Source organism: Triturus cristatus, chromosome 3_1, assembly GCF_964204655.1.
Source record: "Triturus cristatus chromosome 3_1, aTriCri1.1, whole genome shotgun sequence".
NCBI classification, from domain to species: domain Eukaryota; kingdom Metazoa; phylum Chordata; class Amphibia; order Caudata; family Salamandridae; genus Triturus; species Triturus cristatus.
The window spans coordinates 483,280,612-483,352,700 of record NC_140583.1 but is presented as its reverse complement, the minus strand read 5'-3'; the positions used below and the strand labels follow the sequence as shown (position 1 = coordinate 483,352,700).

The following is a 72,089-nucleotide window of genomic DNA, read 5'->3' as shown; positions in this document are numbered from 1 at the left end:
TGCCGGTGGAGGCAGTGGACGGATTAGGAGGACTCCGAGACCCGGGTGAGTACACAAACAACGCACCTCACATGGGGGGAACGTCATCCACAACCAAACTCACAAACAGGCACGCAACCACCCCAAGCTATCGCATGACTCAACCACACTCCATGAACACGCACATGCCACTGGCGCCACCATGCCCCATGCACCCAGCTGGACAATGTCAAGTCACAGGCCACAGAAGACACCAACACATGACACGGTAAGCCGGATGGCGGGAGGGTGGGCCCCGAAAATCACATAGTGCAACTCAGAAGCAGACAACAATGCCCTCTGCCCATATGGCCTAGGTCACAGCCAGACAAACAGTGTGTCCCCACACAGGAAAGACTTGCCAGCAAATGGCGGACGCCTTGCATTAACACATGGGGTGAAGGCACGTTTTTGCACATGACAGCAGCTAATGAACAGCCAACACTGTGAAAGAGTGGCAGCACACACCACCACAGCAGCAGCGCAGACACAGACACTACACCCAATGGGTGCCTGGAGATCAGAAACAAACTCACATCAACAAGCCAAGGGCCATTCAAAGATTTGCAAAAAGTGTGTGCCTAGGAAGCTGGGCTGAGGTGACAGAGGGTGACACACAGAGGGAGGGAGAGGGGGAGAGAGAGGGAGGGAGACACAGGGAGACGGACAGAGGGAGGAGGCTGACACAGGGAGGGAGGGAGAGGGGGACAGAGAGGGAGGGAGACACAGGAAGACGGACAGAGGGAGGAGGCCGACACACAGAGGGAGGGAGAGGGGGACAGAGAGGGAGGGAGACACAGGGAGAGCAAATCAGCCTTGTGGTGTGTGGGAATGTCTGCTCGTCAGCAGGTGGACTGCATGCATGTAGACAAGGGTGGCCAGTGCCAGCACCCCCCCTCTCCTCCATGGCAAAACACAGGGCCATGTCACAACCTGTGCACGAGCACAACGACAGCTACCTGCATCATATAAGTGTGTGGAACAACTTCATGTGCCCACGTACAGTGCTACACGGAAGGCGCCAATGCACGGCTCGCCACACCTGCCCACTCCACTGCTGACTGCAGTCACACTTGACGCAGCAAGTAAGACTGTGCCACACATAGGTAAAGTCACCAAAGCTGTGCCCAAGGGACATACCCATGCACAAGTGCACTGTGAGTGGAATGCAAGACATATCCAAATTCCCAGAGGAAAAGTTCCAACTCTGAAACTAATGAAACATGGATATTGCATGGAACAAAATTAACATTGTCTCTCTCACACACAGGTCAACGTCGTGGATCACCCCCCAACACTGGGGGGGAAGACTCACAGGACCCGGCTCGGCGGGATGAAGGAGCCACCGGCAGCGACGACTCTCACCACTCTGTGGACGAACCCGACCCCGACCAACCTGGCCCCTCTGGTGTCCAACGACCTGCAGCACCTGCGTCAGGTACAACGGGGCCAACCACCACCCCCACTCCTGCCAGATCCCAGGAGACACCCAGGATCCCTGCCCCACCACCACAAAGCAGCCAGGCTGGCCAGGAGGGACACGGTGTCCCGGGCACCCAGGAGGAGGCAGGCGACAACACCAATGCCACCCCTCAGGGGTCCCGGAGACCCGATGTGCCCACAAGGGCAGGCCAGGTGCAAGTGGGCATGGGTCGTGGGAGTGGAGGACGGCGGAGGCGCCAGCCTGACCAGTTGGCTGGGGAACCGGTATATTCCCATGTCCGAAACATCCTGGACACATACCTGCAGGACACCACGGGCATGGCCCAGGTTGTGTCCACCCTCAATGAGATGAAGGGGACCCTCGATGAGATCAAGACCCAGCAGGCCCAGCAACATGCGGAGCAACATGCCTGTCTACTGCAACACCAACGGAGGATGGAGGACAGACAGGCTGAGCTCGTGACGGTGTTCACGGGAATTCACAGTACACTCCGTCGGATGGCCGACAACATGGGCAACCCTCCCTGTGCCAGAAGGCGTAGAACATCACCACCCACAGGGAGGGATCAGGAGGAGGAGGAGGAAACATCCGATGGAGCATCCCAAACATCGTCACGGCCTGCTTCTGAGGGTCCCCGCAGGAGGGCGGGTCGTCCACGTAAAAGACCGTGAGGGGGCGGCGCTACAGCACCATCTCCCAGGACACCTGGCCTGGCACCTGGCACACTGGAGCAACAGCAGCACAGCATCAAAAGACATTCTCTGCCACATGGCCTTGCTGGTCACTGTCTGACCAATGTTGACAAAGACTGTGGCATGGACTCTGAGGATTTCTAATGGCAAGTACACCAACTCCCCTAGTGAACTTTGGATTCCACACCCCCGGAAAGCCCCTCATGTCAACCCCCCCCCCCCCCACTAAAATAAAAAGTCACACCATGAAGAGAAGATGCCTGCTGGTTGCATTATTACCTTACATGTGTCTTGTAAAGTCTAACCATGTCTGAGTTCTCATTTGACTTCAACCATCCACACCCTGGGGCCTGGGTGTGGCACAGGACACACGGGTCATAGTGTATTAGGCAAGACAGACATGGAGCACCATACACACCCGTGATGGGCCCAACCAGCTGAGGGGGTGGCCGCACAACCGTGCTGACAGACATATTGAGTACAGCAACAGTCATGCGCAGAGGTCAGGGATCATGTGGAGTGTCCTGGGGGGCACCCAGGTGTGTGTGGACAGGTGGCAGAACCATGTCCTGCAAGCTTGAGTCAGGTGGATGCAGAGAATGGTGGCCTGGCCAACGTTGGATGCATGGGGATGGCACATGTCACAATACCCACACAGTCATGGACATCATGCACAATACACGGTCTAATCCCACACAAACAGCTTGCATCTTGCTACTCTACACATAGACACATAGCCACTATCACGGAAAACCATGCCAGACATGCCGGATGCACCGTGGCAACACACCAGCATTGACAGAGAAGAGGCACCTTGGAGGCATAGGGACACTTTTATTAGTCATGTATTTGGGATTGCAGAGGCAAGTCGGAGTACACATGAACGGGTCATGTAGACTAACATGTGGGTGCAACACTGGCACCCCCCTTCTGCACCACAAATGCGTGATATCCATGGAACTGGCACACAAGTGTCGGCTAACAGCTAAACACCCCCTGCTGCTCACGGAGAGCCTGCCATACACCATTGATCCGCTGATGTGGAAGTCCCACACCATGTCAAGCCAATGCAAACCGTATGTGTCCGAGGGCAGTGTTACACACATTGATGCCATCATCACATTCCACAATCCCATCACTGATGACTGTCAACAAGTCTGACCATCTATTCAGGTGTACCCATCTGCATGTCATGTGTACCATGGTGATGCAACATGTCTGCAGAGGAACCAAACATCGACAGGGGCAGTGTGCATACATCGTGAACTACTGCCACACCCAATACACCCCTGATGCATCCCTTACCCTAAGGAGACTTCCAAACGTGTCCGTGAGTGTAACGCTGAGTCAGCACACGATGACGTGTCCATGAGGAATAGCAGTGCCACAACAATGCAAGCAGCAGACGGCATGCGCAAGTACCTGGGGAAGAGAGACACACAAGAAGTCAGCCACAAAAAGCACAGCCACTTGCATGTGCATGTACTCGACACATGTATGGATGACAACATGCTAGGTCACAATTATGACTGGTGAAATACACTCATCACTGGCACCATCACTCCAGTGACACATCCACACACACCTCTGACTCACGTGCCATACATGCAGATGGAGACACACATCGCAACACATGCCACACGGGGACCAATGCGTGCACACTCAGACACTGGTACTCACCACTAAGCAAAGAAGTCGCGTATGAGCCGAGTCCGGTTGTCCTCTTGCGGCTCCACATCCTCCACATCACTAGCCAAGACCTTCGTCCTCCACGTGGTGGATGGTCCTGGATATCTTGATCCAGGATGAGTGGCACAGCTTTCTCAACTGCCATGTTGTGCAGCATGCAGCAGACCATGAAGATTTTGCAGACCTTCGCCGGGGCATATGGGAGGGCGCCGCCGGTCTTGTGGAGGCATCGGAATCGGCTCTTCAGGAGGCCAAACGTCCTCTCTATCACTCGCCTTGTCCGGCCATGGGCGGTGTTGTAGCGGAGCTGGGCCGGCGTGATGGGGTTGCAGAGAGGTGTGATCAGCCATGGCATGTTGGGATAGCCAGCGTCCCCTACATGGAAAGCACATGGACATAAGTAGGACAGGAGAAGCGGTCGTGCTGGAAGTCTACGCAAAATACAGGACAGACAGACTGTACCCACCTACAACACATGCTCGTTCGTTGCGCAGCTGTGTCATCATTTCAGGCACCCTGCTACGCCTCATGATGTAGGCATCGTGTGCTGATCCTGGAAAACGAGCACAGACATGTGAAATCACCATGTTGGACAGACACACCACAAAGGCATAGATGGAGTGGTAGTGCTTGCGATTCCTGTACGCTACCTCCTGTGCCTGTGGTGGTACCAAAGCCACATGTGTCCCATCTATGGACCCAATGACATGGGGCATCCCTCCCAGGGCATAGAATCCACGCTTGACCCCAGTCAACATTTCAGGGGTTGGGAAATGGATGAAGTCATCCAGGTGAATCAACATGGCCTCTAAGAAATCATGCAGCACACGGCAGAACATGCTCTGGGACATGCCACCAACATGAGCTATGGTATTTTGAAAGGTACCCGTGGCTAGAAAATGTAGGGCTGCCATTACCTTCAGCTTGGGTGTCAGTGCCGTAGGATACCTGTGCAGCGGTTGCAGGTGTGGTGCCAGTCTCGCCGTCAACTCCAGAATCAACCGTTGGGGGAAGCGGTAGCACCGGATACAGTCATTCTCCCGCATGGCAGCCAAGTCCGGAATTGGTCGGGGAACAGGCGGCGCTCTGCAGTAATTTGGAAGTGACAAGGAAGAGTGAGTGCACCACAGCAACAATTTATTTGTACTGAGCACATGTTCATCTGTCTATACACATATGCTACATACGGAGTCAGGTATGTGCCACATGCCCTGGATACGTATGGCTGCCAGGTGACACTCCTACCAAGACCCAGCTACACACGGAGATTGTGAACCTCCACATGCCATGGCATGGGATTAGCTGTGTCCCAGTGTAAGTGAACAGCCAGACGCAACACAGGAGTGACATACATCCACACATCAGCAGAAGTAGGATGTCGATTGCAGAGACTGGTAGCGGAACACTAGAGCCACAGGTCACATGACATTACACTAGGACAGCCCACACACCTTGCCATTAAGGTGTACATGTGATGACTCACCACACATTCATAGAGAGGATGCAGACATGTCCTTGTTACGCTACTCCGTGTCCCATGCATACATACGCACCTCACATCCGATACTACATGTGGCATGGTGTGCGGAACAGTGTGCCATGTCCATCTACACACAGACAAATGTTGGTTGCTGCAACAGCTGCAGCTTTTGAGGGAGCCCCAACATCAAGCTAATGGAAATCCCCCACACATACATGACATAGTCACATCGTGCACCGTGGGTAGTGACATGTCAGCTGTGGTAACCCCTGTACCGGGCCTCAGGGGGCACTTCCGTGTGTTGTTGTCCGTGCCATGCCAGTGACGCTCATCCCAAGTGTGCAGTACGACATGCACACATGTCAAAGGAGTCAAGGGCATGCCTGGCACACATTGCACCGTCACACATTACATGTGTACACATCTCATCATACATCTGGTGCCTTCTCGACTCTGGAGTAATGTGCCACATCACAGCCTTTCACACCTGTGCCCCACACATGTAGTACTGCCCAGACAATGCCTTGATGTCCATCCATGGACAAGTATGTCAGCCCTATTCCTTCCTGTGTGCTGCCTGTCACCACTGTGATGTGTGAAAACCACCGTACTTTCGCTAAGAGGGCCTGTGTACGTTCCCGTATCACTATGGGAGTGCTGCCGTATGCGTACCCATAGTGATAGTGAGCGTACAGGCGTGTGTACGGTCCGTACCACCATGAGTACGCATACGCGAGAACACCCATAGTGGTACGGCCCGTACACGCGTGCGTACGTTCACTATCACTATGGGAGTGCTGCCATATGCGTACCCATAGTGATAGTGAGCGTACAGGCGTGTGTACGGGCCGTACCACTACGAGTACGCATACGCGAGGACACCCATAGTGATAGTGAACGTACAGGCGTGTGTACGGGCCGTACCACTACGAGTACGCATACGCGAGGACACCCATAGTGATAGTGAACGTACAGGCGTGTGTACGGGCCGTACCACTACGAGTACGCATACGCGAGGACACCCATAGTGATAGTGAACGTACGCACGCGTGTACGGTCCGTACCACTATGGGTGTTCTCGCGTATGCGTACTCATAGTGGTACGGCCCGTACACACGCCTGTACGGGCCGTTGCTATGCATTTGGGGTGCCCTAGGGCCCCGGAACGCACCGTACCTGTGTGTGAAGATCAAAATTACATAGGGGACATGTTAGAAGGCCGCCTCAGAGGGGCCCGGAGGGGGCCCTGACTGCCCTGAGACCCACCCTCGAGGTATCGTAGCCGGGCACTGGCGGGAGACTCCTCAGGGGAGGAACCTCGTATCTAGGATCGCACACTCGGCACCACACGACAGAGAGACACCACACGAGGAGTTCTTAAGAGCAAATCTTTATCAGATCGAAGTGGTAGGATCTTTATGATCAGCCAGGCAAATATATACAAGCAGAGCGTGGGCTCACAGAGTCTTGGAGGGGGTTAGGAGGTAGCGGGACAGTCTTTGGGGATATGGATCAAATGCAGGAGCGTATCCGGCGCACAGCTCCCAATCCTCGAGCTGGGGGATACGCTTGTCGTCGTGGGGTCCGGCGGGACCAAGAGAGTCGGTGGAAGTCGCGAGTCACTCAGCAGGGCTCGGTTACAAGTTCGGTGGTCTTACGATCTTCGAGGAGCCGCGAGTCACTCAGCAGGGCTCAAGCACAAGTTCGGAGGTCTTACGATCTTCAGGGAGCCGCGAGTCAATCAGCAGGGCTCAAGCACAAGTTCGGAGGTCTTACGATCTTCGGGGAGCCGCGAGTCACTCAGCAGGGCTAAAGCACAAGTCCGGAGGTCTTACGATCTTCAGGGAGCCGCGAGTCACTCAGCAGGGCTCAGGTGTTCCAAGGCGAATCTGCCGGACAGTCCCAGAGCACCGCTTGTTATAGGGCGACTCCTCTTTGATGTCCGGAGTCTGTGCAGGCAGGGGTCTTGTCACCTGGGGGTCGCTTGTTGGGGTTTCCTGCCATTGTCTTTTGATACTTTCAGGGCTGGGTCGGGAGGAGTCCCAGACACCCAGCAGGCGTGGAGCCAGCCCTCGGGGAGGCCGGCAGGTCGATTGAAACCCACCGTCCCAGGGAAGCGCAGAGGTGTGATAGAAACTGCTCCTCCCTCTCTCATCCCAAGGGGAGCGTGATGTCCTCCAGCCGGAGTGGCGCCTCTAGGCCAGGGTCGCGCTGGGGCCGGGCGGCCATCTTGGTGCATGAAGTGGGCACGCGGGCCCGGTGTGGCCGAAGGGAGGAAGGCCACAGACGGGGAAGTCCGGGTTGGGTGCGTGTGAGTTCTGGTGGGAAGGATCGGCTAGGCCGTGGGTTTGGGGGCTGGTGTGAGGTGCAGGGGCCAGGTCTAGCTATGTTACGAGGGCCGGGTCTAACACGCGTCCCCCCCAGCTGAAAGCCAGAGAGAACTACCCATCTTCTTGGGGGTTCTCTTCGCTGCGGCGGAAGAACCAGGAGAGGCCATCGGCGTTGGCGTGGTCAGCCCCAGGGCGATGCTCCATGGTGAAATCCATCCCCTGGAGGGAGATTGACCACCGCAGTAGCTTGGGGTTTTCCCCTCGCATCTGCATGAGCCACCGCAAGGGGCGATGGTCGGTTTGGACCTTGAAATGGGTGCCGAACAGGTAAGGGCGTAGTTTCTTGAGGGCCCAGACTACGGCGAATGCCTCTCGCTCGATGGTGCTCCATCTCTGTTCCCTGGGCAATAGTCTTCGTCTGAGGAAGGCTACGGGCTGGTCTAGGCCTTGGTCATTTACCTGGGAGAGGACTGCCCCGATGCCATGCTCGGAAGCATCAGTTTGCACCACAAACTCTTTGGAGTAGTCGGGGGCCTGGAGGACGGGGGCAGTACACATGGCCGCTTTCATGGCCTCGAACGCCTCTTGGCAGGCAGGGGACCATTGCACCTTCTTGGGCTGCTTTTTGGACGTGAGTCCCGTGAGGGGACCGACCAGGCTGCCGTAATTCCGGATGAATCTCCGGTAGTAGCCCGTGAGGCCCAGAAAGGCTCGGACCTCCGTTTGGGTAGTGGGGGGTTCCCAGGCTAGGATGGCGTCGATTTTGGGCTGTAGAGGGGCGACCTGCCCGCTTCCGACCTGGTGCCCCAGGTAGGTTACCGAACCTTGCCCAATCTGGCACTTACTGGCTTTCACGGTGAGGTCTGCCTGGCGCAGGGCGGTCAGCACCCTCCAAAGGTGCTGGAGGTGCTCACTCCACTCGGAGCTAAAAACTGCGATATCGTCGAGATATGCGGCACTGAATTTTTCCAGCCCGGCCAGGACTCTATTTACCAGTCGCTGGAAGGTGGCCGGGGCATTTTTCATCCCGAAGGGCATCACGCGAAAGCGATAGTGCCCATCCGGGGTGGAGAAGGCGGACCGCTCCTTGGCTCCTTCTGTGAGCGCAATTTGCCAGTAGCCGCAGGTGAGATCGAAGGTGCTGAGGAACCGAGCAGCCCCGAGCCGGTCAATGAGCTCGTCGGCTCGGGGAATGGGGTGGGCATCGGCTCGGGTGACTTCATTGAGTCCCCGGTACTCCACGCAGAAGCAGAGTTCTGGTGCGACCCCGGGGGCAGCTGCTTTTGGGACCAGGACCACGGGGCTGGCCCAGGGGCTGTCTGAGGGTTCGATCACGCCTAGGGTCAACATTTTCGAGACTTCGGCTTGGATGCAGGACCGGACCCGATCAGGGACTCGGTAGGCCCGGTGTCTCACTGGCGGACTGTCCCCGGTATACACGTCATGGACACACCAGTCGGTGACCTTAGGGACCAGGGAGAAGAGGTCCGAAAACTACCCTAGGAGTTGGCGGCAATCTTCACGTTGCTGGGGAGTGAGAGACGGGGAGAGGTTCACTCCCTCTACGGAGCCGTCCTTCTCTTTGGTGCACAGGAGATCCGGGAGAGGATCTGACTCCTCCTCAGACCCATCATCAGTGGCCAGTAGGAGGCTCAGCTCCGTTCGCACAAAGTGGGGCTTGAGGCGGTTCACGTGGAGGACCCGGAGGGGGTCCCGGGGGGACTGGACGTCCACCAAGTACGTGACCTGGCTCTTCCGCTCAACCACCTTGAAGGACCCAGTCCATTTATCCTGGAGGGCGCAGGGTTTCAGCCGGGCCATGACCCATACCTGCTGGCCCGGCTGAAACTCGACCAGAGTGGCGTTCTGGTCGTACCAGCGCTTCATCTCCTCCTGACTCGCCTCCAGGTTGGCCTCGGCCATCTCTCGGAACTTTCTAGTCTGGTTTCGGAGGGTCAGGACGTAACGGAACACATCTCGGGGGGGCCTCGGGGCGCCGCCTCCCAGCCTTCCTTGACCAGGCTGAGGGGCCCCCTGACGGGGTGCCCGTAGAGTAACTCAAAGGGGCTGAACCCCAAGGATTTCTGGGGAACTTCGCGGTATGCGAATAGGAGGCAGGGGAGCAGGATGTCCCACTTACGCCGGAGGGGCTCTTCCAGGCCCGCGATCATCCCCTTCAGAGTCCGGTTAAACCGCTCTACCAGGCCGTTTCCTTGGGGGTGGTACGGGGTGGTGACTTATAGGACACCCCGCATTGTTGCCATAAGGACTTCATGTATCGGGAGATAAAGTTGGTACCGCGATCGCTCACGACCTCGCGGGGGAAACCCATGCGGGAGAAGATTCCCATCAACGCCCGGCCCACCACGGGGGCCGTGACGGTGCGCAGGGGGATGGCCTCAGGGTAACGGGTGGCATGGTCCACCTGGACGAGGATGAACCGGTGCCCTTGGGAAGTTGGGGGGTCCAGGGGCCCTACAATGTCGATCCCGACCCGCTCAAAAGGGGTACTGATGACAGGGAAGGGTTGGAGGGGAGCCTTGCTCTTCCCTCCGCTCTTCCCACTGGCCTGGCACATGGGACAGGACTTGCAGTGGGCCCCTACATCTGCTTTCATTCTGGGCCAGTAGAAGTGGGTCACGAGGCGACTGTATGTTTTGTCCTGGTCCAAGTGGCCTGCGAGGGGAACATCGTGGGCCAAGCCCAGGAGGAGGTTTCGGAAGCGTAGGGGTACCACCAGCACCCGGCCGGACCCTAGCTCCACCGACTTCTGTTCGCTGTACAGAAGGTCATTCTCCCAATACACCCGGTGCGTCCCCGTCTGGTCGCCTGCGGCCTGAGCCTCTGCCTGTTGACGGGGCCAGACCAGGGAGGGACAGGTAGCCTGTTCTCGGCAGAACTCTTCTCGGGAGGGGCCCCCCTCATGGCGCCAATGGGCTAATTCGGGCAGGTCGCCTACCTCGGTGACTGGGGTGGAGTCGGAAGGCGGGGGTTCGTCACTGGCGATCGGCTCTTCTAGTGGGGGAATGGGGGGACCCTCGGCTGGGACCATCCTATCTTCAGGGATCGGGGCGTTGTCGACTTCCCTCAGGGGGGTCAGTCGAGCCGCCATGGATCGAGTGGTGGCACACACCCACTCAGGGAGGCCCATCATCCCTAGGTGGGTCTTGCGCTCAACTTGTCCCCAGGGGGAACTTTCCAGGTCGTTCCCCAGGAGACAGTCGACGGGCTGGGAGGTTCTCACTGCAACCTTTAGTTTACCGACCACCCCTCCCCACTCAAAGGGCACCAGGGCTACCTTACATAGGCTTTCTGTGTTGTCGGCTGAAATGACAGGGCAAAAGATGTTGGGGAGGACCTGGTCTTCGTGTACTAAATGGCTGAGGACACCGGTGATGCTGGCCCCGGTGTCACGGAGGGCTTCTACTTGGTGGCCATTGATCGTTACGAGCTGCACATATTTCTTTGTGTTAGAGGGCAGGAGGCTCCCAGGGACCATCTCCCTATCTCCTAAGGATACTAGGGCCATAGCTGCGGGTTCCCACTCCTCGGCCTCCTCAGCCTCCTCCCCCAGGGCTACATTGGCTATCTGTCTAGCAGGGAGTGCTGCCTGGGTGGTGCGTGGGGCCATGGGGCATTCAGGGTCGTTGGCGTAATGCCCGGGCTTCTGGCAACGGAAACAAGTGATGGTTACCCGGTGCCCCCATCTAAGGGGGGGGCAAGATACAGCTGGTGGGGGTGCCGGGAAAGGTGGAGGTTGGGGCTTCGGTGGACTAGCTTGGGTCTCTCTCTGCCCTCCCTGGTTCCCCCCCCCCTCTCTGGCGGGGTGCTCCCTGACTGGCTCGGGCGTACTCTCCTACAGGGCCCCGGGAGACCCGGGTGTTGGTCCAGCGATCCGCCTCGACAGCCAGCTTTCTTGGGTCCGTGAGCTTGCTGTCGAGCAGATGCTGGCGTAGTTCCACAAAGCAGTTGGCCGCCAGGTGTTCCCACAACATAAGGTCGGTTAGTTCCTCCATGGTGGTGTTAGACGGACCGGGAGGGTCGGCCGAGGACAAGGGGAGAGGTCTCCGGGGAGAGCCGTCTCCAGTGATCGTACAGACGAGTAACTTCCCCCCCACAGATATACACCACACAAGGATAGGATTTAACGTTCTTTATAAGCGATTTCTTAAGGTACGATGGAATGGTACAAGGAGGTCTGGACTCAGGGGTCCTCTCGATTCTAGTCTCTTGGTTGGGGAAAGGGGGTAGCGGGACAGTCTGATTACCAATCTGGTAGCTGAGATGGAATGGTGGATAGCTCACAATCCTCGAGCTCGATGTTCTAGCTTGGACGGGCCGCGGCAGCGCCAGCAGGTCCCGGTGAAGGTGGTCGTTACACGGTCCGCGGCAGCGCCAGCAGGTCCCGATGAAGGTGGTCGTTACACGGTCCGCGGCAGCGCCAGCAGGTCCCGATGAAGGTGTTGTTGCAACGGTCCGCGGCAGCGCCAGCAGGTCCCGACGAGGAAGGAGGATGCAGAAGGCCGCGGCAGCGCCAGCAGGCAGGACAATAGTTCACAAGGTAGGGCTACGGCAGCGCCGGTAGTCCGTCAAGGCTGAGTTCTTCTCGGTGTCTCTCGACTCCAGGATACAACTGCCTTCCTGCTCTGGAGCCGCCCTAGTTATAGGTCTGGCGCCCTTTGATGTCCGGACCCTCGCACTTGGAGGTCGGGGGGTCCGGGATGAGGGAGTCCAGACACCCAGCAGGGGGTGGAGCCAGCGCCTGGGGGAGCTGGAGGGCGATCGGCACCTGGCGGGGGAGAGCCATCGACACTTCTTTCTCCCATTGACCTGCCAAGTGGTCCGTTCACCTCCTGGGTGGATGGTGGTGCCGGGATGTCGGGGCCAGGCCAGGCCCAGGGTTAGGGTCGGGCTGAGGCCACGCGGCCTCGTGGCGCAGTGTCCAAGATGGCGCCTGATCCGGCCGGGGGAGCCGGTAGTGGTTCGGCCCCATGATACATGGATGTCCGGGGGCAGGAGTTCCGTTGGGAGACGGGGTGTGGGTTGCCCTTGTGGGTAACACCTGGGAGTCCGGGGCTCGGGCCTTGTCATGCGGGGGGGAGCAAGCCCCTCATGTGGCCTGTCCAACATGCGTCCCCCCCAGCTGAAGGCGGGGAGAGTCACCCATCCTCTTGGGGACGCTCCTCGTCGAGGCGGAAAAAGCGTGACAGGCCATCTGCGTTGGCGTGGTCTTGGCCCGGTCGATGTTCCACAGTGAAGTCCATCCCCTGCAGGGAGATGGACCAGCGCAATAGTTTTGGGTTTTCCCCCCGCATCTGCATTAGCCACTGCAGGGGTCGATGATCGGTTTGCACCCGGAAGTTGTAGGAGAGTAGGGTCTGCAATCCTATGATCACCCAGATTTTTTGCTTTTGCTTCATTGGTTTACGACTTTCTCCGGCTGTGGGCCTGCCAATCAGACCCACAGCCTAGCTGTTCTCTCTCGAAATTAACACACCTGTACGTTAGGTGCATCCACTAATTGGAACTGGGCCGCCTTGTCAGTCCCTGTCTCAGCATACCACAGGTATCCAGGGCATCGGTGTACCCAGGGCCTGCCAGGGGCTGAAGCATGTATTATGCCACCCCTGGAATGGCCGCCCAAATCTGACACAACTGGCTGCACGACAGCTGGGGCCACGTGGTGTAATCACCCGTTGCTGTAGGTGTAGTATTCCTACACCTAAACCCTAAAATGGACACATGGATTCCTATCAGTCACTCCTATAGCAGGCCTTATCAATCCTGAAGGCAGAGTGCAGGGGATCATGTGGGACGGTGCTCTGGCGCGAGCTGAGCCCGTCGACGGCTTGCGGAACCAAGTCCTAATAGCCGTTCCATGGTGACGCGGGCCAACTACTTTTAATGCAATTGCTAACTTTGGCCTCACCTCACCTATACATGTCGAGTAAGGTGTCATACGAATGGGAATACGAACCCCTCGCCAGTCCTGGTGACGGGGTTAGCATTCCCCCCTTTTAGAGGGACACGACATGGAAGTAACCTTGAACCCCGGTTAAAGTTGACTCAAGCCTCAGCATCACAAAATGGATGCTGCCACCAGACACAAGTCTGACCTCCTGCTGCTGGGGGACCTTCCAGCAAGGGGAGCTTGGACAAAGGGTTTCCTGTCGAGGGCGGTGTTAGCACCGTCCCAGACAGGGTTTGTGTATCCCAGGTAGGCAGGGCTGAAAGGAAGGTGATTGCAAGTGGCACCCCGGTGCTCACTGTGCATAGCCCGGCTCAAACCAGTTTCGGGGGCACACCAGCCCCTGAGCTGGCGCGAAGCCGGACAAAGGTTAGGGGTGTAACCACCCCCCTCCTGGCTCCACCCATAGGTAGAACCTAGTCACGGGCCAGCCCCTTTTCTTAGAATAAAGGTAGGAGCGAGTCCCCTTCCCAAATTGGATAATCAGATAATCGGATAACTCCGAATCACGAACTACTTTCCACGAAAGGAACTCTTGACTATTTCTGAAGACTCTCCCTTGTGGCTAAGGAGTAGCCACCCTGCACCAGCAGGCACCATCTAAGCGCTTGCGGTTTGCTGTAAGTCTCTCCTACGGATCAAGACTGCCCAGCTCGACGAGACCCGAGTACCCTGCCATCTCTGACCTTTTACCTACCTCATCAGCCCAGCTGAGAGACGTAGGTGTGACGAGACCCGCGGGACCGGCCATCTTCAGAACCTGCACGACGCTTATCTAGCACGCCCACCGAGGGACCCTCGAGTGAGTGCACCTAGGGTTTGAGAAGCCCTAACCCTGAGCAGCTCCATCATCGAAGTCTGCCTCCCCAGCATCCCCGAGATCTGCGTGGGGGCCCTTCCGCTCCTTGTTGTTCACCGCGTTGTTCGACCACTTGCCAACCGGCTTGTGGCCCTCTTCACGACGCACCACGATTGTTTCATCACTAGTCTGGTTGCTCCAGACTGGCTCTTGCTCCCCTTCAACAGAGGAGTACCACGGACCCTCCTGGTCCACTCCCGACGCCATCTTGACTCCCCCGCTTGGGTTGCCACTGCCAAGATCCGCTGCCCCTGCCTGGGCCCAGCATCATCGACAGCAGACACCTTCGTGGGACAGCTCGCCCTCCATCCTGGTCGCCGCCGCGCCTCCTGGCCCGAGGAACAGCCGAGTCCGACGTCACCCACTCACCTGGTCGAGGTGACTTCAGCCGGTACCCTCCTGGTACCCACACGATCGCTGGCTAGCGGTTGAGAACTGAGTCCCCTCTGCTTTCAGGTTTCCTTCATCACCGATCCAGGCGTGGATCGCTCTGAACATCGTCACTGGTCGCCTGCCAGCAACTGCTTCTTTCAGGCTCCTGAGACTACACGAGGACTCCCGACATCTTGCCGAACTTCACGCAGCCGCAGCCTCCGGGCTAGGTAACTCGAGCATCTCGGTGCTCCATCGCAGGTTCGCTCTACAAGTGTCCAGTTCCTTCTTCGTTTAGTCCCACTGATCGGATCACTCCGGAATCAGTACCTCCAGACTCTAACTATTCGCATTTCACTGTTAGTGTAGATGGTTTCTCGTGCCCCTCGGGCATTTGTGTAAATTGTGCAACTGAAGTATTTTCCTAAGAGTTTTGTAGTGTGCTTAGCTCCCTGACTCATAAAGAGCCAGGGTAGTCTTGTTATAAATAAATATCCTTTTATTTTCATAACAACTTGTGTGGTGTCCTTTCACTTGGTGTTCAAGGGGTATATGTGATGGTAAACAGCTGGCTTAACACGCCCTCTAGAGTTTAGCCTAAAGACTGCTCGTATCCACGCTACTAGGATAGCTGGTCTAAAAGGTTGACTTACAACCAATCATCAATAAGGGTCGTTTGGAATGATACACAGTGATCACTAGAATAGTGAGCACTACATATCAGGCCAACTTCTCACATTGGTGAGCAGCGGTTGGGATTTGAGCTTGCTGTTGTTTTACCACACACGTATCGTAAGAATATCGCAGTGAAAGATCACATAAGTACCCAGGTACATATAACTTAACTTAGAATACTCCGAGTTCTACTGAACCGGCTGTTGTAGTGTAACAGGGCTTAGCACACCCTGACTACAACTCTTAGCAAGGGATCAGTAGGTAAACCCATAGTGTAGGTAGGTGCAACACTTACACCTCACTAGAAAAGCATGTCGATCCACGGAGAGTCTTCGCAGACTCCCTTAGTGGTCAGTGACCCTCCACAGGTCGTGTCACGATATGCAACTCTTAGCTTCAAGGAGATGCGACAACTGTGTGCCTCCAGGAAGCTAAACCAGGGTTCTAACCCTACCATCGCAATTCTGATAGGTCTCTTAGAGGCGTACTATGCTAGGAGGTCCTCTAACACAGGTCCCCCCAGTGCAGATGGGAACATGCCGCCCTTAGAGGGAACCCTCGGTGACCCAGACCTCGACCTCCGCACAGAGGACGAGGACGAGTTGTCGGGAGACGAGGCAGACAAAGGTCCAGTGGTAGTCGGCAGGCTTACAAGGACCAACTTAAGCAGGCATGAGAATGGAGCTGGGGGAGCCCCGGGCCCACGCTCAAGCAGGCTTAACCTTGGGAACGGACGAGCTAGGTCTCTCTCCAGAGGCTCTGGCAGATCGGTTCATACACATGTCTCTCAGGCATCTTCTCAGAGAGGAATGACTTCCCCTCAGAGGAGGGAGCATGAAGCGAAGATGCGGGAGGTCAATCTGAGGATCGAGCGGGAAGAACTTGCCCTCGCCAAAGAAAGACTTGCCTTGGCCCGAGAGCAGAAATTAAGTGGGTTAGATCCCGCTGGTGGCAGCATTTTCAATAGAGAGAAAGACAGGGGTATAGACACTAGACACCTGAGTAAAATAGTGCCCCCCTTTAAACAAGGGGACGACATCCACAAGTGGATAACTGCCTTGGAGAGGGCCTGCACTGTCCAGTGCGTCCCCCCAAGTCAGTGGGCAGCTATACTGTGGCTTTCCTTTGAAGGTAAAGGAAGGGACAAGCTCCTCACTACAAGAGCTGAGGATGCTAACAACTACCAAGTCCTGAAGAACAGACTGATTGATGGGTTCGGCTTAACCACGGAACAGTACCGGGTGCTGTTCCGGGACACCCAGAAAATTCAGTCTCAGGATTGGGCTGACTTTGTCGATTGTGCCACTAAGGCTTTGGAAGGCTGGTTGCTGGGTAGCAAGGTTACTGATTACACAGGATTGTACAATCTTATCATGCGAGAACAGATTTTAAATAACTGTCAGAACCAATTGTTGCATCAGCACCTTGTCGACTCGGATCTGACCTCTCCCCAAGAATTGGGAAAGAAGGCGGACAGATGGGTCAGAACAAGGGTCAAGCAGAACCAGAATCAGAACCAGGGTGGTCAGAAGAAAGCAGACCAAAAGGGTAACAAGAACGAACAAAATGACCAGAAGTCTTCGACAGGTCCCCAACAAACCAAAGAGGGTGGGGGTCAGACTTCACAGAAGAAGAAGACTCAAGAAGGCCAGTCAAAAAGGTGGTGCCAATACTGTAAAAGTAAGACTCACTGGTTTAGTGAGTGCACCAAGAAAGGAGGGCAAACTCCTACCACTGCAGCCCCTAAGGCACCTGCGCCCCCTAGTACAGTCAGCAGTGGTAGTGCGCCTCCCAAGGCATTAGTTGGGTTAACCTTGGGAACCGAGGGGAGTGACGACTTAGTCGGCACTCTCACTCAGGCCGTCCTTGTCTGTACAGGGGATATGGATATGTCCCCTGATGCCAGTCCCAATACTTTGGGCAAATACAGGCAGACACCTTTGATAAATGGAAGAGTGGCTCAGGCCTACAGGGACACGTGTGTCAGTGTCACCATGGTGACGCCTAACTTCGTGGACCCTGGACAGATCATGCTAGGTACCAGTTACCTAGTGACCAATGCCAGCAACGTCACTACCAATCACAGTATGGCAGTTGTTGATTTCTCCTGGGGAGGGGTAAGTGGCCCGAAAAAGGTTGTGGCTAGTTCAGACCTCCCCGTAGAATGTCTGTTGGGCAATGATTTGGAAACGTCACAATGGTCAGAAGTGGAGCAGAGGACTCACATGGAAATGTTAGGTTTGCCAGCACATGTCCTTGCTGTGACCAGGTCACAGGCCAAAAGATGCCCCACTGAACAGGTGCTGGATCCTGGAAGAACGGACCAGACACCTTCCAAGAAAAGGAGCAGTAAGGGTAAGGCTTCGCCTTCCCCCTTGCCCCAGGTCGTGGATCAAGTCTCCGAGGAGGCTGACCTTAAAGAACTGAGGGAAACTGAGCCGCAAGAGCTTGAACCTGGTCAGGTTGAGTTTCTGGGCTCAGGGGGACCCTCCAGGGAAGACCTGGGGAAGGCACAGTTAGACTGCCCCTCACTTGAACCCCTCAGACAGCAGGCCGCTGCTGAGGCTGCAGGGAACACCACAGGTACCCACAGAGTGTACTGGGACGATGGACTCCTGTACTCTGAGGCAAGAGACCCCAAACCTGGTGCGACCAGGAGGCTGGTCATCCCCTTGTCTCTGAGAGGTTTCCTTCTCACCTTGGCCCACGAGATTCCCCTTGCAGGTCACTTAGGCCAGAATAAGACTTGGGACAGAATTGTTCCACACTTTCACTGGCCCCACATGTCCGAAGATACGAAGGAGTTTTGCCGCTCCTGTGTCACTTGCCAAGCCAGTGGTAAGTCAGGTGGCACGACAAAGGCCCCCCTCATACCACTACCAGTGGTGGGGGTACCCTTTGAACGAGTGGGGATCGACATTGTCGGACCAATGGAACCCCAGACAGCATCAGGGCACAAGTTTATACTGGTGGTGGTGGACCACGCCACCAGGTATCCTGAAGCTATTCCCCTTAGGACCACTACGGCACCTGTGGTGGCACGGGCCCTACTTGGAGTGTTCTCCAGAGTGGGCTTCCCTAAGGAGGTCGTCTCAGACAGAGGTGCAAACTTTATGTCGGGATATCTGACTGCTATGTGGAAGGAATGTGGTGTCAACTACAAGTTCACCACACCCTATCACCCACAATGCAATGGGCTTGTTGAGAGATTCAACAGGACCCTAAAAGGGATGATTCACGGACTACCTGAAAAGCTTCGGCGGAGATGGGATGTCCTGATACCCTGCCTCTTGTTCGCCTACAGAGAGGTCCCGCAGAAGGGGGTTGGCTACAGCCCTTTCGAGCTTCTGTTCGGACATCCTGTAAGGGGACCCCTTTGTTTGGTAAAGGAAGGATGGGAGAGACCTCTCAGAAAGCCGGCATCAAACATTGTGGACTATGTGCTCGGTCTCCGCTCGCGGATGGCGGAGTACATGGAAAAGGCGTCTAAAAACCTGGAGGCGAGCCAAGAATTACAGAAAGCTTGGCACGACCAAAAGGCTGTCCTGACTGTGTACCAGCCTGGACAGAAGGTGTGGGTGCTGGAGCCAGTGGCCCCAGCAGCACTCAAAGACAAATGGTCTGGGCCCCACACGATCATTGAGCAAAAGGGAGAGGTCACCTACTTGGTAGACCTGGGAACTCCCCGGAGCCCCCACAGGGTGCTCCATGTAAACAGGCTCAAGGCATATGTCGACAGGGAGGGCATGGGCTTGCTCATGGCCACAGATGAGGGACAGGAGGAGGAGAGTGACCCTCTCCCAGACCTGCTCTCTCAGAACCCTGACGATGGATCAGTAGATGGTGTTGTCTTTTGTGGCAGCCTCTCTGGACATCAACAAGAGGATTGTAAACAGGTTCTTCAATCCTTTCGACATATGTTCTCTCTGACACCCAGTCAGACCAAGTGGTGTACCCACGAGGTCGACACTGGGGACAGTCTGCCCGTAAAGAGTAAAATCTATCGGCAACCTGATCATGTCAGAGACTGCATCAAGACAGAGGTGCAGAAAATGTTGGAGCTGGGAGTCATTGAACCCTCGGACAGCCCCTGGGCTAGTCCCGTAGTGCTCGTGCCGAAACCTCACACCCAGGGCGGTAAGAAAGAGATGAGGTTTTGCGTGGACTACAGAGGTCTCAATGCGGTCACTAAGACCGACGCCCACCCGATACCAAGAGCAGACAAACTTATCGACCGGTTGGCCTCGGCCAACTACTTAAGTACGTTTGACCTGACAGCTGGGTATTGGCAAATCAGGTTAGCTGAGGAGGCCAAGCCCAAAACAGCATTTTCTACCCCGGGTGGGCATTATCAGTTCGTGGTAATGCCCTTTGGTTTGAAAAATGCACCTGCCACCTTCCAAAGGCTGGTGAATCGAGTTCTCACTGGGTTGGACGACTTCTGTGCGGCGTATCTGGACGATATTGCTGTCTTTAGCTCCACCTGGGAGGATCACCTGGTCCACCTGAGGAAAGTGTTAGAGGCCCTGCAGAAGGCAGGCCTCACTATCAAGGCCACCAAGTGCCAGATAGGGCAGACACAGGTTGTATACCTGGGCCACCTTGTAGGTGGAGGCCAGGTTCAACCATTGGAGAGCAAAATACAGGCCATCCAGGACTGGGCTCCTCCAACCACCCAGACTCAGGTTCGAGCTTTCTTGGGCCTGACTGGTTATTACCGGAAATTTGTCAGAAATTATGGATCCATTGTGACCCCGCTAAACGACCTGACAAGTAAAAAGATGCCAAAAAAAGTTCAGTGGACAGCAAGCTGTCAGAAGGCATTCGATGACCTAAAGCAGGCCATGTGCACAGCACCTATCCTAAAGAGTCCAGACTACTCCAAACCATTCATTGTCCAAACAGACGCTTCGGAGCTGGGTGTGGGAGCTGTTCTATCGCAACTGAATTTTGATGGTCATGACCAGCCCATAGCTTTTATTAGCAGGAGGCTGACCCCCAGAGAGAAGAATTGGTCAGCTATTGAGAGGGAGGCCTTTGCTGTGGTTTGGGCCCTGAAGAAGTTGAGGCCATACTTGTTTGGCACTCACTTCAAGATTCAGACCGACCATAAGCCCCTCTTGTGGCTAAATCAAATGAAGGGTGAAAACCCCAAACTACTTAGGTGGTCCATTTCCCTACAGGGGATGGACTTCACAGTGGAGCATAGACCTGGCACTGATCATGGCAATGCAGATGGGCTCTCCAGGTATTTCCACTTAGAGCAAGAAGACTCACCTGGTCAAGGTTAGCTTATTGTCCCGAAGTTTGGGGGGGGGTCATGTAGGAGAGTAGGGTCTGCAATCCTATGATCACCCAGATTTTTTGCTTTTGCTTCATTGGTTTACGACTTTCTCCGGCTGTGGGCCTGCCAATCAGACCCACAGCCTAGCTGTTCTCTCTCGAAATTAACACACCTGTACGTTAGGTGCAACCACTAATTGGAACTGGGCCGCCTTGTCAGTCCCTGTCTCAGCATACCACAGGTATCCAGGGCATCGGTGTACCCAGGGCCTGCCAGGGGCTGAAGCATGTATTATGCCACCCCTGGAATGGCCGCCCAAATCTGACACAACTGGCTGCACGACAGCTGGGGCCACGTGGTGTAATCACCCGTTGCTGTAGGTGTAGTATTCCTACACCTAAACCCTAAAATGGACACATGGATTCCTATCAGTCACTCCTATAGCAGGCCTTATCAATCCTGAAGGCAGAGTGCAGGGGATCATGTGGGACGGTGCTCTGGCGCGAGCTGAGCCCGTCGACGGCTTGCGGAACCAAGTCCTAATAGCCGTTCCATGGTGACGCGGGCCAACTACTTTTAATGCAATTGCTAACTTTGGCCTCACCTCACCTATACATGTCGAGTAAGGTGTCATACGAATGGGAATACGAACCCCTCGCCAGTCCTGGTGACGGGGTTAGCATTCCCCCCTTTTAGAGGGACACGACATGGAAGTAACCTTGAACCCCGGTTAAAGTTGACTCAAGCCTCAGCATCACAAAATGGATGCTGCCACCAGACACAAGTCTGACCTCCTGCTGCTGGGGGACCTTCCAGCAAGGGGAGCTTGGACAAAGGGTTTCCTGTCGAGGGCGGTGTTAGCACCGTCCCAGACAGGGTTTGTGTATCCCAGGTAGGCAGGGCTGAAAGGAAGGTGATTGCAAGTGGCACCCCGGTGCTCACTGTGCATAGCCCGGCTCAAACCAGTTTCGGGGGCACACCAGCCCCTGAGCTGGCGCGAAGCCGGACAAAGGTTAGGGGTGTAACCACCCCCCTCCTGGCTCCACCCATAGGTAGAACCTAGTCACGGGCCAGCCCCTTTTCTTAGAATAAAGGTAGGAGCGAGTCCCCTTCCCAAATTGGATAATCAGATAATCGGATAACTCCGAATCACGAACTACTTTCCACGAAAGGAACTCTTGACTATTTCTGAAGACTCTCCCTTGTGGCTAAGGAGTAGCCACCCTGCACCAGCAGGCACCATCTAAGCGCTTGCGGTTTGCTGTAAGTCTCTCCTACGGATCAAGACTGCCCAGCTCGACGAGACCCGAGTACCCTGCCATCTCTGACCTTTTACCTACCTCATCAGCCCAGCTGAGAGAAGTAGGTGTGACGAGACCCGCGGGACCGGCCATCTTCAGAACCTGCACGACGCTTATCTAGCACGCCCACCGAGGGACCCTCGAGTGAGTGCACCTAGGGTTTGAGAAGCCCTAACCCTGAGCAGCTCCAGCATCGAAGTCTGCCTCCCCAGCATCCCCGAGATCTGCGTGGGGGCCCTTCCGCTCCTTGTTGTTCACCGCGTTGTTCGACCACTTGCCGACCGGCTTGTGGCCCTCTTCACGACGCACCACGATTGTTTCATCACTAGTCTGGTTGCTCCAGACTGGCTCTTGCTCCCCTTCAACAGAGGAGTACCACGGACCCTCCTGGTCCACTCCCGACGCCATCTTGACTCCCCCGCTTGGGTTGCCACTGCCAAGATCCGCTGCCCCTGCCTGGGCCCAGCATCATCGACAGCAGACACCTTCGTGGGACAGCTCGCCCTCCATCCTGGTCGCCGCCGCGCCTCCTGGCCCGAGGAACAGCCGAGTCCGACGTCACCCACTCACCTGGTCGAGGTGACTTCAGCCGGTACCCTCCTGGTACCCACACGATCGCTGGCTAGCGGTTGAGAACTGAGTCCCCTCTGCTTTCAGGTTTCCTTCATCACCGATCCAGGCGTGGATCGCTCTGAACATCGTCACTGGTCGCCTGCCAGCAACTGCTTCTTTCAGGCTCCTGAGACTACACGAGGACTCCCGACATCTTGCCGAACTTCACGCAGCCGCAGCCTCCGGGCTAGGTAACTCGAGCATCTCGGTGCTCCATCGCAGGTTCGCTCTACAAGTGTCCAGTTCCTTCTTCGTTTAGTCCCACTGATCGGATCACTCCGGAATCAGTACCTCCAGACTCTAACTATTCGCATTTCACTGTTAGTGTAGATGGTTTCTCGTGCCCCTCGGGCATTTGTGTAAATTGTGCAACTGAAGTATTTTCCTAAGAGTTTTGTAGTGTGCTTAGCTCCCTGACTCATAAAGAGCCAGGGTAGTCTTGTTATAAATAAATATCCTTTTATTTTCATAACAACTTGTGTGGTGTCCTTTCACTTGGTGTTCAAGGGGTATATGTGATGGTAAACAGCTGGCTTAACACGCCCTCTAGAGTTTAGCCTAAAGACTGCTCGTATCCACGCTACTAGGATAGCTGGTCTAAAAGGTTGACTTACAACCAATCATCAATAAGGGTCGTTTGGAATGATACACAGTGATCACTAGAATAGTGAGCACTACATATCAGGCCAACTTCTCACAGAAGTGGGTACCGAAGAGATAGGGCCGGAGCTTTTTGAGGGCCCACACTACTGCGAAGGCCTCCCTCTCGATTGTGCTCCAGCGCTGCTCTCGGGCCAGGAGGCGTCTGCTGATGAAGGCCACCGGCTGGTCAAGACCCTCGGGGTTCAGCTGGGAGAGAACCGCCCCGATGCCGTGGTCGGAGGCGTCCGTTTGCACAATGAACTCCCGACTGTAATCGGGGGCCTGGAGCACCGGGGCGGTGCACAGGGCGGTTTTCAGCTTCTCGAAGGCCGTTTGACAGTCGGGGGTCCAGTTAATCTTCTTTGGGTGGTTTTTGGACATGAGACCCGTGAGGGGCCCCACAATGCTGCCATAGTCCTTCACGAACCGCCGGTAGTAGCCGGTGAGTCCCAAGAAGGCTCGGACCTCGGTCTGCGTGACTGGGGGTTGCCAGGACTGGATGGCAGCAATTTTGAGTTGCAGGGGGGCCACCAGACCGCTTCCCACCTGGTGTCCGAGGTAGGTCACGGACCCCTGACCAATTTGGCACTTGCCGGCCTTGATTGTGAGGCCGGCCTGCTGGAGGGCTTGCAGGACCTCTCGGAGGTGGTGGAGGTGGTCGGACCAGTGGCGGCTGTACACAGCGATATCGTCCAGGTAGGCGGCGCTGAACTCTTCGAGCCCCGCCAAGACCTGGTTCACTAGTCGCTGAAAAGTAGCTGGGGCATTCTTCATGCCGAAGGGCATGACCTTGAAGTGGTAGTGGCCATCGGGGGTAGAAAAGGCGGACCGTTCTTGGGCTCGGGGTGTGAGACCGATCTGCCAGTAGCTCGCTGTCAGGTCGAAGATGCTGAGGTAGCGGGCAGCCCCCATGCGGTCGATCAATTCATCCGCTCGGAGGATGGGATGAGCGTCGGTCCTGGTGACAGCGTTCAAGCCCCGATAGTCGACGCAGAATCGGAGTTCAGGAGTGGTGCCGGGGGCAGCGGCTTTGGGGACCAGCACGACCGGGCTGGCCCAGGGGCTGTCCGAGGGCTCGATGACCCCGAGCGTGAGCATCTTGAACACTTCCGCTTGGATGCAGGCCCGCACCCGATCTGGTACGCGGTAGGCCCGGTGTCGGATAGGGGGACTGTCCCCAGTGTCCACGTCGTGCAAGCACCAGGGGGTGACCCCTGGGGTGAGGGAAAACAGAGGGGCAAACTGCAGCAGGAGGTCCCGGCAGCCCTGGCGTTGCTCTGGGGTGAGGGCATCGGAGAGCCGGACTCCGTCCACGGAACCGTCTTTCTCCTGAGTCTTCAGGAGATCAGGGAGAGGCTCGGAGTCTTCTTCCGCCCCACTGTCTGTAGCCATCAGGTGGCTGAGTTCCGAGCGCACAAAGTGGGGTTTGAGTCTGTTGGTGTGGAGGACCCGGAGGGGGTTCCGGGGAGACTCCATATCGATGAGATAGGTGACGGGGCTCTTGCATTCGACCACTTTGAAGGGCCCCGTCCACTTGTCTTGCAAGGCACATGGTTCGGTGGGGGACATCACCCACACTTGTTGACCAGGTTCAAATTCGACGGAGGACGCATTCTGATCGTACCATTTTTTCATGTCCTCCTGACTGGCCTCAAGATTCGCTTTTGCCATTTCCCTGAATCGCCGGGTCTGATTGCGTAGGGCCAGGAGGTACTTGAAGACGTCTGGAGGGGTCTTTAGGGGGGGCATCTCCCACTCTTCTTTGACTAGGCTGAGGGGCCCTCGCACAGGGTGCCCGTACAGGAGTTCGAAAGGGCTAAATCCGAGGGACTTCTGGGGAACTTCCCGATAGGCGAAGAGGAGGCACGGAAGTAATACATCCCACTGGCGACGGAGGGGCTCTTCCAATCCCCCAATCATTCCCTTGAGGGTGCGGTTGAATCGCTCCACTAGTCCGTTCCCTTGAGGATGATAGGGGGTCGTGAATCGGTAGGTGACCCCGCACTGTTGCCAGAGGGACTTCATATATTTCGAGATAAAGTTTGTGCCTCAGTCGCTGACGACTTCTCGGGGGAAGCCCACCCGGGAGAAGATCCCCATTAAGGCCCGGCCGACCACCGGAGCTGTTACAGTTCGTAGGGGCACAGCCTCGGGGTAGCGGGTGGCGTGGTCCACCAGTACCAGGATGAACCGATGTCCTTGTGCTGTGCGGGGGTCCAGGGGCCCCACAATGTCTATTCCTACCCTCTCGAACGGGGTGGTGACCACTGGGAAGGGTTGCAGAGGTGCTTTGAGCTTGCGGCCGCTCTTCCCGCTGGCCTGGCACGTGGGGCAGGACCGGCAGTGGTTGAGGACGTCGTTTCGCATCCTCGGCCAGAAAAAGTGGGTCACCAGGCGACTGTAGGTTTTGTCCTGGCCCAGGTGTCCAGCCAGGGGGACATCATGGGCCAGATTTAGCAGGAAGTCTCTGAAACGGAGGGGCACCACCAGCACTCGACTGGCCCCTAACTCCGCGATTCTTTGTTCACTGTATAACAGGTCGTTATCCCAATAGACCCAATGGGTTCCGGTGGAGTCCCCTGCGCTCTGGGCGATGGCTTGCTGGCGGAGTCCCTCGAGGGAGGGACAGGTCTTCTGCTCCTGGCGGAACTGTTCCTGGGTGGGCCCCCCTTCTTGACGCCACTGAGCCAGGTCGGGAAGGTCCTGGGGCTGGGCGACCCCTTCGGGGGTTGGCTCTGGGGGGTCGGTATCGTCGGTGTCCTCTACTGGAGCGATTGGTGGAGGAGGTGCAGGCCATTCTGGTTCTTCTGGTCGGGGGATGGCACGGGCGGCCATGGACCGGGTGGTTACGCACGCCCAGTCCGGGAGGCCCAGCATCCCCAGGGGCTCTCTTCTTTCGACGGCGGCCCACGGGGAACTCTCAAGATCATTCCCCAGGAGACAGTCCACGGGGGCATCATCCCGGACCGTCACCTTCAACATGCCGGAGACCCCTCCCCATTCGAAGGGGACGCAGGCCATCCGACATAGACTCTCGGAATTGTCGGCTGAGCGGACGGGGCAGAGAATGTTCGGCAGGATCTGCTCTGGTTTTACCAGGTGACAGCGGACGGCCGTCACACTGGCCCCTGTGTCACGTAGGGCTTCGGCCCGGCGCCCATTAATGTTCACCCACTGGCTATATTTTCTGGTGTTGGCGGGTAGGGGAGCCCGCGGGACCATGTCTTTTCCCCCTAGGCACGCTAGAACCATGGCGGCCGGTTCCCACTCCTGTTGTGCCTGCTCATATTCTTCTTGTTCCTCGGAGATTTGTTCTCCCCCCAGGGCGGCGGCAGCTACCTGGCGGGGTTTTGGCGTTTGGTTCTGCGGGCAGTTCGGGTCATTGGCGTAGTGGCCGACTCGCTGGCATCGGTGACACGTGACGTTGGCTCGGAACCCCGGGCGCATCGGGGGTTGCCCCGGCCGGCCGGGGGCGGGGTGCTGGCCGCGGGAGTGGCCGGGACGGTGTCTCTCCCTCGCCCCTGGCCTCCTCCTCCTCCTCGGGGACGGTGCTGACCTTGGTTGTTCCGGTTTTGCTCGTGTGGCCCTCTCCGGCCCACTCGGGTGCTTTCCCACCGGTCAGCTTCGGCGGCGAGTTGCCGTGGGTCAGTTAATTTACTGTCGAGGAGGTGCTGCCGGAGCTCGACGAAGCAGTTGTTAGACAGGTGCTCCCACACCATGAGGTTAAAAAGTTGCTCGTAGGTCGTTACGTGGCTTCCCTTGATCCAACCCTCGAAGGCTCGGCTGAAATAGTTGACATATTCCACCCACGTTGTACCCGGGATCCGGGTGCAGTCCCGAAACCTCTGGCGGTACATTTCGGGTGTGAGCCCATATCGGGTGAGGAGGGCAGCCTTCATGTGGTCATAGGATGACATCTGATGGTCTGGGAGCTGCAGTAGGGCATCGCGGCCTTCGTTGACGAACCTCCCCCATAGGCCGGCTCCCCAGTCACTCCGATCGATCCGGTGGGAGGTCATGGCGATCTCGTAGGCTTTGAACCACTGTTGTATGTCGTCCTCTCGGACATACTCTCGGACAACATCCTTGGGGATGTGGACTTTCTTTTCGGTTGCTCCCGGGGTGCGCGGTCGCTCGGGCACCTCCGGTTCTTTGTTCTGCTTCCGTAGTTCCATTTCTGCCAGTTTGCGCTCGTGTTCGAATGTTAGTCTTTTTTCTTCGAGCTCTCTCTGCCTCTGTTTTTCTTCCCGTTCTTCTCGGAGCCGCAGATGTTCTAGGTTCAGTTTTTGCTCGGCTAATTTTAGTTCACCGTCCATTTTGAGTCGTGCCATTTCCAATTCATGTAATCTGTTTTTTTCTCTTTCTTGGATCTCTTCCTGCGAGAGGCCCGTTCCTCGCTCTTCGGGAGCCGTGGCGTTCCTCTCCGATGCTGCACCGTTTTGGTCTGGGGATCCGGCGACCCCGGTTTCCGCCCACGACTCAATGGCGTGCTTAAGATCGTCTTTGGTACTCAGGCCGGTGGTAGCAATGCCTAGTTCCATGCAGAATTGTTTCAGTTCGCGATGGCTATACTCTTCCAATTTATCCATCTGGAATTTCTCGGTGGATCCGCTCTCTTTGGTTGACATCGTGGTTTTGTCGTGGGGTGAGCTACTCTCTGTACGATTACGCGTTGATTCGGATCGCGCCGCTGGCCACCAATGTTAGACGGACCGGGAGGGTCGGCCGAGGACAAGGGGAGAGGTCTCCGAGGAGAGCCGTCTCCAGCGATCGTACAGACGAGTAACTTCCCCCCCACAGATATACACCACACAAGGATAGGATTTAACGTTCTTTATAAGCGATTTCTTAAGGTACGATGGAATGGTACAAGGAGGTCTGGACTCAGGGGTCCCCTCGATTCTAGTCTCTTGGTTGGGGAAAGGGGGTAGCGGGACAGTCTGATTACCAATCTGGTAGCTGAGATGGAATGGTGGATAGCTCACAATCCTCGAGCTCGATGTTCTAGCTTGGACGGGCCGCGGCAGCGCCAGCAGGTCCCGGTGAAGGTGGTCGTTACACAGTCCGCGGCAGCGCCAGCAGGTCCCGATGAAGGTGGTCGTTACACGGTCCGCGGCAGCGCCAGCAGGTCCCGATGAAGGTGTTGTTGCAACGGTCCGCGGCAGCGCCAGCAGGTCCCGACGAGGAAGGAGGATGCAGAAGGCCACGGCAGCGCCAGCAGGCAGGACGATAGTTCACAAGGTAGGGCTACGGCAGCGCCGGTAGTCCGTCAAGGCTGAGTTCTTCTCGGTGTCTCTCGACTCCAGGATACAACTACCTTCCTGCACTGGAGCCGCCCTAGTTATAGGTCTGGCGCCCTTTGATGTCCGGACCCTCGCACTTGGAGGTCGGGGGGTCCGGGATGAGGGAGTCCAGACACCCAGCAGGGGGTGGAGCCAGCGCCTGGGGGAGCTGGAGGGCGATCGGCACCTGGCGGGGGAGAGCCATCGACACTTCTTTCTCCCATTGACCTGCCAAGTGGTCCGTTCACCTCCTGGGTGGATGGTGGTGCCGGGATGTCGGGGCCAGGCCAGGCCCAGGGTTAGGGTCGGGCTGAGGCCACGCGGCCTCGTGGCGCAGTGTCCAAGATGGCGGCTGATCCGGCCGGGGGAGCCGGTAGTGGTTCGGCCCCATGATACATGGATGTCCGGGGGCAGGAGTTCCGTTGGGAGACGGGGTGTGGGTTGCCCTTGTGGGTAACACCTGGGAGTCCGGGGCTCGGGCCTTGTCATGCGGGGGGGGAGCAAGCCCCTCATGTGGCCTGTCCAACAGGTGGTTACCTTGCTGCCCTTGATCCACCCATCGAAGGCGCGGCTGAAGAAATTCACATATTCCACCCAGGTGGTACCCGGGATCTTCCTGCAGTCCCGGAACCGCTGGCGGTACATCTCCGGGGTGAGGCCGTACCTTGTGAGGAGGGCCGCTTTCATGTGTTCATAGGAGGTTTGCATGGAGGTGGGTAGGTCGAGCAGGGTGTCTCTTCCTTCGCTCAGGAATCGTCCCCATAACCCAGCCCCCCAATCCTTCTGCGGGACCCGATGGGAGGTCATGGCGACCTCGTAGGCCCGGAACCACTGCTGAATGTCATCATTTTTGTAATATTCTTTGACCACATCCTTGGGGATGTGGACCTTCTGCTCCGTCGGGGCGGCCGCCTCCCGGTTCCCCGGGGGCCGCGTTTCTTCGCTTCTTGCTTTCAATTCTATTTCCTTCAGGCTGCGTTCATGTTCCAGTTGAAGTCTCCTTCCCTCGTGTTCTCGTTGGAGTTTCTTCTCTTCTAGTTCTCCTTGTACTCGCAACTGTTCTACTGCTAGCTTTTTCTCGGCTAATTTCAACTCGCCCTCAATTTTGAGTTTGGCTAATTCGAGCTCGTGATGGCGACTTTTTTCTCTGTCTGCGAGTTCCTCCGGGGATAGGCCCCCGTCTGGTACGGAGCCTCGCACCTGGTTGCTGCTGCGTTCTCCTTGGGAGGGTCCCGCTTCGTCGTGGGGCTCCCCCGCTCCTTCTGGGCGGGAGGCTCCAGAATCCACCCAAGCTTTCAGTGCCTTTTGCATATCTTCTTTGGTGTTGAGACCAGTGGTAGCGATTCTGAGTTCCTTACATAATTGTTTTAGTTCCTTGTGAGTGTACTCTTCCAGCTGTTCCACCTGGAACACGGTACTGGCGTCGTTTTCTATGAGAACCACGGCGTTTCCTTCTGCCATCTTTGTCGGTAGTGCGTCAGCCGTTCACGGTACGATCTCTAGATTATGGGCCCGAATCCCGTCGCTTGCCACCAATGTTAGAAGGCCGCCTCAGAGGGGCCCGGAGGGGGCCCTGACTGCCCTGAGACCCACCCTCGAGGTATCGTAGCCGGGCACTGGCGGGAGACTCTTCAGGGGAGGAACCTCGTATCTAGGATCGCACACTCGGCACCACACGACAGAGAGACACCACACGAGGAGTTCTTAAGAGCAAATCTTTATCAGATCGAAGTAGTAGGATCTTTATGATCAGCCAGGCAAATATATACAAGCAGAGCGTGGGCTCACAGAGTCTTGGAGGGGGTTAGGAGGTAGAGGGACAGTCTTTGGGGATATGGATCAAATGCAGGAGCGTATCCGGCGCACAGCTCCCAATCCTCGAGCTGGGGGATACGCTTGTCGTCGTGGGGTCCGGCGGGACCAAGAGAGTCGGTGGGAGCCGCGAGTCACACAGCAGGGCTCGGTTACAAGTTCGGTGGTTTTACGATCTTCGAGGAGCCGCGAGTCACTCAGCAGGGCTCAAGCACAAGTTCGGAGGTCTTACGATCTTCAGGGAGCCGCGAGTCACTCAGCAGGGCTCAAGCACAAGTTCGGAGGACTTACGATCTTCGGGGAGCCGCGAGTCACTCAGCAGGGCTCAAGCACAAGTCCGGAGGTCTTACGATCTTCAGGGAGCCGCGAGTCACTCAGCAGGGCTCAGGTGTTCCAAGGCGAATCTGCCGGACAGTCCCAGAGCACCCCTTGTTATAGGGCGACTCCTCTTTGATGTCCGGAGTCTGTGCAGGCAGGGGTCTTGTCACCTGGGGGTCGCTTGTTGGGGTTTCCTGCCATTGTCTTTTGATCCTTTCAGGGCTGGGTTGGGAGGAGTCCCAGACACCCAGCAGGCGTGGAGCCAGCCCTCGGGGAGGCTGGCAGGTCGATCGAAACCCACCGTCCCAGGGAAGCGCAGAGGTGTGATAGAAACTGCTCCGCCCTCTCTCATCCCAAGGGGAGCGTGATGTCCTCCAGCCAGAGTGGCGCCTCTAGGCCAGGGTCGCGCTGGGGCCGGGCGGCCATCTTGGTGCATGAAGTGGGCTCGCGGGCCCGGTGTGGCCGAAGGGAGGAAGGCCACGTGAGGAAATATGAATTTTTATGGTCAATTGTGTCCCCTATCTTAGACCCCAACGACTCCATGTACATGCTACAAGTACATGTATGTTCCCTCCAGTTCCAGCTATGAAGATGCAAATACATGTGCGTCCAACGCCAACATGTCCTCTTTCAGATCCGCCATGAATGGGTCGAATATTCCATTCCTAAGTATGATTGGCCACCGACTTTATATGGTTCACTTTTCTAGTTTTACAGTTCAGGCGAGTAGGCCCTGAATTCTGCCATCAAGCCTTTTCCTGCTTCTACCTCTGAAATGCTCCAGCCTGGACCTGCATCCGTATCCATGAACTTTGTCCTACTCCCTGCGCGGCTAACGGTGCCTGACGCGGCCTGTTGCCTGCCAAAAACTGTATTCAGCCTTCAAGTTATCTGCTCCGCTCCTCATCCAATGCATTCCTGTCTAGTAGTTTAGGTAAACATCCTTCCAGCTACCGAGCAAAGGGCTCGGCCTCGCTGTCTTTATGCAAGTAATTCATAGCCCCTGTTACTATGGAAAATTCCTGCCCCCTCGCATCTCATGTAGACACATAGACGCTTGTACATGCACTAACAGTCAGTATAGAATAGATACCGTCCGAGAGACCTTTCCTTTTGGATAAAACAGTTCCTTAAACAAAGATATTAGATACGAGATTTGGGATTAGGTTGACCTGACCCCCCAGACTTCTGTCTCCACATGTAGAGCTAAATGTCTGTTGGACAGGCCACACGAAGGGCTTGCTCCCTCCCCGCATGACAGGGCCTAAGCCCCGGCCCGCCAGGCGTGACCCACACGAATCACCCGCACTCCGTCTCCCGACGGGACTCCTGCCCCCGGACCTCCATGTATCACGGGACCGAGCCACCACCGGCTCCCCCGGCTGGATCAAGCCACCATCTTGGGCCCTGCGCCACGAGGCCGCGTGGCCTCCACCCGACCCTAACCCTGGGCCTGGCCGGCCCCGGCATCCCGGCACCACCATCCACCCAGGAGGTGAGCGGACCACTTGGCAGGTCAATGGGAGAACGAAGCGTCAAGGGCTCTCCCCCGCCAGGTGCCGATCGCCTCCAGCTCCCCCAGGCGCTGGCTCCACCCCCTGCTGGGTGTCTGGACACCTTCATCCCGGACCCTCCGACCTCCAAGTGCGAGGGTCCGGACATCAAAGGGCGCCAGACCTATAACTAGGGCAGCTCCGGAGCAGGACGGCAGTTGTATCCTGGAGTCGAGAGACACCGAGAGAACTCAGCCTTGACGGACTACTGGCGCTGCCGTAGCCCTATCTTGTGAACTATCGTCCTGCCTGCTGGCGCTGCCGCGGCCTTCTGCAACATCCATCCTCGTCGGGACCTGCTGGCGCTGCCGCGGCCCGTTGTAACGACCATCCTCACCGGGACCTGCTGGCGCTGCCGCGGACCGTGCATCGACCATCTCTCCGGGCCCTGCTGGCGCTGCCGCGGACCGTGTATCAACCATCTTCACCGGGACCTGCTGGCGCTGCCGCGGCCCGTCCCAGCTAGAAACACCGAGCTCGAGGATTGTGAGCTATCCACCGTACCACCTCAACTACCAGACTGGTAACCAGACTGTCCCGCTACCCCCTTTCTCCATCTTGAGAGACTTGAATCGAGGGGACCCCTGAGTCCAGACCTCCTTGTACCTCCCATCGTACCGTAAGAAATTGCCTATAAAGAACGCTAAATCTTCTCCTTGTGTGGTGTCTGTCTGTGGGGGGGAAGTTATTTATCTGTACGATCGCTGGAGACGGCTCTCCCCGGAGACCTCTCCCCTTGTCCTCGGCCGACCCTCCCGGTCCGTCTAACATTGGTGGCCAGCGGCACGATCCGAATCAACGCGTAATCGTACAGAGAGTAGCTCACGCCACGACAAAACCACGATGTCAGCCAAAGATAGCGGTTCCACTGAAAAGTTCCAAATGGATAAGTTGGAAGAATATAGCCACCGCGAACTTAAACAATTCTGCATGGAACTAGGCATTGCTACCACCGGCCTGAGTACCAAAGACGATTTAAAGCGCGCCCTTGAGTCGTGGGCGGAAACTGGGGTCACCGGATCCCCCGACCAAAACAGTGTCGCACCAGAGGGGAACGCCACGGCTCCCGAGGAGCGGGGAACGGGCCTCTCGCAGGAGGAGATCCAAGAAAGAGAAAGAACCAGATTACATGAGTTGGAAATGGCACGGCTCAAAATGGACGGTGAACTAAAGTTAGCCGAGCAGAAACTAAATCTAGAACATCTGCGGCTCCGAGAAGAACGGGAAGAAAAACAGAGACAGAGAGAGCTCGAGGAAAAAAGAATAACACTCGAACACGAGCGCAAACTGGCGGAAATAGAACTCCGGAAACAGAATAAAGAACCGGGGGTGCCTGAGCGACCGCACACCCCGGGAGCAACCGAGAGAAAAGTCCACATCCCCAAGGATGTTGTCCGAGAATATGTCCGAGAGGACGACATACAACAGTGGTTCAAAGCCTACGAGATCGCCATGACCTCCCACCGGATCGACCGGAGTGATTGGGGAGCCGGACTATGGGGGAGGTTCGTCAACGAAGGCCGCGATGCCCTATTGCAGCTCCCAGATCACCAGATGTCGTCCTACGACCACATGAAGGCTGCCCTCCTCACCCGCTACGGCCTCACGCCCGAGATGTACCGCCAGAGGTTCAGAGACTGCACCCGGATCCCGGGTACAACTTGGGTGGAGTACGTCAACTATTTCAGCCGAGCCTTCGAGGGTTGGATCAAGGGGAGCCATGTAACGACCTACGAGCAACTCTTTAACCTTATGGTATGGGAGCACCTGTCGAACAACTGTTTCGTCGAGCTCAGGCAGCACCTCGTCGACAGTAAATTGACTGACCCCCGGCAACTCGCCGCCGAAGCTGACCGATGGGAAAGCACCCGAGTGGGCCGGAGAGGACCGCACGAGCAAAACCGAAACAACCAAGGCCAGCACCGTCCCCGGGGAGGAGGAGGAGGCCAGGGGCGAGGGAGAGACACCATCCCGGCAACACCCGTGGCCAGCACCCCGCCCCCGGCCGGGCGGGGCAACCCCCCGATGCGCCCGGGGTTCCGAGCCAACGTCACGTGCCACCGATGCCAACGAGTCGGCCACTACGCCAATGACCCGAGCTGCCCGCAGAACCAAACACCAAAGCCCCGCCAGGTAGCGGCCGCCGCCCTGGGGGAAGAACGACTATCGGAGGAACAGGAAGAATATGAGCCGGCCCAGCAAGAGTGGGAACCGGCCGCCATGGTTCTAGCATGCCTAGGGGGAAAGGACATGGTTCCGCGGGCCCCCCTACCCGCCAACACCCGGAAATATGGCCAATGGGTGACCATTAATGGACGTCGGGCCGAGGCCTTACGTGACACAGGCGCCAGTGTGACGGCCGTCCGCTGTCACCTGGTGAAGCCCGAGCAGATCCTGCCGAACATTCTCTGCCCCGTCCGCTCAGCCGACAATTCCGAGAGTCTGTGTCAAATGGCCTGCGTCCCCTTCGAATGGGGAGGGGTCTCCGGCCTGTTGAAGGTGACGGTCCGGGATGATGCACCCGTGGACTGCCTCCTGGGGAATGACCTTGAGAGTTCCCCGTGGGCCACCGTCGAAAGAAGAGAGCACCTGGGGAAGCTGGGCCTCCCGGACTGGGCCTGCGTAACCACCCGGTCCATGGCCGCCCGTGCCGTCCCCCGATCGGAAGATCCAGAATGGCCAGCACCTCCGCCCCCGGTCGCCCCAGTAGAGGACCACGACGAGACCAACCCCCCAGAACCAACGGCCGAAGGGGTCGCGCAACCCCAGGACCTCCCCGGCCTGGCTCAGTGGCGTCAAGAAGGGGGGCCCACCCAAGAGCAGTTCCGCCAGGAGCAAAAGACCTGCCCTTCCCTCGAGGGGCTCCGCCAGCAAGCCAGCGCCCAGAGCGCAGGGGACTCCACCGGAGCTCATTGGGTCTATTGGGATAACGACCTACTATACAGCGAACAAAGAATCGCAGAACTAGGGGCCAGTCGAGTGCTGGTGGTGCCTCTCCGCTTCAGAGACTTCCTACTAACTCTGGCCCACGATGTCCCCCTGGCTGGACACCTGGGCCAGGACAAAACCTACAGTCGCCTAGTGACTCACTTTTTCTGGCCGAAGATGCGGAACGACGTCCTTAACCACTGCCGGTCCTGCCCCACGTGCCAAGCCAGTGGAAAGAGCGGCCGTAAGCTGAAAGCCCCTCTGCAACCCTTCCCAGTGGTCACCACCCCGTTCGAGAGGGTAGGAATAGACATTGTGGGGCCCCTGGACCCCCGCACGGCACAAGGACATAGGTTCATCCTGGTACTGGTGGACCACGCCACCCGCTACCCCGAGGCGGTGCCCCTACGAACTGTAACAGCCCCGGTGGTTGGCCGGGCCCTAATGGGGATCTTCTCCCGAGTGGGCTTCCCCCGAGAAGTCGTCAGCGACCGAGGCACGAACTTTATCTCGAAATATATGAAGTCCCTCTGGCAACAGTGCGGGGTCACCTACCGATTCACGACCCCCTATCACCCCCAAGGGAACGGACTAGTGGAGCGATTCAACCGCACCCTCAAGGGGATGATTGGGGGATTGGAAGAGCCCCTCCGTCGCCAGTGGGATGTACTACTCCCGTGCCTCCTCTTCGCCTATCGAGAAGTTCCCCAGAAGTCCCTCGGCTTTAGCCCTTTCGAACTCCTGTACGGGCACCCTGTGCGAGGGCCCCTCAGCCTAGTCAAAGAAGGTTGGGAGATGGCCCCCCTAAAGACCCCTCCAGACGTCTTCAAGTACCTCCTGGCCCTCCGCAATCAGACCCGACGCTTCAGGGAGATGGCAAAAGCGAACCTCGAGGCCAGTCAGGCGGACATGAAAAAATGGTACGATCACAATGCCTCCTCCGTCGAGTTGGAACCTGGTCAACAAGTATGGGTGATGTCCCCCACCGAACCATGTGCCTTACAAGATAAGTGGACGGGGCCCTTCAAAGTGGTCGAGCGCAAAAGCCCCGTCACTTACCTCGTCGACATGGGGACCCCCCGGAACCCCCTTCGGGTCCTCCACACCAACAGACTCAAACCACACTTTGTGCGCTCAGAACTCAGCCTTCTGATGGCTACGGACAGTGGGGCGGAGGAAGACTCCGAACCCCTCCCGGATCTCCTGAAGACTCAGGAGAACGACGGTTCCGTGGACGGGGTCCGGCTCTCCGATGCCCTCACCCCAGAGCAACGCCAGGGCTGCCGGGACCTCCTACTGCAGTTCGCTACACTGTTCTCCCTCACCCCCGGGATCACCCCTTGGTGCTTGCACGACGTGGACACCGGGGACAGTCCCCCTGTCCGACACCGGGCCTACCGCGTGCCAGATCGGGTACGGGCCTGCATCCAAGAAGAAGTGGCCAAAATGCTCACGATCGGGGTCATCGAGCCCTCGGACAGCCCCTGGGCCAGCTCAGTTGTACTGGTCCCCAAAGCCGCTGCCCCCGGCACCACGCCTGAACTGAGATTCTGCGTCGACTACCGGGGCTTGAACGCTGTCACCCGGACCGACGCTCATCCTATCCCCCGAGCAGATGAATTGATCGACCGGCTGGGGGCCGCCCGCTATCTCAGCATCTTCGACCTAACAGCGGGCTACTGGCAGATCGGTCTCACACCCCGGGCTCAGGAACGGTCTGCCTTCTCTACCCCCGATGGCCACTACCACTTCAAGGTCATGCCCTTCGGCATGAAGAATGCCCCCGCTACTTTTCAACGTCTAGTAAACCAGGTCTTGGCGGGGCTCGAGGAGTTCAGCGCTGCCTACCTGGACGATATCGCGGTGTACAGCCGCCACTGGTCCGACCACCTCCTCCACCTCCAAGAGGTCCTGCAGGCCCTCCAGCGGGCCGGCCTCACGATTAAGGCTGGCAAATGCCAAATTGGTCAAGGGTCCGTGACCTACCTCGGGCACCAGGTAGGAAGCGGGCTGGTGGCCCCGCTGCAACCTAAAATTGCTGCCATCCAGTCCTGGCAACCCCCCGTCACCCAGACCGAGGTCAGAGCCTTCTTGGGACTCACCGGCTACTACCGGCGGTTCGTGAGGGACTACGGCAGCATTGTGGGGCCCCTCACGGGTCTCACGTCCAAAAACCAGCCGAAGCGGATTAACTGGACCACCGACTGTCAAGCGGCCTTCGAAAAGCTGAAGGCCGCCCTGTGCACCGCCCCTGTGCTCCAGGCCCCCGATTACAGTCGGGAATTCATTGTACAGACAGACGCCTCCGACCACGGCATCGGAGCGGTTCTTTCCCAACTGAACCCCGAGGGCCATGACCAGCCGGTGGCCTTCATCAGCAGACGTCTCCTGGCCCGAGAACAGCGCTGGAGCACAATCGAGAGGGAGGCCTTCGCAGTGGTGTGGGCCCTCAAAAAGCTCCGGCCCTATCTCTTCGGTACCCACTTCCGGGTACAAACCGACCATCGACCCCTGCAGTGGCTGATGCAGATGCGGGGGGAGAACCCAAAACTATTGCGCTGGTCCATCTCCCTGCAGGGAATGGACTTCACCGTGGAACACCGACCGGGCCAAGACCACGCCAATGCAGATGGCCTGTCACGCTTCTTCCGCCTCGACGAGGAGAGTCCCCAGGAAGATGGGTGACTCTCCCCGCCTTCAGCTGGGGGGGACGCATGTTGGACAGGCCACACGAAGGGCTTGCTCCCTCCCCGCATGACAGGGCCTAAGCCCCGGCCCGCCAGGCGTGACCCACACGAATCACCCGCACTCCGTCTCCCGACGGGACTCCTGCCCCCGGACCTCCATGTATCACAGGACCGAGCCACCACCGGCTCCCCCGGCCGGATCAAGCCGCCATCTTGGGCCCTGCGCCACGAGGCCACGTGGCCTCCACCCGACCCTAACCCTGGGCCTGGCTGGCCCCGGCATCCCGGCACCACCATCCACCCAGGAGGTGAGCGGACCACTTGGCAGGTCAATGGGAGAACGAAGCGTCAAGGGCTCTCCCCCGCCAGGTGCCGATCGCCTCCAGCTCCCCCAGGCGCTGGCTCCACCCCCTGCTGGGTGTCTGGACACCTTCATCCCGGACCCTCCGACCTCCAAGTGCGAGGGTCCGGACATCAAAGGGCGCCAGACCTATAACTAGGGCAGCTCCGGAGCAGGACGGCAGTTGTATCCTGGAGTCGAGAGACACCGAGAGAACTCAGCCTTGACGGACTACTGGCGCTGCCGTAGCCCTATCTTGTGAACTATCGTCCTGCCTGCTGGCGCTGCCGCGGCCTTCTGCAACATCCATCCTCGTCGGGACCTGCTGGCGCTGCCGCGGCCCGTTGTAACGACCATCCTCACCGGGACCTGCTGGCGCTGCCGCGGACCGTGCATTGACCATCTCTCCGGGCCCTGCTGGTGCTGCCGCGGACCGTGTATCAACCATCTTCACCGGGACCTGCTGGCGCTGCCGCGGCCCGTCCCAGCTAGAAACACCGAGCTCGAGGATTGTGAGCTATCCACCGTACCACCTCAACTACCAGACTGGTAACCAGACTGTCCCGCTACCCCCTTTCTCCATCTTGAGAGACTTGAATCGAGGGGACCCCTGAGTCCAGACCTCCTTGTACCTCCCATCGTACCGTAAGAAATTGCCTATAAAGAACGCTAAATCTTCTCCTTGTGTGGTGTCTGTCTGTGGGGGGGAAGTTATTTATCTGTACGATCGCTGGAGACGGCTCTCCCCGGAGACCTCTCCCCTTGTCCTCGGCCGACCCTCCCGGTCCGTCTAACAATGTCAATTCTCCTTCACCCTCTAGTTGCACGTCAATCACACGTCATGCGGCTGCGCGCGCATCTCTGCCAAATATTTCTGCTGACACTGCAGGATTCTCTTAGGGATCCACCCACTTGTGACATCATTTTAAATGACGTTTCTAGTATACGCCTGTTATTACGCCCATTTTCATTACGTATGTGTATTCTTATCTGTATTATCAGCTGTTACGCCTCCTGCATCTGTCTTAATGCAATGCTTTTCATATATATATTGTTACTTGTCAATAATGTATTGCCTATCCCTTCCTGAACCTTCGTGGTGATGGAATAAGATTGCCTGGTTCGAACCATAATTCCTTTGTAAGGAATAAAGCCCTTTTCAGAACCTCTAATACCACGGATTCTGCCTCTTATTTTGACTGAGTTATTCTTACTAGACTTTACCGCATAAAAAATAGTACAGGTAATTTAAATATTTACCACATAAATTGGCGCCCGAACAGGGACACTTTCTCATCTCACGCGCCGGAGGTGCGTTGCAGGCCCGGTCTCCTGCCACAGCCAGACGGACAAAAACGCGTACCCGCAGGATTTCCTGTAGCTCCCTCCGGCCAAGCGGGGGTGACTGAGGCTGCGATCAACACCCAGACGAGGCGGTGAGAAGTGCGAAGTATCCCGACCAGAGCCTAGCTGAGAGAGCAAGATCCGAGGTATACAGAGGCCCACCAGGTTCCGAAGTTTCCGAGTCCAGTCGAGTCCAGTCCGGTCCAGTTCAGTTCAGTTCCGAGGCCTTCCGTTCCGTGCTACCCGGTGAGTACCGTTGCTGGGGAGGCATTTAGACGTGCACATTGGTTTGTGCCGGTCCTGACGGGTTTGGGTACACAGATCCGGTCTGCACTGTTTTAGCAGTGTATCTGTACTGTTTAGCAGTATATCCAGTATGTTCATGTATATAATTCAGTATTATCTAGTATTAGTATTATGTCAGTAGTTAGTTTTCTCTTAATTATCATTGTTCGTTAAATGTTAAATGTTAAATGTTTTAATGTGTTTAAAAATTGTGGTATGAATGAGTGTTCATTATAGTGTCTATCGTATTAATTGTGTTCAAGTCCAGTTTGAGTAAGAATCAAGTAGCAAGGTTTAAAGATGCCGTTCTTTTCAAAATTAAGACAGATCAAAACTAGAAAAGGAGTACTCGAAGAAGCTGTTCCCATTCCACCTAGGGACACTCCAGGGTACTTTCAGGCACATGCATCAAACCTTTTTGCGATCGCAAAGGGTGCGAATCGCAAAAATAGGCCGTTTGCGATCGCAAAAGTCAGTGTTGAAATGCATCAACTGTATATTTGCGAAAATCCATTTTTTCGCAAATATAAGGAATCGCAAAACATTCTGCGAATCAAATAGCGAATCGGTATTAGCGTGTCCCAATTACCGAATCGCAAACAACGAATCGCAAAATGTATGCATGACAAATCGCAAATAGCGATTTCCATGAAAATCGCAAATTAGCGATCGCTAAATAAGAAGGATCACAACCAGGTGGTAATCATGAGTGCAAATCACAGACAGGTGAAAACCAACTGAAACCCATTTAAACACACCCAGAATGAGCCAGCACTGTTCACAATGGCAGGGATTTACCTGATGGCGAGGAGGATGAGGCTGCAGGCTGCCGCACAGAGACGGAGGCGAATGAATGAGCGCATCTTCAGAGTCCGCATAACTTTGCTAGGCCAGCAAGAGGATGAGATATACGACAAGTATAGGCTCAATGCAGCAATGATCCATGACCTAATCAATGAATTGGACCCCATAATGCAACGACAGACACGTAGGACCAATGCCATCCCAACGCATGTGCAGGTCCTATGTTGCCTACACCTTCTGGCGTCAGGCAGTTTTCAGGGGGTCATTGCTGTTGCGGGAGGTGTGTCACAAAGCGCACTTTCAAGAATATTGAAAGCATTCCTTGATGCCATGATGGCCGTGATCGGGTCTCATATCAAGTTCCCTACCACCGCGCTTGACCTTGCAAAAACCAAACAGGAGTTCTACCAGATAGCTCGTTTCCCACATGTTTTGGGTTGTATTGATTGCACCCACGTTGCAATATGTCCCCCTGCAACACAGGAATATATATATAGAAATAGGAAATCTTACCATTCCCTCAATATTCAGGTTGTTTGCAATGCCAAAAACATTATCACTGACATTGTTGCGCAATTTCCAGGGAGTGCACATGACTCTTATATCTTCAGGCAAAGTGGCATACACACCCGTCTTGTCAGGGGAGAATTTGGAGAGGGACATCTGCTTGGTAAATATGTGTTATAGTTTATCACTGTCATTGTACGTATGTCAATGTGAAGCTGCCACTGACTCTTTGCTCCATTACATGTAGGTGACAGCGCATACGCCTTGCGTAATTACCTAATGACGCCTTACCTCAATCCCACAACTGCCAATCAACAGAGGTACAATGCAGCACATATTTCGACAAGGAACATCATAGAGCGCACATTTGGGCTGTTGAAGAGCCGATTCAGATGTCTACATAAGACCGGTGGAGCACTGAAGTACAACCCTGAACAATGCTGCAAGATAGTAGCGGCATGTGCCATGCTGCACAACATAGCGACAAGGGGAGGAATGGACATCGAGGTGTCTGACAGCGATTCGGAGGATGGGAACCAGCAAGTGCCACAACACCATGCAGCACAAGGGGCAGGCGCAGCAGAAGGGCGTAGGAGAAGATTTGACATCACACAAAATTATTTCTGAGGTGAGTAATGATGACACAGAAACTGACTATTGCTATCAGAGTATTCTTTAATTAAATAAAATTGCCATGAGTGTTCAAGCACACTTGTAATCTGACCAGTGCAATGGACATAAGTGGTTTGCAAATGTCAATTCACTTGTCACTCTGTGAAAAGTCAAATCCAAATAAATGGTTACGTCACCATAGTGGAATGCACTTGTACATGCCAGTCTAGCGCTTTTTCCCACGAACACCCAGACGCCTGTCAGACCCAGCATTGTCATCCGTTATGTTGGAAGCGGCGGGGGTACTGCTGCGTGTGTTGCGTCTTCCTGCAGTGCGGACTGGAACTGCCACACTACTTAGGCTTGAGCCACCCTCACTACCCTCTTCGGGCGTAGAATTGTTGGCCGCAATTGTGGAAGCATTTAGCAAATCAACTGCATTTGTGACCTGGTCCAGTGCTTTAGCCACATCGCCGCTCCAATGGCACATTTCAGTTTGCATGGTCACAGACCTACGTGCCAGCAGTGCAGTTGTCGTGGCCAATCTATTGTTTGATTTAGCAAACATTTTCAATTGCAGCATTAGTTGACGATGCTGTCTCTTCTGGGATACATTTCCCTCATGCATCACCTTGCTCAGTTGCTGCACACTTTCTGACAGTACTGCTATGTTGCTAGCCATCTTGCCAACTTGCAATTGTACTAATCGTGTGTTTTTTGTCTGCAGGCGCTGCATACGGAGCATCTGTCCCTCAAGACCACCCCAGACATCACTTGGTTGCTCCTCCTGCTGTGTCCTGAGTGCTCTTCCTCTCCTACGCCGGGCTCTGTGATTAGTTCTGGGGACCTGTGGTTGTGTTTGTGTGATGGAAGTTGTCTGGCCATGGCTGCCACCTGGTGTTGCATCAGCCTCATCATCTTCACACTCCATGGTGACTAGGGATGGAACAGTAGCCCTGCGTGACTTTGTTGGACGTGAGGGATTTATTTGCACCACAGGTGTGTCCATCTGTTCACCTGCGCTGGTGTCCTGCATGTCTGGGGAATCGCTATCCACATCTTCTACACGTTGTGCATCTGTGAGGTGAAACAGTGCAACACTGTATTATTTCATGTCTGTGATATTAATTGCACAGTAATAAATTTCTGCCTTTGTAAATGATTTTATACTCTATTCAGCTTTTTTGGGTTGTTACTCTGAGATTTGACATTTTAACTGCTTGACCTGACTACATCTCCCATAATGCCCCTCACCTACTGAATGCATTGTGTACTGGATGTTCAGGGTCTGCACTTGGGCTGTGCTATGGTCGAGTTCTACCTTTACATTTTGTAACACTAAGAAAACATACATTCATCTTACCTTCAGATGTGTTTGCTGCTCCGGACGTGTCCAGCTGGGTCACACCAACAACAGCTTCTGGCTGGATGGTGGATTCAATCAAGTCCTCCATGGGAGTGTTCCCAGTGTCTGTTGGTGTTCCCCCTCCTGTCTTCTTTGCCTCCTTCAGGCGGTCAGCTATGCGCACCTTAGCCCGACTGCGCAAGTCGTACCATCGTTTTTTGAGTTCTTCAATGGTGCGGTGTGTCACCCCAATGGCATTGACCCTGTTTTGGATCCGGAGCCAGATTTTCCTTTTCTCCTGCTCTGCCACTTTCAATGATGCCTTTCCAAACAGCTTGTCATGGCTGTGGACTACTCCCTCAATGAGGGTGTCAATTTCTTTTTCTGCAAATTTAATTTTGCGTTTCCTGCCTGTTTGGCTCTCCTCTGCTGTTTGTGAGGCTTCCATTTGATATCACAAGTTTTTCTTCTGTCTCTGTCACACTCCTGTTCTGCTCCCAGAGCCAGCTCCCTCCTCTCCCTGACACTGTGCACTGGAAATGAGGCTGGTGCTGCTCACTTCCTGGTTGTGATGTCATCAGGATGCATCAAAAAGCGACTTCGGTATTAGCGATTTCGCTAATTGCGAAATCGCTAATAGCGAGTTCGCAAATGCCGAAATCGCAATTTATTTAGCGATTTTTAGCGATTCGCAATATTCTCGCAATGTTTTTGTTGCATCGTGTTTTGCGAGTCTTTATTTGCGATTCCTTAAAATTCGCAAATAAGGACTCGCAAACTCTCTTTTTGATGCATGTGCCTGTTTATGTATCATAAACATGGCCTAGATGCCGTACTATATCTTGACTTATGGGTGGACTACACCAAGGATCTAGCAGAAAGTCAGAGATGGCCCGCAGCTGGGACATGGGATGCAGATTGCATCATGAGAGTAGAAGAAGAATTATGGAAAAAGAAAGCCAGACAGTCACAGAAAGATGCCATTGAACTATGGCGTAAAGAATCGCATAGGCGCACAGAGAAAGCGCTCAGACTGGAAGAGAAAAGTAGGGAGAACTCAAATAAAGCCCGAGAAAATATATTAATTGAGGAAGGTACCCGAGTAAAAACAGAACAAGTAGACAGACAACGAAACACTCTTATGAATGGTATGTATCCTCTTTTGGCCGAAGGTTTACCTAAAGCCACCCCGGAAATACCGAAAGATTTGCCACCTCCATTACTCCCGATTAAAACACATCCCAAGACCGCAAAAGATATTTTCCTTTCCTCCTATTTAGACGATGTAGCTCCCGAATATGTTAATGTTCCACCACACACGCCACCTGTCGATGGTGCTCAACACCGAGATCATCCGCCCCCAACTCCGCAACCACAAACTCCTCCGCACATTCCAATAGGTCCATCTGTTTCCACCGCTTTTCCTGCATCCACAGTTTCTACCTTACATCCCACAAATCCTTTTGTGCCTAGCACCTCAGAAGGTGCGACAGGAGGTGCGGCCGCAATTTTCGCCACGCCACCATCACGAAGTAAATCGTCTCTTAGAGATTTAGCAAACCAACGTACACCCCAAATAGCAACGTCCGACATGTTTAAGGAACATCTTGTAGATTGTAGATATGATCCGGTGCCCGGTAAAAATGACAGAATGCTGCTACCATCACTACGTATACGACGAGCTTCAATGTATTTAACGACACTACCAGGAATGATTACACATTTAGACAATATATATCGCTTTGTCCAAACAGGGCAAGGCCCTGAAAGTATTGACGAAGCCATGGAATACCAGAAAGTGGATATACAGAGACTACTGTTACGTTTCTTCATAAACTGCTTGATCAGAGACAGAGATAGGTCCGAGGTAGACCAGGATGAAATGCAAGTACTTACCAGATGGGGTCAGAATATATCAGAGGGAAAACATGATAAACAGACGTGTATAGTAGTTATGTGCCGAAAGATCCGCAAAGAAGTAGAACGAGTACATAAAGCCAGATTGGAGGCAGACAAAACTGAATCAGAGGGAGAGGAGGAGGAAGAATCAGAAATGCCCACAGGACAATTAGAAACGATAGCTTATGTAGGTAGGGGAAGACCTTGTAACAATACCAGATACTTTAATGATCCGATACGTCCGATACATCCAGAATGTAACAGACATTTTCAAGCCCCTATGCTAAATACGAAGTCCCCTGAACACTTATTCCAGGCTGCTGATAAATTACTCCGAGACCGAAGGGGGTATCATATGCTCGATTCCATGGATGAACAAGAATTAGCCAGGTCAGCAGTACAATGGGCTGACAGTCCTGAAAAATACAGTGATGATGCGCTAGCACACACGTTTTTGAACCTTACCCCAGACGAACAGCGTTTAGCTGGTATATACATGATACAACACCTCGTTATATTGTATAGAAGCCAACATTCCGATCCTGGTCCCCTACCTGATATACTGATAGAATTACTCACGAATAAATGGAGAGGTTCAGGTACTGATTTAATTAAAGAAATTCTAGAATATCGACACCAGTACATTGTCTTCGTATGCCCAGAACATGTTTCAGTCCCCCCCAAGGAAAGAAAAACGTATCACATAGACAGACAGAATCCCTTACGCGAAGTGCACCCAATCAGAGGTGAGGACAATACTTTTAAACGCGTGTTTGTATACACGCCCATAACTAAAATTGAATTATTAGAAATGAAGAAAGTAGTACCCAGCCATGACAAAGACCCAGTAGGTTTCCACCGTGAGATGAAAGACATGTTACTCATGGGAGAGTATACTTATCCTGACATCATGAAAATATTGAAAGTTTTATTGCCTGCCGGTATTTACGAGAAACTCAAAGAAAAGGAATGGGAGGTGGGAGACCAAAAGATAGATTGGACAGCACTAGAAACCGAAGAAAAAGCCCGAGCTGCAGGTTCAGGGCTTGGGGAAAAGACTACAGCATTGCCAGGATTATTAGTGCAGGTACTACCACGTCTATTGACCACGAAAAAGGAAGACTGGGGTGCAATTTCAGCCTGTAAACAAAAACAAGATGAAGATACTAGTGATTTCTATTCCCGATTTGAAAAATGTTTTGGTATTAATAGTGGCATAAAAGCAAGTAGCGAGTCGTATCCACATCTGTTTGTGACAAAATTAGTTGAAAATTCCCTGCCCCAAGTTAAGAGTAGAGTATTAAAATTCGAGAGTACTTGGCAAGGTAACACACCGTCACAGATGTTACAAATGTTACAATATCATCACAATAGAATTAGAGAAGAACAAGAACATGAACAAAGACGTATGAAAGACACGAAAATGAAAATGCTTGTTGCTCAGTCAGTTCCAGCTGACGGTCATAAAAAGGGTACGACACAGTCCAATGATTCAGTAGGTCCTGTTAGAGGGACATGCAACTATTGTAAACAGCCAGGTCATTATATACACGATTGCGCAGTTCTAAAACATAATATCTCTACGGGTATAACGAAAGAGAGACCACGTCCACCTAGACAGGATCAGATCCAACAACAAGTCCCTCAGCATGCGCAACCTATGCCAGCTCCACAACAGACCGCACCACAACAACAACAGCAACCACAACAACAGCCACAGCCTATTGCTGCAACACAAAACACGACACAACAGATGTACCAGTATGCACAAAATGACTATCCAGAGTATCAGCGCTACACATGAAATAGCCTAGAGAGGGAAGTTGGCCTACCCCTTATTGAGGTTCCCGTAGATCAAGAAGGTCCTTACGTACAGAGTCAAGTATTAGGGAAAGACAGAAAGTTTCTACTCGATACAGGGGCAAGCAGAACCACTATCAGTCACAGCGAAGTCCCAGGGGCACCCCTCTCAGGCTCACAAAATATTTCCCTTGGTTTTTCAGGAAAGCCCACTATTAACGAAGTATCGCAACCACTTGCATTCACAGTCGGTCCATTAACACGGACTACAGATCTATTGCTTACTAAATCATGTCCAGAAAACTTGTTAGGTATAAAAACATTGAAGGCTCTAGGAGCTGTAATATGTTGTTCTCCGGAAGGAGTACGACTGTTTTTGCGTGACTTTAAAGGTCACTACGTGTCTAGAGACATGGATCACCGGTTACAGAATCTACCTGCACATTTATGGGCGCAAGGCCCCACTGATGTAGGTTGTATGCATATTACACCATATCGAGTCACACTCAAAACAGGAGTGGTACTACCACGAATACGACAATACAAGTTACCCCCAGATGCTGTTGTGGCTTTACTGCAAATCATTGACGAGCTCATTGCACAAGGAGTGGTTGTGGAAACCGACTCCAATGTATGTAATTCCCCGATAATTCCGATTCTTAAACGAACTGATCCAAAAGCACCACCAGTATATCGATTAGTTATTGATCTGCGAGAATTAAATAAATGCATTGTACCACAATACCCCGTGGTCCCAGATATCTCTTCATTGCTAACAGCCATAGATTCAGAAGCAACGTTCTTTACTGTAATTGACCTCAAGAACGCCTTCTTTAGCGTCCCAATCGATCCGGAAAGCCAATATTTGTTCGGATTCAGTTTAAATGGACGAAGTTTTAAATTCACACGCGCACCTCAAGGATTCACAGAAAGCCCCAGCATCTATAGCCAAGCACTGAAAAGAGAACTTGACAGTATCCACATGCCAGCTAACACTACCCTGCTTCAATACGTCGATGATCTGCTGATCACCGCCCGAAGCGAACCTGAATGTGAAAAAGCATCACTGACGGTTTTACATTTCTTAGCCGACAAGGGGCACAAAGTGTCCCCTTCAAAGCTGCAATTCTGTGTCCAGCAAGTTGTGTACCTTGGGCACTTGCTGTCCAAGGGGGGAAGACAGCTTACACCCGACCGTATCCAGTTAATTGTTAACATGCCGCCACCCAAGACACAAAAGGAGGTACGGGCATTCATAGGCCTCACTTCGTACTGTAGGCAGTGGATCCCTCAATATGCATTTCTAGCGAAACCACTCATTCAGTTGACAACACAGGAGGCAGCGACATCGACTGTCCTCCCTTGGACTCAGGAACATACGCAAGCTTTTGAAAGCTTAAAGAAAGCTTTATGCCAAGCACCTGTTTTAGCAACACCATGTTACAGCAAACGTTTTACACTTTTTGTTACAGAACGTGAAGGTACTGCTTTGTCAGTACTCACGCAGGAACAAGCAGGATCACACAAGCCATGTGCTTATTTTTCCAGTACATTAGATCCCGTAGCTCAGGCTCTTCCTGCGTGCCTGAAATCAGTCGCGGCAACAGCTTTAGCAATCAGACAAAGCGATGCCATAGTGCTAGGACATCAATTGACAGTACAAGTACCACATGCAGTAGAGGTTCTTTTGAACCGGACCCAAACACAACACTTGACTATAGCAAGACTGACGGGTTATGAATTGACATTGTTCCAGCCACACATAGAAATCAGACGTTGTAGTACATTAAATCCTGCCACACTTTTGCCATTAAGTGGAACAGACCCATTGGCACATGATTGTATTGAAGTTATCACTATTACGACGAAACCCAGACAAGACTTGACAGATATTCCATTATCAGATCCAGACCTGACATTGTATGTAGATGGTTCATGCATGAGAACAAGTACAGGAGAGTTAGTGGCCGCTTATGCAGTCACAACAGACACTGAAATTATTGAAACAAATTGTATCGATACCTTGTCAGCTCAAGCAGCAGAGCTCATCGCTCTGACACAAGCCTGTATTCAAGCCAAAAATAAGAAAGTCAACATATACACAGATTCACGTTATGCATTCGGAGTCGTCCATGACTTCGGCGTGCTTTGGCGAGAGAGAGGTTATTTAACTTCTCACGGTGCCCACATCCAGCACGGTCCCCTTATTCAAGCTCTGTTAGATGCAATACATCTGCCGACTGCAATATCGATTATGAAGTGTAAAGCCCATACAAATATTACTGACATTATTTCTCAGGGTAACGACCTAGCTGACAGAACAGCTAAACAGACTGCTCAGAATCAGACTCATACAACTGACACGACAAAGACAATAGTTCCGACACCAACACACTGCATGACAGTTAAGGATCCCGCCCTTGATGTAATTGACATACAGACACATGCTACACCAGAAGAAATAAAGAGATGGACTGAATTAGGAGGGATCCAAACGGATCAAGGATGGATGACGAAGGGAAAATCTATATGGTTTCTCCCCGACTCAATGGTTCAAGTCATCATTAACACAATACATAGTCCAGCGCACCTAGGAGAGAAAGCTATGCTAGACAGTATTCAACACATTTGGTTCAATAAACACTTGCGAGCAGCAGCTAAACAGAAAGTACGTACCTGTATGATTTGTTGTCAGTTCAATCCAGGAAAAGGCGTACCTGTAGAACAGGGTGGATTTCAACCCCCCGATCACCCTTTTGAAGTCCTCCAGATGGATTATATCCAGATGGAACGTTGTCGAGGATTCAAATATGTCCTCGTAGTTGTATGCGCTCTTTCCCGGTGGACAGAGGCGTATCCCGTCTCAGATTACACTGCCCCGACTACTGCCAAACAGTTAGTTCGAGAATTCTTCCCACGGTATGGTTTGCCCCGTGTCGTGTACTCAGATAATGGCCAGCCATTCTCATCCGAGCTAATGAAACATGTTTCACTTCTGTTAGGCTATCAATGGAAATTCCACTGTGTCCGACATCCCGAGGCAGCAGGTCTCGTGGAGCGGCATAATCAAACTTTGAAAATTAGACTGTCCAAAGTATGTAGAGAAAAAGGTGTCGACTGGATAGTAGCTTTACCAGTTGCGCTCTTTTACATGAGAATGGTAGCACACTCTCGAACAGGGCTATCCCCGTATGAGGTGATCTTCGGTAGACCACCAAATATGTGGGGGACGCCTATACCCCGTAAAATAACTGATGTTGATTGTAATATGCTGACAGATTACCTGGCTTCCTTGATGTCTGCACTACAATCTTGTCGTTCACAGGTAGCTGCAGCTTTTCCCGATAACACTGAGGTGAAGCCCCATGACATGGTTCCGGGAGATCTTGTACTTATAAGGAACTTCGACAGAAGGAACCCGCTGGAGCCTCGCTGGCAGTCGCCTAAACTCGTCTTATTGACTACAAGGACAGCTGTGAAGATTGAGGGACGTAAAGGGTGGTTGCACTCGAGCCATATCAAAAAATTTCATGGACTATCATCCGACTTGAATTATCAGCCCTGCATTCCCTCACAGACTGACTCAAAACTCCCCCTGGTTGACAAGACAGAAAAAGAAAACTATAAACTGAAACTAAGGTCTAGCAAGTCAGACAATTTGATTGTTTAAGTCCTCTCCAAGGTGAATCGGTTGAATTTGTCTCTGACATGTATCCTCTAGATCGAAATAGAGAGAGAAATAGACAGAAACAGCTCAAGAAACATGCGTACTGTAAATCACTTCGTAGTCACTGCATAGTGACATTGTTAATTATGTTTTTTCTAAGTCTTCTGATTATCATTGCCAGTATATTATTACACATGTATTACCCTATTTCCAAGCGTGCTTTCAATGCTACTGCCGAACATTCTTTTAGCGAATTACCCCCGCATGAGTTGTCCTATAGATTTGCGCTGCGCAACAACACATTCATTAGTATGTTACATCATTCTCATCAGACCAGCAATGCTACAAATTGTTGGATATGTGGCCGACTCCCTCCCTATCAGAAATACAAGGGAGTTCTGCCTCTCTTTCCGTATCCATTCACACACAATGGCTCCTGTGGAGCATGGTTTAGTTTGATTAATTCCCTAGATTCAAATTCAGTAGTTTATCAAGACAACTGGGTTTGGGGAAACCTGAACCTAGTTTTACTTAAAGTCTGCTACCCTAACAAGGAGGGACTTCCCAAAAGAACAGGAACTGATCTAGAAAATGAAGTATATGGATTAGGTAACTTTACACTTAATCTCATGATCCTGAATGTTGAATCCGAAACTACACCAATCTTGCCCGCTATGTCAGTATTTCCAGTTAGAGGCGAATTATGTGTAAGAAAGAATGGTTCAATACACATGGGCCATAGTAAATGTACCACTGTAATAGAATTCAGTGATAAAGGCAAATCTACATTTAGAGCTTCTCGTCACTCCTACTTCATCTGTGGTCACACCGCATACATACGCCTACCCCTAGATTGGGATGGTACCTGTTACATTGCATTCCTTCTGCCACCTGTTTTCCTAGCCCCGCCTGATTACCATAGGAATACCCATTTAGTACACAATAGACAGCAGAGAGATCTCCCGATTGTCGACTACACCGAAACAGCATGGGAGAAATACACAGATTTCAATAAAGGTTTCTTTCCCTACATAGGTACAGTCACTAATAGTAAGTTGATACGTAGATTAACTAGAACCCTTGAAGCAGTAGTGAATGAAACTACTTCCGCCTTAGGCAACTTAACAGAGGAGCAGTCTGCGATGCGGATTGTTGTTCTTCAAAATCGTCTTGTCCTTGACGTCATCCTGGCCGATAGGGGCGGAGCTTGTAGGGTCATCGGATCAAGTTGCTGTGTTTTCATACCAGAAAACGCGCCGTCAGAATATAAAGCCATAACTCGACTTCATAAGATCGTAAGCCAGATACACCAGAATCCAGGCACCTGGACTTGGTCCGGTTGGTTCTGGAGCGTGTTGTCAGCCTGGGGATGGAGGATCCTATCCTTCCTAGGTATTGGCTTTCTCATTCTATTCAGTTGCTGCTTGTGTCTACAATGTGGGCCAGCAATTTGTGGTCTGTGTGCCACATCGTGTATCCCGCCTTCGAATTTTCATTCAAGATCCCGGAAGAAGAAAGAAGAACAAATGATGCTATATGAACAGATTGATGGATTGATGAAGATGGATATTTCATAAGGGTCCGTAGGGGACAAGGAGGGAATGAGGAAATATGAATTTTTATGGTCAATTGTGTCCCCTATCTTAGACCCCAACGACTCCATGTACATGCTACAAGTACATGTATGTTCCCTCCAGTTCCAGCTATGAAGACGCAAATACATGTGCGTCCAACGCCAACATGTCCTCTTTCAGATCCGCCATGAATGGGTCGAATATTCCATTCCTAAGTATGATTGGCCACCGACTTTATATGGTTCACTTTTCTAGTTTTACAGTTCAGGCGAGTAGGCCCTGAATTCTGCCATCAAGCCTTTTCCTGCTTCTACCTCTGAAATGCTCCAGCCTGGACCTGCATCCGTATCCATGAACTTTGTCCTACTCCCTGCGCGGCTAACGGTGCCTGACGCGGCCTGTTGCCTGCCAAAAACTGTATTCAGCCTTCAAGTTATCTGCTCCGCTCCTCATCCAATGCATTCCTGTCTAGTAGTTTAGGTAAACATCCTTCCAGCTACCGAGCAAAGGGCTCGGCCTCGCTGTCTTTATGCAAGTAATTCATAGCCCCTGTTACTATGGAAAATTCCTGCCCCCTCGCATCTCATGTAGACACATAGACGCTTGTACATGCACTAACAGTCAGTATAGAATAGATACCGTCCGAGAGACCTTTCCTTTTGGATAAAACAGTTCCTTAAACAAAGATATTAGATATGATTTGGGATTAGGTTGACCTGACCCCCCAGACTTCTGTCTCCACATGTAGAGCTAAATGTCAATTCTCCTTCACCCTCTAGTTGCACGTCAATCACACGTCATGCGGCTGCGCGCGCATCTCTGCCAAATATTTCTGCTGACACTGCAGGATTCTCTTAGGGATCCACCCACTTGTGACATCATTTTAAATGACGTTTCTAGTATACGCCTGTTATTACGCCCATTTTCATTACGTATGTGTATTCTTATCTGTATTATCAGCTGTTACGCCTCCTGCATCTGTCTTAATGCAATGCTTTTCATATATATATTGTTACTTGTCAATAATGTATTGCCTATCCCTTCCTGAACCTTCGTGGTGATGGAATAAGATTGCCTGGTTCGAACCATAATTCCTTTGTAAGGAATAAAGCCCTTTTCAGAACCTCTAATACCACAAATTCTGCCTCTTATTTTGACTGAGTTATTCTTACTAGACTTTACCGCATAAAAAATAGTACAGGTAATTTAAATATTTACCACACACGGACGGGGAAGTCCCGGTTGGGTGCGTGTGAGTTCTGGTGGGAAGGATCGGCTAGGCCGTGGGTTTGGGGGCTGGTGTGAGGTGCAGGGGCCAGGTCTAGCTATGTTACGAGGGCCGGGTCTAACAGGACACATGAGGGACAAGTATTAAGGCCTACATGCATGCTGGTTGTCATGGAGACCAAGTTTAAAGTTTGAATTTGTTCTGGAAGGTGCACAGCAGAAGTCAGTTGGAATGAATCTACTTTGTTGCAATGTGTTTGTGGGGTTGACATCATGCTGAAGAAAAAAACACAATAAGAACCCACTGACTGTGCTAGGTTTGAAGGGATTGGAGGAAACATAGGATGCAAATGTGAGTGACCAATCACTCTGTACTCCTGTGCATGAAACAGGCCAGCAAGGCAGATATAAGGCAGCCAGGTCCCATGAGGGAGCACTTGCCTGCACATCTCTGTATTCCACGACCCAGCTGCTGCTACTGATTCCCTGGAACCATGTCAAGGTCTGTGGAGAGGTCACAGCCCTTCACCCTGGAGGAGAACATGGCTTTGCTGGATGTGATCCTCCCACAGTACCCCATGCTGTATGGGCGATCAGGGTATCAGGTGAGTGCAGAGTCCACGAGCACAGACTGTGTCCCTTTTTTGTGACTGTGACTTCTGGCATTGTGTCCAGGTGTCTCACACATGCTATGTACTGTAGGGGGGGTCCCAGGGGGGGGAATGCCTGATTTCTCCCAGCCAGAGCATGCAGTGGTGCATGTCTGCCGTCCTCACTAGCATCGTGTTTACTGTGACAATCACTGCATGGTGCATGCCACATTCTGCCTGTCTTATCCTCCTGGGAACGTTGCCTCTACAGTCCTCATGTGATTATGTGGTCAGCCCAGTGTGACAGGTGACTGTACCCACAGATGTGTGTTAGTTCTGTGTACCTGTGCTGAGAGTGTCCACATGATGTGTTCGTACCCTGGACATGGGTGTGTGTGTAAGTCCCCTGTCATGTGGGTGGGTGCATATGTGGAGTGTAGCACCCCAGCTGCATGAGGGATGGATATACCCTGGCAATGTGATGTGAGCAGGGAGCAGTGCTGTGTGTCTGACGTGCAGAGCCAGCCCCACACCTGTGAGCCCCCCCGTCTAGTGGCACATGTGCAGAGTGAGGTTTGTCGCTGCATTTGGCAATGGCAGGTGAATGTCCTGTGCCTGTGTGTGTCTGTGTACTCTGCTGCGGTAGCGTCAGTGGCCTGTGGCATGTGACTGCATAGAGGTGCTGCACATTATCCTGGTGTAGCCTGTGATGCACAGTGTGAGCCTGGATCATTGATTGTGTAGTTGCCCTCATTCCACCTGTGTCCTTTCAATGGCACGTACTGCTTTTGCCCTTCCCCAGAGGATCATGTCCCTATGACAAAGGTGCAATGCGTTGGATGCAAACTATGCCTTGTTGTAAACAGCAAATGTGTTCTAATATGTGTCTCTGTGACATGTGCCAGGTGTATTGATGTAGTGTCACTTGTTCATCCTCACAGGTAGGCGCCTCTGCCAAGGAGCAGATATGGCTGACCGCCGTCAGCGCCGTGAGGAGTGCGGATGGTCGGAAGCGGCGCCTGTCCCAGGTGAGGAAACGCTGGCAGGATATCCGGTGCTGGACGCGGAGGATCGCACGGGTCCTGCTGGGGGACTCACCTGAGAGCCATAAGAACCGCGGGCGCTGCCAACTAAGCCACATCCACAAGCGTGTGCTGCCGGTGGTCTTTCCAGACTTGGAGAGGCGCTTACAGGAGATGCAGCAGCAGGAAGGGGGTAGGTACATGTGTGCTTGTTGTGTTTCACCAGCATTTGTAAGTGCACAGTTGCATGGATACACTGCCAGGGTTTAAAGGTGCTGTGCAGATCCAGTTACCCACTGTATAGCTGTGCTCTCCTGCCTCCCTTCCCCTCCTTGCAATGTGTTCCCTGGTCTGTGTGTAGTCACTCCTTCACAAGGTTATCTAGGCTGGCACTTTCTCCACGTGAACTATGCCTGTAGCATCATGTGTGGGGGTGGTGTATACCAGGTTTTGGGACCTTGCCTGTGCCCTGTCCAGTTCAGTACATGTGGGTTCCATGTCAGTTGGCACTGATGCAGAGTCCAGACATGGGAGTTAGTCTCACAAGTGTCATGCCTTATAGTGCGCCTGTCCTATGTTGTGGCCTGTGACATGATGTGCATGAGTGTGCGATACGCATAGTGCAGGGATGGTGGCGTGTGTTGCAGTCATTCCCATTCAGGACCATGGAGCTGTGTTGCCACTACTGTCCCCTGGGTCATATTTTCCTAGGTGTCATGTGTGTCATCACAAAACGTGGACACTCTCAGTGTCTACAGCATAGGTTGTGCTCTGTGCCATTGTCCCCTGGCACCATGTATATTGACGTGAAATGTAGTACAAGTGTCCACTGTACAGCCTGACCTGATTTTCCTTGTTCATAGTCACAGTGGCCAGTGCCTGTGTGTCTTGTTACAATCATCTGATGCTGGCCATTTGTATATGATTATTTGGACAGGCGCACCTCGGGTATTTGGCGTCCAATCTTGCATTTATGCATCCCCTGTGTTTTTCACCCCAGACTAAGAAATGTAAGTGCCACCTGTGTCTCAACAAATTGTCTCATGTAGGGGGTGGTTGGTGCGGGGCAAGCCTACATGTCAAAACCTGAAATCTCCTTGCTAGTTCTGGCCAGTGTGTGATGTTTGGCTGGACATACACTGAAGGTGCAGTGAGCCAGTCATGGTGGGCACGTGTTGAGTATTACCTATGCAGCATGTGCCTCAAGCTCATGGATTTGGTCCCTCCTCATCCCTATTGTCGGCAACGCTGTGTGGTGCAGATGCAGTGCTGGATTGTCCCCAGGGCCTGGCTCCTATGTCAAACTCCATTTCATGTCATTTGCTATTGTGTCATGCTCTCCATGGATTTTCATTGGCATGGTGGGTCAACCAACTGTGTGTTGCATGCCCTACATCTGTACCTTGTTTTGTAGATGTTACTGATCTTTCTTTTCAGGCTATGCACTGTAACCTATGTAGATTGGACTCATGTGACATATGTATACAGGTGTGTGATTAATTGCTGTCTCTTCACCTTGCCCACAGCATCGTCGGGGGACACGGAGGGAGACATGAGCACAGACGGAGCGGAGGGACCGAGCACCAGTGCCAGCGCTGACATCGTGGCTGGCACATTGAGTGGTACAGAGGCGGAGGAGAGTGAGGCCGAGGACCTGTCCACTGGCACCACCGAATATGAAGCCGACGGGTCCGAGGATGATCTCTCCGAGTGGGCGGAGGCTGCACCACCAGCTGACAGCGGCACAACATCGCACCCCGCCCCCTCCATTGCCATCAGCCGCCTCCCATTTGCTCGTGTCCCTTCCCAACGTGCCCGGTCACCACATGTCTCCTTCCTGCCAGGCATCGCACCCCCTGCCCCGGTCTCCACTGCTGCCGCCAATGCCGAGTCTGTGGACATCCAGCGGCAGTTGCAGATTGATCAGGCTGCGATCCTTAATGTCCTCCATGGCCACAGCCAGGTCCTCAACAACATGGAGGCATACTTGGAGGGCATTCACTCATCGCAGGCTGACCAACGCAGCTTGCTGAGGTCGATAGACTCGACACTGACTGCAGCAGTGGGTCTCCTGCAGCGCTACGTCCAACCCCCTACCCCTGCCCCATCCACACCTCCCACTCCCATGCCTGTCCCACGTACACCCAGACGTCAGCATGCACCCACCACGACGGACACAGGCACCACACCAGCAGGGAAGGTCACCCGCACACCTCCTGGCACGCACACACAGGGTGAAGTAGGCACACCCACTGGGTCGGGGGGCAAACGTAAGACACGCAGCCAGAGTGGGAGTCCGCATTCCACCAAATCCACTCCCTCCAAATCCCCTCCCCTCAGCTCTCCTGGCCACATATCACACAGAGACTCCTTCATGGCCGCTCTGTTATGTTATGTTATGTTATGTTACATACATTTGTAATGCGCACTGCTGCCCCAGCAAAGGGGCGTCCAGGCGCATGGCAGGTAAAAATGCAACACCACAGAAAACACAACAGAACAGAGGAGGGAAAATTTTATTAAAACAGAAAGGTTTTTAGGGCTTTACGGAAGACTAAAAGATCATCTAGCAGGCGCAACTCTGGGGGAAGGGAGTTCCAGAGCTCAGCTGCTCTGACCCGGAAAGAGCGGCCGCCAACCCGACACAGCCTGTATCTGGGGATCACGGTAAGTGCCTGACCCAAAGATCTCAAGGGCCGAGTGGGCACATACCAGGACAGAAGATCCGCAAGAATAGAAGGGCCTACCCCCCTCAAAATCTTGAACGCCATACACAGCACTTTAAACTGGATTCTGGCCCGAATAGGCAGCCAGTGCAGTGATCTCAATGTGCTGGAGGCAGAACAAGAACGGGGTAGGCCAACAATAGCTCTCGCCGCAGAGTTCTGGACACGTTGGAGGCGGGTGACCTCGGCCACATTGGACCCTACCAGAAGAGAGCTGGCATAGTCCAGGCGTGATAACACTGTCGCCTGGACGATAAGCTGCCTGGTGCGATGGTCAAAGAACTTCAAAACGGGGCGGAGCGACCGTAAAATACCAAAGCAACAGGCCGCCATTTTCTTCGTATGGCCAACATAGCTGACGGAGGGATCCATCCATACTCCTAAGTTCTTTAATTCCGTGACCGGAAGGGGGGCCGGCCCCAGCTCCATAGGCCACCACCTGTCCCCCCATAGCTCCGATCCCTTACCCACGATCATGATCTCTGTTTTCTTGGCGTTGAGCTGGAGACAGTTGTTCCTCATCCAGCTCGCCACCGCCCTAAGTCCGCTCTGAAACCTGGGGGCATCCCGGTCGGCATCCCCGCTGATCGTAACCGCTAGCTGGGTGTCGTCAGCATATGAGACCATGGTCATGCCCCACTGCTTGACGACCTCAGCCAGCGGTCTCACGTATAGATTAAACAACGTGGGACTCAGCGAGGATCTTTGCGGCACCCCCTGTTTCAAAGGATGGAATTGGGACTGGAACGGTGGGACGGCAACGCTAAAGAACCGATCGTCAAGAAAAGACCGGAACCACTGGAGGGCAGTTCCACCCAGCCCGATCTCCTCCAGGCGATGCAACAGGATAGGATGCGAAACAGTATCAAACGCGGCGCTCAAGTCCAATAAGACGAGCGCTGCTGTCTGTCCCGCATCCATCACCGTGCGAAGATGTTCAGCCATGGAGAGGAGGGCGGTCTCCGTGCTGTGACCAGCACGGAACCCATTCTGGGTGGGATCCAAGATGTTAGCATGGATAAGGTGGGCAGAAAGGACTTTGTTGACGTGGGCCTCCAACACTTTAGTCGGCCACGGAAGTAAGGAGATGGGCCTATCATTTTCAGGTTTATCTGGATCCAGGGACGGCTTCTTCAGGATGGGAGAAACCACTGCCCGCTTCCAGCTAGCGGGTACCGTGCTCGATTCCAACGAGATGTTAATGAGGGAATGAACCACGGCCCGTCCCACAAACGACTGCTCTCTAAAAAGCGTCGCTGTAAGGGGATCGGCGGGGGACCCTGATTTAACCTGCAGGGCCAGGAGGTCAAACTCCTCTGATGTCAACGAGGGCAAAACGTGCAGGGTGGTACCACCATAGATGTTAGTCGGAGGCTCTGCCGGAGGCCCTGTACAGGGGAACGTCCTATAAATATTTTCGACCTTTTCCAGGAAAAATCGAGCAAGAGCCTCACAATGAAAGGTGGGACCAGTGGTCGTGGTGCAGACACGCTTTGCCAAAAGGTCCTTCATCACTTTAAAGATGGTTTTAGAGGGGTTGGAGCTGTTGCCAAATTCAGTGGCGTAGTAAGCTGCCCGAGCTTGGCAAACAGCCCGATGGTAAGCTTTGACGGAGGCGAGATACAAAGCTTTCTTCCCGCTATCGTACGCCTTCCGCCAAGCCCTCTCTGCTCGCCTACAGCCACCCTTGAGTATACGTAAGGCACCATCGTACCACGGACTGGAGTCCCTGGAGCTGACTTTACAGGCGGCAATAGGAATAAGGGCGTCAAGCGCCTTGGAGATCCAGGAGCAGAACTTCTCGTAACCTGAATCAACCAGCATTGCAGGTTCTAAAGGCTCCTCAGCGAGGACACGATGTAAGTCCTCCAGCCGTAATTTACTCCATTGCCGCTTTGTAACCAGCTTTGCCGGGGGAACAATAACCATTCCCGGCAGAGGGGTGCAGATGGTAACCAAAGAGTGGTCCGTCCAGCCAAGAGGTATGACGGCGGAGACCACCGCGTCTGTCAGATTGGTGAAGAACGGATCTAAGGTGTGGCCGCCTGAATGGGTAGACTGACGAACCAATTGCACCAATTGAAGGGCCTCCAGGTCAGCAAGAATACCGCTAACCGAGGGGGAGGTAAGGTTCTCAAAATGTAAGTTGAGGTCTCCCAAAATCGAGAAATTAGAGCAGCCTACCACCAAGGAACTAACCACATCGGGGAAGGCCGCTCTAAACGCCACATCACTCCCAGGGGGGCGGTAGACCACCATCCCTGAGAATGTAAAATGTGGGGTGACCGAGATCTTAAACACCGCACTTTCACACCCCGGAATGGTCAGACCCGACCAGCTGCCAGTGAGACCAGGTCGCAAAGCCAACGCAATACCCCCACCCCTAGTAGATCGGTTAAGGGTGAAAACCGAAAAATCAGAGGGAAATGCCAAGTTGATAATGGCCGCGTCGTCATCCTTCAGCCATGTCTCGGAGATGGCTACGATGTCCGGAGCCTCTTCCTGTATCAGGTCAAACACGGCCTGATAATGCGGCACCAGAGACCTGGCATTCAGGCTGAAGATGCGAAGGGAATGCTTAGCACGGATCTTACTGGGGACAACCGTAGAATATTCGTGTGCGCTCAGAGTAGGGGAATCTAAGGACCACCTACCGCATGCACAATGACAGGGGCCCGCTAGAGGGTGTATAGGGGGAAAGGTACAACTTACAATTGAGCGACCAATACCCCGCAAGGTGTCGCCAGAATACGTCAGCATGGTAGCGAGAGCCGGACCCGAGACCAACTCACAGAACTCCGCTGCGTCCTGCGCGTCCCTAGCGCGGACGGGCACAGACGGGCAGGACTCAGGCACGACTCCGGCTAAGCGACGGCGTCCCACTGCGCGTACCCGCTGCGCGGGAGAGGACGACTTTAAATAGGCGTTCCTTTGAGCCGAGCGAGCGTCAGTACGCTCCAAGATGGCGCCCGCAAACAAAACATGAAGCCCAAAGCAATATGGCGGCTAAAGCAGCAACCCCGGACCACCCACGGACCCCGGACCCGCCAAATGACGGTGTTTCCAACAATTTATATGAGGTAAGAGGGAGGGGGGGATGGAACCCAAGTCCTGCTAGGACGGAATGAAAATAAAAAGCCTAAAAACAGCAAAACTACCGTTAAAATACAGAGCGAGCAAAAGCGCTCGTAACAGCGTGTTAAAAGTAGAGGCAGTACCTGACCAGAGTCCAGATACCGAGTCCGCCTTAAATAGGCGTTCCTTTGAGCCGAGCGAGCGTCAGTACGCTCCAAGATGGCGCCCGCAAACAAAACATGAAGCCCAAAGCAATATGGCGGCTAAAGCAGCAACCCCGGACCACCCACGGACCCCGGACCCGCCAAATGACGGTGTTTCCAACAATTTATATGAGGTAAGAGGGAGGGGGGGATGGAACCCAAGTCCTGCTAGGACGGAATGAAAATAAAAAGCCTAAAAACAGCAAAACTACCGTTAAAATACAGAGCGAGCAAAAGCGCTCGTAACAGCGTGTTAAAAATAGAGGCAGTACCTGACCTGTCCCTGAGCCCCACTGTGACACCACCCCGCAAGCAGTCAAGGGAGTCCCCGGTCAGGGTGGTTGATTTCCCCCCCCTGTCTACACCCTCCCCCAGTGGCGCTGTGACCCATCCCTCTGACCCCCCCCCCTCCTTGGGGCCTGTGGTTCCTTCGGGTGCAGGGGATTCCCTGGAGGACCTTGCTAAGGTGTGCAGCGAGATCCTGGCCTCCGCCTTTGGCCCTGCCCCACCCCCTGTGGTGGAGTCCTCCATCCCTGCACCCACAACGCCTAGCCCTTGCCCTCCTGTCCCTGCGGTGCCTGGTTCTTCCCCCCCACATGATGCCCTCACCCCTGTGGAAGACGACGGAATCTAACTGTGCAGGCAAGCTAGGGGACACGCATCCCACTGTGTCCCCCATCCAGTTAAGACTTCTGGACTGCCCTATGGGCTTTGTAAATATTGAACTTCCTACAAACAAGATTTTTTGGTTCATGCTGAATAAAGCAATTTATTTTTTTCCCCTTGGAACACTGCTGCTTTGCTGGTATTGCTGTTGGTGGGGCTGCAACATGGTTTTGGGTGGTGTTCATGTGTTGGGTGTGTGGGAAATTTTGTAGTGTGCTGGTCATAGGGGGGACCCTGGGATCTGTGTACCATCACACGGTGTTAGCTAGGTTTCTCTGTTCATGTAAGCAGTTGCTGCATGGTGAAATTGTCCAAAGGTGTATTCCTTCCTCCGTGTACCCTGACATCTTCCCTGCAGGGTGTTCACAATATTTAGCGCTAAGCTGTGTGTACATTAGCTGGGTGTGTGACGGACTCCGTCAACTTTGCACATGCATGCTGAGCAATGTCTCCACCTACATCTTTCGTGGCATCCTTGGTAGTCATTGTACTTGTGTATGTGGACTATTGACATGCCTTCATGTGGACATGTTTTCTTTTCTGCGCTATGCATGCGTATACTCCCAGCCTCGCACACATGTGGTACATGTACTGCAGGGTCTTTGTGCACCTGACTGAAATTTGTGGGCATGGTATCTGTGGCTACTCCACACTTTGCGTTCCATGGGCACTGCTGGGAGGACTCTGCCCACACCCCTCCTGTGTCTGGGCACTGCTGGGAGGACTCTGCACCCACCCCTCCTGCGTCTGGGCACTGCTGGGAGTGATAGGCACACACCCCTCCTGTCTCTGGGCACTGCTGGGAGGACTCTGCACCCACCCCTCCTGTCTCTGGGCACTGCTGGGAGGACTCTGCACCCACCCCTCCTGTGTCTGGGCACTGCTGGGAGGCCTCTGCACCCACCCCTCCTGTCTCTGGGCACTGCTGGGAGGACTCTGCCCACACCCCTCCTGTGTCTGGGCACTGCTGGGAGAACTCTGCACCCACCCCTCCTGCGTCTGGGCACTGCTGGGAGGACTCTGCACCCACCCCTCCTGTGTCTGGGCACTGCTGGGAGGACTCTGCACTCACCCCTTCTGCGTCTGGGCACTGCCGGGAGGACTCTGCACCCACCCCTCCTGTGTCTGGGCACTGCTGGGAGTGATAGGCTCACACCCCTCCTGTGTCTGGGCACTGCTGGGAGGACTCTGCACCCACCCCTCCTGCGTCTGGGCACTGCTGGGAGGACTCTGCACCCACCCCTCCTGCGTCTGGGCACTGCTGGGAGGACTCTGCACCCACCCCTCCTGTGTCTGGGCACTGCTGGGAGGACTCTGCACCCACCCCTCCTGTGTCTGGGCACTGCTGGGAGGACTCTGCACCCACCCCTCCTGTGTCTGGGCACTGCTGGGAGTGATAGGCACACACCCCTCCTGTGTCTGGGCACTGCTGGGAGGACTCTGCACCCACCCCTCCTGTGTCTGGGCACTGCTGGGAGGACTCTGCATCCACCCCTCCTGTGTCTGGGCACTGCTGGGAGGACTCTGCACCCACCCCTCCTGCGTCTGGGCACTGCTGGGAGAGATAGGCACCCACCCCTCCTGTGTCTGGGCACTGCTGGGAGGACTCTGCACCCACCCCTCCTGCGTCTGGGCACTGCTGGGAGTGATAGGCACACACCCCTCCTGTCTCTGGGCACTGCTGGGAGGACTCTGCACCCACCCCTCCTGTGTCTGGGCACTGCTGGGAGGACTCTGCACCCACCCCTCCTGCGTCTGGGCACTGCTGGGAGGACTCTGCACCCACCCCTCCTGTGTCTGGGCACTGCTGGGAGGACTCTACGCCCACCCCTCCTGTGTCTGGGCACTGCTGGGAGGACTCTGCACCCACCCCTCCTGCGTCTGGGCACTGCTGGGAGTGATAGGCACACACCCCTCCTGTCTCTGGGCACTGCTGGGAGGACTCTGCACACACCCCTCCTATCTCTGGGCACTGCTGGGAGGACTCTGCCCACACCCCTCCTGTGTCTGGGCACTGCTGGGAGGACTCTGCACCCACCCCTCCTGCGTCTGGGCACTGCTGGGAGTGATAGGCAAACACCCCTCCTGTCTCTGGGCACTGCTGGGAGGACTCTGCACACACCCCTCCTGTGTCTGGGCACTGCTGGGAGGACTCTGCACCCACCCCTCCTGTGTCTGGGCACTGCTGGGAGGACTCTGCACCCACCCCTCCTGTGTCTGGGCACTGCTGGGTGGACTCTGCACCCACCCCTCCTGTGTCTGGGCACTGCTGGGAGGACTCTGCACCCACCCCTCCTGTGTCTGGGCACTGCTGGGAGGACTCTGCACCCACCCCTCCTGCGTCTGGGCACTGCTGGGAGTGATAGGCACACACCCCTCCTGTCTCTGGGCACTGCTGGGAGGACTCTGCACACACCCCTCCTGTGTCTCGGCACTGCTGGGAGGACTCTGCACCCACCCCTCCTGTGTCTGGGCACTGCTGGGAGGACTCTGCACCCACCCCTCCTGCGTCTGGGCACTGCTGGGAGTGATAGGCACCCACCCCTCCTGTGTCTGGGCACTGCTGGGAGGACTCTGCACCCACCCCTCCTGTGTCTGGGCACTGCTGGGAGTGATAGGCACACACCCCTCCTGTCTCTGGGCACTGCTGGGAGGACTCTGCACCCACCCCTCCTGCGCCTGGGCACTGCTGGGAGGACTCTGCACCCACCCCTCCTGTGTCTGGGCACTGCTGGGAGGACTCTACACCCACCCCTCCTGTGTCTGGGCACTGCTGGGAGGACTCTGCACCCACCCCTCCTGCGTCTGGGCACTGCTGGGAGTGATAGGCACACACCCCTCCTGTCTCTGGGCACTGCTGGGAGGACTCTGCACACACCCCTCCTGTGTCTGGGCACTGCTGGGAGGACTCTGCACCCACCCCTCCTGTGTCTGGGCACTGCTGGGAGGACTCTGCACCCACCCCTCCTGTGTCTGGGCACTGCTGGGAGGACTCTGCACCCACCCCTCCTGTGTCTGGGCACTGCTGGGAGTGATAGGCACACACCCCTCCTGTCTCTGGGCACTGCTGGGAGGACTCTGCACACACCCCTCCTGTGCCTGGGCACTGCTGGGAGGACTCTGCACCCACCCCTCCTGTGTCTGGGCACTGCTGGGAGGACTCTGCACCCACCCCTCCTGCGTCTGGGCACTGCTGGGAGTGATAGGCACACACCCCTCCTGTCTCTGGGCACTGCTGGGAGGACTCTGCACCCACCCCTCCTGCGTCTGGGCACTGCTGGGAGTGATAGGCACCCACCCCTCTTGTGTCTGGGCACTGCTGGGAGGACTCTGCACCCACGCCTCCTGCGTCTGGGCACTGCTGGGAGTGATAGGCACACACCCCTCCTGTGTCTGGGCACTGCTGGGAGGACTCTGCACCCACCCCTCCTGTGTCTGGGCACTGCTGGGAGAACTCTGCACCCACCCCTCCTGTGTTTGGGCACTGCTGGGAGGACTCTGCACCCACCCCTCCTGCGTCTGGGCACTGCTGGGAGTGATAGGCACACACCCCTCCTGTCTCTGGGCACTGCTGGGAGGACTCTGCACCCACCCCTCCTGCGTCTGGGCACTGCTGGGAGTGATAGGCACCCACCCCTCCTGTGTCTGGGCACTGCTGGGAGGACTCTGCATCCACCCCTCCTGTGTCTTGGCACTGCTGGGAGGACTCTGCACCCACCCCTCCTGCGTCTGGGCACTGCTGGGAGAGATAGGCACCCACCCCTCCTGTGTCTGGGCACTGCTGGGAGGACTCTGCACCCACCCCTCCTGCGTCTGGGCACTGCTGGGAGTGATAGGCACACACCCCTCCTGTCTCTGGGCACTGCTGGGAGGACTCTGCACCCACCCCTCCTGTGTCTGGGCACTGCTGGGAGGACTCTGCACCCACCCCTCCTGCGTCTGGGCACTGCTGGGAGGACTCTGCACCCACCCCTCCTGTGTCTGGGCACTGCTGGGAGGACTCTACGCCCACCCCTCCTGTGTCTGGGCACTGCTGGGAGGACTCTGCACCCACCCCTCCTGCGTCTGGGCACTGCTGGGAGTGATAGGCACACACCCCTCCTGTCTCTGGGCACTGCTGTGAGGACTCTGCACACACCCCTCCTATCTCTGGGCACTGCTGGGAGGACTCTGCCCACACCCCCCCTGTGTCTGGGCACTGCTGGGAGGACTCTGCACCCACCCCTCCTGCGTCTGGGCACTGCTGGGAGTGATAGGCAAACACCCCTCCTGTCTCTGGGCACTGCTGGGAGGACTCTGCACACACCCCTCCTGTGTCTGGGCACTGCTGGGAGGACTCTGCACCCACCCCTCCTGTGTCTGGGCACTGCTGGGAGGACTCTGCACCCACCCCTCCTGTGTCTGGGCACTGCTGGGAGGACTCTGCACCCACCCCTCCTGTGTCTGGGCACTGCTGGGAGGACTCTGCACCCACCCCTCCTGCGTCTGGGCACTGCTGGGAGTGATAGGCACACACCCCTCCTGTCTCTGGGCACTGCTGGGAGGACTCTGCACACACCCCTCCTGTGTCTCGGCACTGCTGGGAGGACTCTGCACCCACCCCTCCTGTGTCTGGGCACTGCTGGGAGGACTCTGCACCCACCCCTCCTGCGTCTGGGCACTGCTGGGAGTGATAGGCACCCACCCCTCCTGTGTCTGGGCACTGCTGGGAGGACTCTGCACCCACCCCTCCTGTGTCTGGGCACTGCTGGGAGTGATAGGCACACACCCCTCCTGTCTCTGGGCACTGCTGGGAGGACTCTGCACCCACCCCTCCTGCGTCTGGGCACTGCTGGGAGGACTCTGCACCCACCCCTCCTGTGTCTGGGCACTGCTGGGAGGACTCTACACCCACCCCTCCTGTGTCTGGGCACTGCTGGGAGGACTCTGCACCCACCCCTCCTGCGTCTGGGCACTGCTGGGAGTGATAGGCACACACCCCTCCTGTCTCTGGGCACTGCTGGGAGGACTCTGCACACACCCCTCCTGTCTCTGGGCACTGCTGGGAGGACTCTGCCCACACCCCTCCTGTGTCTGGGCACTGCTGGGAGGACTCTGCACCCACCCCTCCTGCGTCTGGGAACTCCTGGGAGTGATAGGCACACACCCCTCCTGTCTCTGGGCACTGCTGGGAGGACTCTGCACACACCCCTCCTGTGTCTGGGCACTGCTGGGAGGACTCTGCACCCACCCCTCCTGTGTCTGGGCACTGCTGGGAGGACTCTGCACCCACCCCTCCTGTGTCTGGGCACTGCTGGGAGGACTCTGCACCCACCCCTCCTGTGTCTGGGCACTGCTGGGAGTGATAGGCACACACCCCTCCTGTCTCTGGGCACTGCTGGGAGGACTCTGCACACACCCCTCCTGTGCCTGGGCACTGCTGGGAGGACTCTGCACCCACCCCTCCTGTGTCTGGGCACTGCTGGGAGGACTCTGCACCCACCCCTCCTGCGTCTGGGCACTGCTGGGAGTGATAGGCACACACCCCTCCTGTCTCTGGGCACTGCTGGGAGGACTCTGCACCCACCCCTCCTGCGTCTGGGCACTGCTGGGAGTGATAGGCACCCACCCCTCTTGTGTCTGGGCACTGCTGGGAGGACTCTGCACCCACGCCTCCTGCGCCTGGGCACTGCTGGGAGTGATAGGCACACACCCCTCCTGTGTCTGGGCACTGCTGGGAGGACTCTGCACCCACCCCTCCTGTGTCTGGGCACTGCTGGGAGGACTCTGCACCCACCCCTCCTGTGTTTGGGCACTGCTGGGAGGACTCTGCACCCACCCCTCCTGCGTCTGGGCACTGCTGGGAGTGATAGGCACACACCCCTCCTGTCTCTGGGCACTGCTGGGAGGACTCTGCACCCACCCCTCCTGCGTCTGGGCACTGCTGGGAGTGATAGGCACCCACCCCTCCTGTGTCTGGGCACTGCTGGGAGGACTCTGCACCCACCCCTCCTGTGTCTGGGCACTGCTGGGAGTGATAGGCACCCACCCCTCCTGTCTCTGGGCACTGCTGGGAGGACTCTGCACACACCCCTCCTGTCTCTGGGCACTGCTGGGAGGACTCTGCCCACACCCCTCCTGTGTCTGGGCACTGCTGGAAGGACTCTGCACCCACCCCTCCTGTGTCTGGGCACTGCAGGGAGTGATAGGCACACACCCCTCCTGTCTCTGGGCACTGCTGGGAGGACTCCGCACCCACCCCTCCTGCGTCTGGGCACTGCTGGGAGTGATAGGCACCCACCCCTCCTGTGTCTGGGCACTGCTGGGAGGACTCTGCACCCACCCCTCCTGCGTCTGGGCACTGCTGGGAGTGATAGGCACACACCCCTCCTGCGTCTGGGCACTGCTGGGAGGACTCTGCACCCACCCCTCCTGTGTCTGGGCACTGCTGGGAGGACTCTGTTGGGGTGGGGGTACACTCCATACGTACGCGGGTGAGGGTACGGGTCGTACTTACACTGTTGGGGTGGGGGTACGCTCCATACGTCCGCGGGTGAGGGTACGGGTCGTACTTACACTGTTGGGGTGGGGGTACGGTACGTACATACACGGTTGGGGTGGGGGTACGCTCCATGCATACGGGGGGTGGGGGTACGGGTCGTACTTACACTGTTGGGGTTGGGGTACGCTCCATGCATACGAGGTGGGGGTACGTGTCGTACATACATGGTTGGGGTGGGGGTACACTCCATATGTACGCGGGTGAGGGTACGGGTCGTACTTACACTGTTGGGGTGGGGGTACGCTCCATACGTACGCGGGTGAGGGTACGGGTCATACTTACACTGTTGGGGTGGGGGTACGCTCCATACGTCCGCGGGTGAGGCTACGGGTCGTACTTACACTGTTGGGGTGGGGGTACGGTACGTACATACACGGTTGGGGTGGGGGTACGCTCCATGCAGACGGGGGGTGGGGGTATGGGTCGTACTTACACTGTTGGGGTGGAGGTACGCTCCATGCATACGCGGGTGGGGGTACGGGTCGTACTTACACTGTTGGGGTGGGGGGTACGCTTCATACGTACACGGGTGAGGGTACGGGTCGTACATACACGGTTGGGGTGGGGGGTACGCTCCATGCATACGCGGGTGGGGTACGGTCCGTACATATCCGTACCCACGCTGTTGCATGCTTGTGCGGGCCGTACCCAGGCCTTTGCCACGTGGGTACAGCCGTCCCGCCATTGTTGGGGTGACGTAGGTGTGGGCGTGGTACGACTCGTACCCACGCTCTTAAGGCGTGGGTACGGGACGTACCTGTATTGTTGTGTTGCAGGTTCGCGTCGTCAGGCACTTCCGTTGTGGCGGACGCTGGCTTTGCTGGACATGCCCCCACCCCCTCGTAGTGACCAGGGCCTGGGGGTCAGGTATGTCCAGGGCATGTGTGCTGTGTGACATTGGTGGGGGTTTGGTGGCCTGCCCCTGGTCCTGCCCCCCCCCCTTTGCCCCTGGGTGTTGTTCTGACCTTCTGCGGCGTCTGCGTCCGAACCTGTAGAGGAGGTCGACTGCCATGAGGGCCGGGATGACACGTAGGTTCGGGTCCATGTCTGTCCGTCGCGTACAGGTACTCCTTGTTCGCGTCGTACTGATTTCCCAGCAGTTTTTGGCAGCCGGAAAATATTGTCCGTGCGGGATGACGTCGGTGCGAATCGTAATTCCTGGTTCGTGAATGGCAGGCTGCGTGCGTCCCGACGTCACGTCGGCGCTTTCCCGGATCGCATTTGTATGTTTATTTTCGTCGGTCGGGGTTTTGTACGATTCGTACGGATATTGAGTTTCCCTGCGAATCGTAATTCCATGTTTGTATATTGTTACGACCGGGTACGCGTCGGACGGAGAATATGCTCCGTCCGACGGTTCGTACCTGGTTTTTACAGGATCATAATCGGCACCTTTGTGTTGTGAGATGTATGTGTGTGTATGAGAGGAGGACTGAATATCTAAGACATGGTGCTGATTTACAATTGATAATTTCTTTCAAACCTCCACACAAAGCAGTCTCCACTCCTACCATGGCTCGTTGGATTAAGGAGGTGATGGGTAAAGCAGGAATTGATTTAAATAAATTTGGCGCTCATTCCGTTAGAGGGGCAATGGCTTTGAAGGCTTACATTTTGGGTGGGTGTTGGACAGGCCACACGAAGGGCTTGCTCCCTCCCCGCACGACAGGGCCCAAGCTCCGGCCCGCCAGGCGTGACCCACGAAAAGCACCTGCATCCCGTCTCCCGACGGAACTTCTGCCCTCGGACCTCCATGCATCACGGGCCCAAGCCACCACCGGCTCCCTCGGCCGGGTCAAGCCGCCATCTTGGGCCCTGCGCCACGAGGCCGCGTGGCCTCCCCCTGACCCTAACCCCGGGCCTGGCCGGCCCCGACATCCCGGCACCACCATCCACCCAGGAGGTGAGCGGATCACTTGGCAGGTCAATGGGAGGACGAAGTGCCAAGGACTCTCCCCCGCCAGGTGACGATCGCCTCCAGCTCCCCCAAGCACCGGCTCCACCCCCCCGCTGGGTGTCTGGACACCTTCATCCCGGACCCTCCGACCCCCAAGTGCGAGGGTCCGGACATCAAAGGGCACCTGCCCTATAACTGGAGCAGCTGCGGAGCAGGAAGGCAGTTGTATCCTGGAGTCGAGAGACACCGAGAGAACTCAGCCTTGACGGACTACTGGCGCTGCCGTAGCCCTATCTTGCGAACTATCGTCCTGCCTGCTGGCGCTGCCGCGGCCTTCTGCAACATCCATCCTCGTCGGGACCTGCTGGCGCTGCCGCGGCCCGTTGTAACGACCATCCTCACCGGGACCTGCTGGCTCTGCCGCGGACCGTACATCGACCATCTTCACTGGGACCTGCTGGCGCTGCCGCGGACCGTGTATCGACCATCTCTACCGGGACCTGCTGGCGCTGCCGCGGCCCGTACCAGCTACACCACCAAGCTCGAGGATTGTGAGCTAACCATCATCTCATCCGAACTACCTGACTGGTAAACAGACTGTCCCGCTACCCCTTCCCTATCCTAAGAGACCTAAATCGAGGGGACCCCTGAGTCCAGACCTCCTTGTACTATTGCATCGTACCTTAAGAAGTGCATATAAAGAACGCTAAATCTTATCCTTGTGTGGTGTCTGTCTGTGGGGGGGAAGTTACTTGTCTGTACGATCGCTGGAGACGGCTCTCCCCGGAGACCTCTCCCCCTGACCTCGGCCGACCCTCCCGGTCCGTCTAACATTGGTGGCCAGCGGCGCGATCCGAATCAACGCGTAATCGTACAGAGAGTAGCTCACCCCACGACAAAACCATGATGTCAGCCAAAGATAGCGGTTCCACTGAAAAATTCCAAATGGATAAGTTAGAAGAATACAGCCACCGCGAACTGAAACAATTCTGCATGGAACTAGGCATTGCTACCACCGGCCTGAGTACCAAAGATGATTTGAAGCACGCCCTTGAGTCGTGGACAGAAACTGGGATCGCCGGGCCCTCCGACCGAAACAGTGTCGCACCAGAGGGGAACGCCACGGCTCCCGAGGAGCGGGGAACGGGCCTCTCGCAGGAGGAGATCCAGGAAAGAGAAAGAACCAGATTACACGAGTTGGAAATGGCACGGCTCAAGATGGACGGTGAACTCAAGTTAGCCGAGCAGAAACTAAATCTAGAGCATATGCGGCTCCGAGAAGAACGAGAAGAAAAGCAGAGACAGAGAGAGCTTGAGGAAAAACGAATAACACTCGAACACGAGCGCAAACTGGCGGAAATAGAACTTCGGAAACTGAATAAAGAACCGGGGGTGCCTGAGCGACCGCACACCCCGGGGCCAACCGAGAAAAAAGTACACATCCCCAAGGATGTTGTCCGCGAGTATGTCCGAGAAGACGACATACAACAGTGGTTCAAAGCCTACGAGATCGCCATGACCTCCCACCGGATCGACCGGAGTGATTGGGGAGCCGGACTATGGGGGAGGTTCGTCAACGAAGGTCGCGATGCCCTGCTACAGCTCCCAGATCACCAAATGTCGTCCTACGACCACATGAAGGCTGCCCTCCTCACCCGCTACGGCCTCACACCCGAGATGTACCGCCAGAGGTTCAGAGATTGCACCCGGATCCCGGGCACAACTTGGGTGGAGTACGTTAACTATTTCAGCCGTGCCTTCGAGGGTTGGATCAAGGGGAGCCATGTCACGACCTACGAGCAACTCTTTAACCTTATGGTATGGGAGCACCTGTCGAACAACTGTTTCGTCGAGCTCAGGCAGCACCTCCTCGACAGCAAGCTGACTGACCCCCGGCAACTCGCCGCCGAAGCTGACCGATGGGAAAGCACCCGAGTGGGCCGGAGAGGGCCACACGAGCAGAACCGAAGCAACCAAGGCCAGCACCGTCCTCGGGGAGGAGGAGGAGGCCAGGGGCGA

The 72,089-nt window shown here is 55.1% G+C and overlaps 1 long non-coding RNA gene across 1 annotated transcript; it reads left to right on the top strand.

The window, feature by feature from the left end:
• Positions 1-41,471: 41,471 nt before the first annotated feature.
• On the top strand, positions 41,472-43,000 carry LOC146860442 (uncharacterized). Its single transcript, XR_014979151.1, has 2 exons — positions 41,472-41,854; positions 42,566-43,000. It is a non-coding gene; the product is annotated as an uncharacterized LOC146860442 (long non-coding RNA).
• Positions 43,001-72,089: the final 29,089 nt, after the last annotated feature.